Source organism: Ricinus communis, chromosome 4 (assembly GCF_019578655.1).
Source record: "Ricinus communis isolate WT05 ecotype wild-type chromosome 4, ASM1957865v1, whole genome shotgun sequence".
Lineage (NCBI taxonomy): Eukaryota > Viridiplantae > Streptophyta > Magnoliopsida > Malpighiales > Euphorbiaceae > Ricinus > Ricinus communis.
This window is the reverse complement of record NC_063259.1, coordinates 13,272,805-13,344,893: the sequence shown is the minus strand read 5'-3', so window position 1 is coordinate 13,344,893 and position 72,089 is coordinate 13,272,805. Positions and strand designations below refer to the sequence as shown.

The window sequence follows — 72,089 nt, the reverse complement described above, 5'->3', positions numbered from 1 at the left end:
AGAAGTGGTATATTTATCAACATAAGAAAATAACCCCGTAAAACGTGTATATTTATGAATTTGAGAAAAGAAACCTATAATAGTGCTAATAATTTAATATGAAGAAATGACCCCGTAAAAGTGGTATATTATCAATATAAGAAAATAACCCTGTAAAACGTATATATTTATGAATTTGAGAAATCGACCCCGTAGAAATGGTATATTTATCAATATAAGAAAACAACACTGTAAAACATGTATATTTATGAATTTTAGAAAACAACCCCATAATAGTGCTAATAATTTAATATGAGAAAACGACCCCATAAAAGTGGTACATTTATCAATATAAGAAAATAGCCCCGAAAAAACGTGTATATTTATAAATCTGAGAAAACAACTCCGTAAAAGTAGTGTAATTGCGAGTGTAAGAAAACAGCCTCGTAAAAGGGGTAAATTTTTTAATATGAGATAACAACCACGTATTACGGGGATATTTATCAATCGGAGAAAATAACCCCGTAATTTATTATATTTGTGAGTGTGAGAAAACAACCCCCTAAATGGGTTAGTTTTATAATATGAGAAAACAACACCTTTAAAAGGGTATATTTATAGATATAAGAAAATAACCCTATAAAACGAGTATATTTATGAATTAGAGAAAATAACCCCATAATAGTGCCAATAATTTAATAAGAGAAAATAACTCTATAAAAGTGGTATATTTATCAGTATAAGAAAATAACCCCGTAAAACGTGTAAATTTATGAATTAGAGAAAACAACCCCATAATAGTACCAATAATTTAATAAGAGAAAACGACTCCGTACAAGTTGTATATTTATGAATTTGGGAAACCGACCTCATAGAAGTGGTATATTTATGAATATAAGAAAATAACACCCTAAAACGTGTAAATTTATGAATTTGAGAAACAAACTCCGTAAAAGGGGTATATTTGTCGATATAAGAAAATAACTCCGTTAAACGTGTATATTTATAAATTTGAGAAAACAACTCCATAATAGTGCTAATAATTTAATATGAGAAAATGACAACGTAAAAGTGGTATATTTATCAACATAAGAAAATAATCCCGTAAAACATGTATATTTATGAATTTGAGAAAACGAACCTGTAGAAGGGGTATGTTTATCAATAAAAGAAAATAACACCGTAAAACATGTATATTTATGAATTTGAGAAAACAACCCCATAATAATGCTAATAATTTAATAAGAGAAAATGACCTCATAAAACTAGTATATTTATCAATATTAAAAAATAACCCCGTAAAATGTGTATATTTATCAATATAAGAAAATACCGTAAAACGTGTATATTTATGAATTTGAGAGAACAATCCCATAATAGTGCAAATAATTTAATATTAGAAAACGACCACGTAAAAGTGATATATTTATCAATATAAAAGAATAATCCCATAAAATGTGTATATTTATGAATATGAGAAAACAACCCCATAAAAATAGTGTAATTATGAGTCTCAGAAAATAGGCTCGTACAAGGGGTAAAATTTTTAATATGAGAAATATACCTCGTAATACGGGAATATTTATCAATTGGAGAAAATAACCCCGTAATTTTGGTATATTTATGAGTATGAGGAAACAACCCCTTAAATGGGATAATTTTAGAATAAGAGAAAATAACCTGGTAAAACGTGTATATTTATGAATTTGACAAAACAACGCCATAATAGTGCTAATAATTTATTATGAGAAAACTACCCCGTAAAAGTGATATATTTATCAATATAAGAACATAACTCCGTAAAACGTGCATATTATGATTTTGAGAAAACAACCGAGTAAAAGAGTATATTTGTCGATATAAGAAAATAACCTCGTAAAACGTGTATATTTATGAATTTGAAAAAACAGCCCCATAATAGTGCTAATAATTTAATATGAGAAAATGACCCGTAAAAGTGATATATTTATCAATATAAGAAAATAACCCCGTAAAACGTGTATATTTATGAATTTGAGAAAACAACCACATAATAGTGCTAATAATTTAGTAAGAGAAAATGATCCCATAAAAGTGGTATATTTATCAATATAAGAAAGTAACCCCGTAAAACGTGTATATTTATGAATTTGAAAAAATGACCCCGTAGAAGTGGTATATTTATCAATATAAGAAAAAAAAACCGTAAAACGTTTATATTTATGAATTTGAGAAAACAACCTCGTAAAAGGGGTATATTTATCGATATAAGAAAATAACTCCGTAAAATGTGTATATTTATGAATTTGAGAAAATAACCCCATGATAGTGCTAATAATTTAATATGAGAAAACGACCCTGTAAAAGCGGTATATTTATCAATATAAAAAAATAACACCGTAAAACATGTCTATTTATGAATTTGAGAAAACAACCCCATAATAGGGAAAATAATTTAATATGAGAAAATGACCCCATAAAAGTGATATATTTATCAATATAAGAAAATATCCAGGTAAAATGTTTATATTTATGAATTAGAGAAAACAACCCCGCAAAAGTAGTAGAAGGGATAATTTTTTTTAATATGAGAAAACAACCCCGTAATATGGAGATATTTATCAATCAGAGAAAATATCCTCATAATTATAGTATATTTGTGAGTATGAGAAAACAATCCCCTAAATCGGTGGATTTTATAATATGAGAAAACAATCCCGTAAAAAGGGTATATTTATCGATATAAGAAAATAATCTCGTAAAACGTGTATATTTATTGAATTTGACAAAATATTCCCATAATACTGCTAATAATTTAATATGAGAAAACGATCCCGTAAAAGTATATTTATCAATATAAGAAAATAACCCCGTAAGACGTGTATATTTATGAATTTGAGAAAACAACCCCATAATAGTGCTAATAATTTAATATGAGAAAACGACCCCATAAAAGTGGTATATTTATCAATATAAGAAAATAATCTCGTAAAACATGTATATTTATAAATTTGAAAAAATGACTTCGTATCAGTGGTATATTTAATAATATAAGAAAATAACTCCGTAAAACATATATATTTATGATTTTTAGAAAACAGCCCCCTAATAGTGCTAATAATTTAATATGAGAAAACAACCCCGTAAAAATAGTATATTTATGAATATAAAAGAATAAATCCGTAAAACATGTATATTTAGGATTATTAGAGAACAACCCCATAAAAGTAGTGTAATTGCAAGTCTGAGAAAACAGGCTCGTAGAAGGGATAAATTTTTTAATATGAAAAATCTATCCCGTAATACGGAAATATTTATCCGTCGGAGAAAATAACCCCGTAATTTTGGTATATTTGTGAGTATGAGAAAATAACCCCTTAAATAGGATAATTTTAGAATAAGAGAAAATAACCCCAGAAAACGTGCATATTTATGAATTTTAGAAAACAGCTCCGTAAAAGGGGTATATTTGTCGATATAAGAAAATAACCCCGTAAAATATGTATATTTATAAATTTGAGAAAACAACCCTATGATAGTGCTAATAATTTAATATGGAAAAATGAGCCCGTAAAAGTGATGTATTTATCAATATAAGAAAATAACTCCTTAAAACAGGTATATTTATGAATTTGAGAAAATAACCACATAATAGTGCTAGTAATTTAATAAGGGAGAACGACCCCATAAAAAAGGTATATTTATCAATATGAGAAAATAACCCCGTAAAACGTGTATATTTGTGAATTTGAGAAAACGAACCCGTAGAAGTAATATATTTATCAATATAAGAAAACAACACCGAAAACGTGTATATTTATGAATTTGAGAAAACAACCCCATAAATGGATAAATTATGAGAAAAACCCCGTAAAAGGGATATATTTGTCGATATAAGAATATAACTCCGTAAAATGGGTATATTTATGAATTTGAGAAAAACCCCATAATAGTGTTACTAATATATTATGAGAAAATAATCCCTTAAAAGTGGTATATTTATCAATATAAGAAAATAATCCCGTAAAACGTGTATATTTAATATATTTGTGAGTATGAGAAACCAACCCCCTAAATGGATAAATTTTATAATATGAGAAAATAACCCCGTAAAAGGGGTATATTTGTCGATATAAGAAAATAACCTTGTAAAATGTATATATTTATGAATTTGACAAAACAACCCCATAATAGTGCCAATAATATAATATGAGAAAAGGAACCCGTAAAAGTCGTATATTTATAAATATAAGAAAATAACCGCGTAAAACGTGTATATTTAAGAATTTGAGTAAACAACCCCGTAAAAGGAATATATTTGTCGATATAAGAAAATAACCCCGTAAAACGTGCATATTTATTAATTTGAGAAACTACCCCATAATAGTACTAATAATTTAATATGAGAAAATGACCCTGTAAAAGTGATATATTTACCAATATAAGAAAATAATCCCGTAAAACGTGTATATTTATGAATTTGAGAGAACAACCCCATAATAGTGCTAATAATTTGATAAGAAGAAACAACCTCGTAGCAGTAGTATATTTATCGATATATTAAAATAACCCCGTAAAACGTGCATATTTATTAATTTTAGAAACCACCAGTAGAAGTGGTATATTTATTAATATAAGAAAATAACAATGTAAAACGTATATATTTATGAATTTAAAAAAATAACCCCAAAATAATGCTAATAATTTAATATGAGAAAACGACCCTGTAAAAGTGGTATATTTATCAATATAAGAAAATAACCCCATAAAACGTGTATATTTATGAATTTGAGAAAACGACCCATAGTAGTGGTACATTTATCAATATAAGAAAACTAACCCCGTAAAAACGTGTATATTTATGAATTTGACAGAACATCCCCATAATATTGCTAATAATTTTACATGAGAACACGACCCGTAAAAGTCGTATATATATCCATATACGAAAATAACCCCGTAAAACGTGTATATTTATGAATTTGAGAAAACAACCCCGTAAAAGGGGTATAATTGTCAATATAAGATAATCACTCCGTAAAACATATATATTTATGAATTTGAGAAAACAACCCCATAATAGTGCTAATAATTTAATATGAGAAAACGACCCCGTAAAAGTAGTATATTTATCAATATAAGATAATAACACCGTAAAGCGTGTATATTTATGAATTAGAGAAAACAACCCCGTAAAAGTAGTGCAAATGCGAGTCTCAGAAAACAGCCTCGTAGAAGGGGTAAATTTTTTGATATGAGAAAACAACCCCGTAATACGGGGATATTTATCAATCGAAGAAAATATCCCCGTAATTTTAGTATATTTGTGAATATGAGAAAACAACCCCCTAAATGGGTTAATTTTATAATATGAGAAAACAACCTCGTAAAAAGGGGTATATTTGTCGATATAAGAAAATAACCCCGTAAAACGTGTATATTTATGTATTTGACAAAACAACCACATAATAGTGCTAATAATTTAATATGAGTAAATGACCCCTTAAAAGTCGTATATTTATCAATATAACAAAACAACCCCGTAAAAAGTGTATATTTATGAATTTGAGAAAACGAACCCTTAGAAGTGGTATATATTTATCAATATAAGAAAATAACCCCGTAAACTTTGTATATTTATGAATTTGGAAAAACAACACTATAAAAGTGCTAATAATTTAATAAGAGAAAACGACCCCGCAAAAATGGTATATCTCTTAATATAAGGAAATAACCTCGTAAAACGTATATATTTATGAATTTGAAAAAATAATCCCATAATAGTGCTAATAATTTAATATGAGAAAAGCACACGTAAAAGTGGTATATTTATCAATATAAGAAAGTAACCCCGTAGAACGTGTATATTTATGAATTTGAGAAAACAACCCGTAAAAGTCGTATATTTATCAATATAAGAAAATAACCCAGTAAAACGTGTATATTTATGAATTTGAGAAAATAACCCCGTAAAAGGTGTATAATTGTCAATATAAGTAAATCACTTTGTAAAACGTGTGTATTTATAAAATTTGAGAAAACAACCCCATAATAGTGCTAATATTTAATATGAGAAAATGACTCCGTAAAAGTGGTATATTTATCAATATAAGAAAATAACCCCATAAAACGTGTATATTTATGAATCAGAGAAAACAACCCCGTAAAAGTAGTACAATTGCGAGTCTCAGAAATCAGCCTCGTAGATGGGGTAAATTTTTTGATATGAGAAAACAATCCTATAATACGGGTTATTTATCAATTGGAGAGAATATCCTTGTAATTTTAGTATATTTGTGAGTTATAGAAAACAACCGCCTAAATGGGTTAATTTTATAATATGAGAAAACAATCCCGTAATAGGGGTATATTTGTCGATATAAGAAAATAACTCCGTAAAATGTGTATATTTATGTATTTGACAAAACAACCCCATAATAGTGCTAATAATTTAATATGAGTAAATCACCCCTTAAAGTCGTATATTTATCAATATAAAAAAATAACCTCGTAAAAAATGTATATTTATGAATTTGGAAAAACGAAACCGTAGAAGTGGTATATTTATCAATATAAGAAAATAACCTCGTAAATGTGTATATTTATGAATTTGAGAAAACAACACTATAATAATGCTGATAATTTAATAAGAGCAAACGACCCCGTAAAAACAGTATATTTATCAATTTAAGAAAATAACTCTGTAAAACGTGTATATTTATGAATTTGAGAGAACGACCAAGTCGAAGTGGTATCTTTATCAATATAAGAAAATAACACCGTAAAACGTGTATATTTATGAATTTGAGAAACGACCCTGTAGAAATGGTAGATTTATCAATATAAGAAAATAACACCGTAAAACGTATACATTTAGGAATTTGAGAAAACAACCCCATAATAGTGCTAATAATCTAATATGAGAAAACGAGCCCATTAAAGTGGTATAATTATCAATATAAGAAAATAATCCCGTAAAACGTGTATATTTATGAATTAGAGAAAACAACCCCGTAATAATAGTGCAATTGCTAGTCTCAGAAAGCAGCCTCGTAGAAGGGGTAAATTTTTTAATATGAGAAAACAACCCCGTAATATTTGCGGATATTTATCAATGAGAGGAAATATCCCCGTAATTTTAGTATATTTGTGAGTATGAGAAAACAACCCCCTTAATTTATTAATTTTATAATATGAGAAAACAACCCCGTAAAAGGGTATATTTGTCGATATAACAAAATAACTCCGTAAAACGTGTATATTTATGAACTTGACAAAACAACCCCATAATAGTGCTAATATTTTAATATGAGAAAACGATCCCGTAAAGGTCGTATATTTATCAATATAAGAAAATAACCCCATAAAATGTGTGTATTTATGAATTTAAGAAAATAACACCGTAAAAGGGGTATATTTGTCGATATAAGAAAATAACTCCGTAAAACATGTATATTTATGAATTTGAGAAAACGACCCTATAATAGTGCTAATAATATAATATGAGAAAACGACCCGGTAAACATCATATATTTATCAATATAGAAAATAACACCATAACACGTAAATATTTATGAATTTGACAAAAGAACCCCAAAAAAGTGGTATATTTCTGAATATAAGAAAATAACATCGTAAGACTTGTATATTTATGAAATTGAGAAAATAAACCCGTAAAATGGGTATAGTTGTCGATATAAGAAGATAACTTCGTAAAACGTGTATATTTATGAATTTGAGAAAACAACCCCATAATAGTGCTAATAATTTAATATGAGAAAATGACCCCGTAAAAGCAATATATTTATCAATATAAGAAAATAACACCGTAAAATGTGTATATTTATGAATTTGAAAAACAACCCTATAATGGTGTTAATAATTTAATATGAGAAAAAGACCTCCTAAAAGCGGTATATTTATAAATATAAGAAAATACCCCCGTAAAACGTGTATATTTATGAATTTGAGAAAACAACCCCGTAAAAGTATTATAATTATCACTATAAAAATTATAACACCGTAAAACGTGTATAGTTATGAATTAGAGAAGACAACCCATAATAGTGCAAATAATTTAATATGAGAAAACGACTCCACAAAAGTGGAATATTTATCAATATAAGAAAATAACCCCGTAAAACGTTTATATTTATGAATCAGAGAAAACAACCCCGTAAAAGTAGCGCAATTGCGAGTCTTAGAAATCAGCCTCGTAGAAGGGGTAAATTTTTTAATATGAGAAAACAACCCCGTAAAATGGGGATATTTATCAATCGGAGAAAATATCCCAGTAATTTTAGTATATTTATGAGTATGAGAAAACAACACCCTAAATGGGTTAATTTTATAATATGTGAAAACAAAACCGTAAAAGGGGTATATTTGTTGATATAAGAAAATAATTCCGTAAAACGTGTATATTTATGAATTTGACAAAAACGATCCCATAATAGGCCTAATAATATAATATGAAAAAATAATCCCGTAATATTTATCAATGTAAGAAAATAACCCTGTAAAATGTGTATATTTATGAATTTGAGAAAACAACCCCGTAAAAGGGGTATATTTGTCGATATCAGAAAATAACTCCGTAAAACTTGTATATTTAAGAATTTGAGATAACAACCGCATAATAGTGCTAATAATTTAATATGTTAAAATAACCTCGTAAAAGTGGTATATTTATTAATATAAGAAAATAACCCCGTAAAATGTATATATTTATGAATTTGAGAAAATAAGCCCATAATAGTGCTAATAATTTAATAAGAGAAAATGACCACGTAAAAGTGGTATATTAATCAATTTAAGAAAATAACCTCGTAAAACGTGTATATTTATGAATTTGAGAAAACGACCCTGTAGAAGTAGTTTATTTATCAATATAAGAAAATAACACCGTAAAACGTGTATATTTATAAATTTGAGAAAATAATCCCATAATAGTGCTAATAATTTAATATGAGAAAACGACCCCGTAAAGGTGGTATATTAATCAATATAAGAAAATAAACCCGCAAAACGTGTATATTTATGAATCAGAGAAAATAACCCCGTAAAAGTAGTGCAATTGCGAGTCTCAGAAAATAGCCTCGTAGAAAGGGTAAATTTATTAATATGAGTAAACAACCCCGTAATACGGTGATATTTATCAATCGAAGAAAATATCCCCGTAATTTTAGTATATTTGTGAATATGAGAAAACAACTCCCTAAATGGGTTAATTTTATAATATGAGAAAACAACCCCGTAAAAGGGGTATATTTGTCGATATAACAAAATAACCATGTAAAACGTGTATATTTATGAATTTGACAAAACAACCCCATAATAGTGCTAATAATTTTATATGAGAAAATGACCCATTAAAGTCATATATTTATCAATTTAAGAAAATAACGTCGTAAAATGTGTATATTTATGAATTTGAGAAAGCAACCCGTAAAAGAGGTATATTTGTAGATATAAGAAAATAACCCCGTAAAACGTGTATATTTTTGAATTTGAGAAAAGAATCCTATAATAGTGCTAATAATTTAATAAGACAAAACGACCGCGTAAAAGTGGTATATTTATCAATATAAGAAAATAACTCCATAAAACGTGTATATTTATGAATTTGAGAAATGACCAGTAGAAGTGGTATATTTATCAATATAAGAAAATAACACCGTAAAACGTGTATATTTATGAATTTGAGAAAAGAACCCCATAATAGTGCTAATAATTTAATATGAGGAAATGACCCCATAAAAGCGGTATGTTTATCATTATTAGAAAATAACCCCGTAAAACATGTATACTTATGAATTAGAAAAAACAACTCCATAATAGTGCTAATAATTTAATAAGACAAAACGACACCGTAAAAGTGGTATATTTATCAATATAAGAAAATAACTCCGTAAAACATGTATATTTATGAATTTGAGAAAATGACCCCATATAAGTGATATATTTATCAATATAAGAAAATAACACCATAAAACGTTTATATTTATGAATTAGAGAAAACAACTGTATATTGGTGCAAATAATTTAATATGAGAAAACAATCCCATAATAGTGCAAATAATTTAATATAAGAAAACGGTCCCGTAAAAGTGGTATATTTATCAATATAAGAAAATAACCCTGTAAAACGTTTATATTTATGAATCATAGAAAACAACCCCGTAAAAGTAGTGCAATTGCGAGTCTCAAAAAACTACCTCTCAGAAGGAGTAAATTTTTTAATATGAGAAAACAACCTCGTAATAAGGGGATATTTATCAATCTGAGAAAATATCCCTGTAATTTTAGTATATTTGTGAATATGAGAAAACAACCCCATATTGGGTTAATTTTATAATATGAGAAAACAACCCCGTAAAAGGGTTATATTTATCGATATAAGAAAATAACCCCGTAACACGTGTATATTTACGAATTTGACAAAACAACTCCATAATAATGCTAATAATTCAATATGAGAAAACGACCCCGTAAAAGTCGTATATTTATCAATATAAGAAAATAACACCGCAAAATGTGTATATTTATGAATTTGAGAAAACAACCCCGTAAAAGTGAATATTTGTGGATATAAGAAAATAACCCCGTAAAACGTGTATATTTATGAATTTAAGAAAAGAATCCCATAATAGTGCTATATTTATCAATATAAGAAAATAACTACGTTAAACGTGTATATTTATGAATTTGAGAAAACAACCCCATAATGGTGCTAATAATTTAATAAGATAAAACGACCCCGTAAAAATGGTATATTTATCAATATAAGAAAATAATCCCGTAAAACGTGTATATTTATGAATTTTAAAAAATGACCCCGTCGAAGTAGTATATTTATTAATATAAGAAAATAACAACGTAAAACGTGTATATTTTTTAATATGATAAAACAACCCCATAACAGTTCAAATAATTTAATATGAGAAAATGACCCCGTAAAAGTGGTATATTTATCAATATAAGAAAATAACCCCGTAAAATACTTATATTTATGAATTTGAGAAAACGACCCCGTAGAAGTGGTGTCTTTAGCAATATAATAAAATAACACCGTAAAACTATACAATTTATGAATTTGAGAAAACAACCCCGTAAAAGGGGTTTATTTGTCGATATAAGAAAATAACTCCGTAAAACGTGTATATTAGAAAATGACCCCGTAAAAGTGGTATATTTAACAATATAAAAAAACAACCTTGTAAAACATGTATATTTATGAATCAGAGAAAACAACCCCATAACAGTGCTAATAATTTAATAAGACAAAACGACCGCGTAAAAGTGGTATATTTATTAATATAAGAAAATAACTCCGTAAAACGTGTATATTTATGAATTTGAGAAAACAACCCTATAATAGTGCAAATAATTTAATATGAGAAAACGGCCCCGTAAAAGTGGTATATTTATTAATATAAGAAAAGAACCCCGTAAAATGTTTATATTTATGAATCAGAGAAACCAACCCCGTAAAAGTAGTGCAATTGCGAGTCTCAGAAAACATCCTCGTAGAAGGGGTAAATTTTTTAATATGAGAAAACAAGCCCGTAATAAGGGAAAATTTATCAATCTGAGAAAATATTCCCGTAATTTTAGTATATTTGTGAGTATGAGAAAACAACCCCCTAAATGAGTTAATTTTATAATATGAGAAAACAACCCGTAAAAGGGGTATATTTTTCGATATAACAAAATAATCCCGTAAAACGTGTATATTTATGAATTTGACAAAACAACACCATAATAGTACTAATAATTTAATATGAGAAAATGATCCCATAAAAGTCGTATATTTATCAATATAACAAAATAACCCCATAAAATGTGTATATTTGTGAATTTGAGAAAACAACCCCGTAAAAAGGGTATATTTGTCGATATAAGAAAATAACTCCGTATAACGTATATATTTATGAATTTAAGAAAACAACCCCATAATAATGTTAATAATTTAATATGAGAAAACAACCTCGTAAAAGTGGTATATTAATCAATATAAGAAAATAACCCCGTAAAACGTGTATATTTATGAATTGGAGAAAACAACCCCGTAAAAGTAGTGCAATTGCGAGTCTCAGAAAATAGCCTCGTAGAAGGGGTAAATGTTTTAATATGAGAAAACAACCCCGTAATACAGGGATATTTATCCGTCAGATAAAATATCTCCGTAATTATGGTATATTTGAGAGTATGACAAAACAACCCCCTAAATGGGTTAATTTTATAATATGAGAAAACAACCCCATAGAAGGGGTATATTTGTCGATATAAGAAAATAACCCCATAAAACATGTATATTTATGAATTTAACAAAACAATCCCTTAATAATGCTAATATTTTAATATGAGAAAATGACCCTGTTAAAGTCGTATATTTATCAAAATAAGAAAATAACCCCGTAAAATATTTATATTTATGAATTTGAGAGAACAACCCCGTAAAGGGGTATATTTGTTGATATAAGGAAATAACCCTATAAAACATGTATATTTATGAATTTCAGATAACAACCCCCTAATAGTGCTAATAATTTAATAACAGAAAACAACCCCGTAAAAGTGGTATATTTGTGGATATAAGAAAATAACCTCGTAAAACGAGTATATTTATGAATTTGAGAAAATAACTCCATAATAGTGCCAATAATCTAATATGAGAAAACGACCCCGTAAAAGTGGTATGTTTATCATTATAAGAAAATAACCTCGTAAAATGTGTATATTTATGAATTTGACAAAACAATCCCATAAATAGATTATATTTTTCGATTTAAGATAATAACCTTATAGAATGTGTATATTTATGAATTTGACAAAACAACCTCATAATAGTACTGATAATTTAATATGAGAAAACGACCCCGTAAAAGTCGTATATTTATCAATATAAGAAAATAACCCATAAAACATGTATATTTATGAATTTGAAAAAATCCTATAATGGTGCTAATAATTTAATATGAGAAAACGACCCCGTAAAACTTGTATATTTATGAATTTAAGAAAACGGCCCCGTAAAACTTGTATATTTATGAATTTGAGAAAAACGACCCCGTAAAAGTATATTTATCAATATAAGAAAATAACCCCGTAAAACATGTATATTTATGAATTTGAGAAAACGACCCCGTAGACGTGGTATATTTATCGATATAAGAAAATAACACCATAAAGCGTGTATATTTATGAATTTGAGAAAATAACCCTATAATAATGCTAATAATTTAATATGAGAAAACGACCCATAAAAGTGGTATATTTATCAATATAAGAAAATAACCCCGTAAAACATGTATATTTATAAATTTGAAAAATCAACCCCGTAGAATTGTTATATTTATCAATATAAGAAAAAACTCCGTAAAACGTGTATATTTCTGAATTCGAGAAAATAACCCCATTACAATGCTATTAATTTAATATTAGAAAACGACTCCATAAATGTGGTATATTTATCCATATAAGAAAATAATCCTGTAAAACGTTATATTTATGAATTTGAGAATACAACCTCGTAAATGGGGTATATTTGTTGATATAAGAAAATAATCTCGTAAAACGTGTATATTTATGAATTTAAGAAAACAACCCCATAATAGTGCTAATAATTTAATATGAGAAAACGACTCCGTAAAAGTGTTATATTTATCAATATCAGAAAATAACCCCGTAAAACATATATATTTATGAATATGAGAAAACAACCCCGTAAAGTAGTGTAATTACGAGTCTCAGAAAACAACCTCGTAGAAGGAGTAAATTTTTTAATATGAGAAAACAACCCCATAATACGGAGATATTTATCAATGGGTGAAAATAACCCCGTAATTTTGTATATATGTAAGTATTAGAAAATAGCCTCTTAAATGGGTTAATAACCCTGTAAAACGTGAATATTTTTGCATTTGAAAAAATGACTCCATAATAGTGCTAATAATTTAAAATGAGAAAAAGTGGTATATTTATCAATATAAGAAAATAACCCCATATAACGTGTATATTTATGAATTTGAGAAAATGACATCATAAATACATTGTATTTGTCGATATAAGAAAATAACCTTGTAAAACGTATATATTTATGAATCTGAGAAAATAACCCCATAATTGTGCTAATAATCAAATATGAGAAAACGACCACGTAAAAGTGGTATATTTATCAATATAAGAAAATAACCCTGTAAAACGTGTATATTTATGAATTTGAGAAACGACCCCGTAGAAGTGGTATATTTATCAATATAAGAAAATAACCTCGTAAAACGTGTATATTTATTCTTTTGAGATAACAACTCCATAATAGTGCTAATAATTTAATATGCGAAAACGACCTCGTAAAAGTGGTATATTTATCAATATAAGAAAATAACCCCGTAAAACGTGTATATTTATGAATTTGAGAAAATGGCATCGTCAATACGGTTTATTTATGGAAATAACAAAATAACCTCGTAAAACGTGTATATTTATGAATTTGAGAAAACAACCCCATATAGTGCTAATAATTTAATATGAGAAAACGTCCACGTAAAAGTGGTATATTCATCAATATAAGAAAATAACCCCGTACAACATGTATATTTATAAATTTGAGAAAGCGACCCCGTAGAATTGATATATTTATCAATATAAGAAAACAACCTAGTAAAACGTATATATTTTTGCATTTGAGAAAACAACTCAAAGAATATTAACACGAAAATGAACAAAAGTGGTATATTTATCAATATAAGAAAATAACCCCGTAAAACGTGTATATTTATAAATTTGAGAAAATAGCCCTATAATAATACTAATAATTTAATATGAGAAAGTGACCCCTTAAAAGTGGTATATTTATCAATATAAGAAAATAATGCCATAAAATGTGTATATTTATGAATCTGAACAAACAACCCCGTAATAGTACTAATAATTTAATATGAGAAAACGACCACGTAAAAGTGGTATATTTATCAATAAAAAGAAATAACCTCGTAAAACGTGTATATTTATGAATTTGAGAAAACAACCCCGTAAATGGGGTATATTAGTCGATATAAGAAAATTACCTCGTAAAATGTGTATATTTATGAATTTGAGAAAACAACCCTATAATAGTGCATATAATTTAATATGAGAAAACGACCCCGTGAATGTGGTATATTTATCAACATAAGAAAATAACCCTGTAAAATGTGTATATTTGTGAATCTGAGAAAACAATCCCGGAAATTAATGTAATTGCGAGTATGAGAAAACAGCCTCATAGTAGGAGTGAATTTTTATAATATGAGAAAGCGACCCCGTAAAATGTGTATATTTATGAATTTGAGAAAACGACCCCGTAGAAGTGGTATATTTATCAATAAAAGAAAATAACCCCGTAAAACGTGTATATTGATGCATTTGAGAAAACAACTCCATAATAGTGCTAATAATTTAATATGAGAAAACGACCCCGTAAAAGTGATATATTTATCAATATAAGAAAATAACCTCATAAAATGTGTATATTTATGAATCTGAGAAAAGAACCTCGTAAAGTAGTATAATTGCGAGTCTGAGAAAACAGCCTCATAGAAGCAATAAATTTTTTAATATGAGAAAAAACCAGAATACTAGAGTATGAGAAAACAACCCCTTAAGTGGGTTAATTTTATATTATGAGAAAATATCCCTGTAGAAGGGGTATATTTGTGGATATAAGAAAATAACCCCGTAAAAAGTGTATATTTATGAATTTGATAAAACAACCCCATAGTAATGCTAATAATTTAATATGAGAAAATAACCCGTAGAACGTGTATGTTTATGAATTTGAGAAAACAACCCCGTAAAAATAGTGTAATTATAAGTCTAAGAAAATAGCCTCATAAAAGGAGTGAATTTTTTAATATGAGAAAACAACCCTGTAATACGGGGATAATTATCAATTAGAGAAAATAACCTTGTAATTTTGGTATATTTGTGAGTATGAGGAAACATACCATTAAATTTATTAATTTTATAATATTAGAAAATAACCCCGTAAAAGGGGTATATTTATCAATATAAGAAAATAACCATGTAAAACGTGTATATTTATAAATTTGAGGTAACAATCACATAATAGTGCTAATAATTTAATATGAGAAAATGACCCTGTAAAAGTGGTATATTTATCAATATTAGAAAATAATCCCGTAAAACGTGTATATTTAAGAATATGAGAAAACAACCCCGTAAAAGTAGTGTAATTGTGAGTATGAAAAAACAGTCTCATAGAAGGAGTAAATTTTTTAATATGAGAAATTTATCCTGTAATACGGGGATATTTATCAAGCGGAGAAAATAACCCCGTAATATTGGTAAATTTTTTAGTATGAGAAAACAACCCTTTAAATGGGACAATTTTAGAATAAGAGAAAATAACCCCGTAAGAGGAGTATATTTGTCGATATAAGAAAATAACCCTGTAAAATGTGTATATTTATGAATTTGAGAAGACAACACCATAATAGAGCTAATAATTTAATATGAAAAAATGACCCCATAAAAGTGGTATATTTATCAATATAAGAAAATAACCTCGTAAAACGTGTATATCTATAGATTTGAGAATACAACCCCATAAATAAGTTATATTTATCGATATAAGAAAATAACCTCGTAAAACGTGTATATTTATGAATTTGAGAAAACAACTCCATAATAGTGCAAAAAATTTAATATGAGAAAACAACCCCATAAAAGTGGTGTATTTATCAATATAAGAAAATAACCACATAAAACGTGTATATTTATGAATCTGAGAAAACAACCCCGTAAAGTAGTGTAATTACGAGAATGAGAAAGCAGCCTCATAGAAGGAGTGAATTTTTAATATGAGAAAACAACCCCGTAATACGGGGATATTTATCAATCGGAGAAAATAACCCCGTAATTTTATAAATTTGTGAGTATGAGAAAACAACCCCCTAAATGGGTTAAATTTATAACATGAGAAAACAACCCCGTGAAAAGGGTATATTTATCGATATAAGAAAATAATCCCATAAAACGTGTATATTTGTGAATTTGAGAAAATGACCTCGAAAATACTGTATATTTTATGATATAAGAAAGTAACCTCGTAAAATGTGTATATTTAGAAATTTGAGAAAATAACCCCATAATAGTGCTAATAATTTATTATGAGAAAACGGCCCCATAAAAGTGGTATATTTATCAATATAAGAAAATAACCCCATAAAACGTGTATATTTATGAATCTGAGAAAACAACCCCGTAAAGTAGTGTAATTACGAGAATGAGAAAGCAGCCTCATAGAAGGAGTGAATTTTTAATATGAGAAAACAACCCCGTAATACGGGGATATTTATCAGTCGGAGAAAATAACCCCGTAATTTTATAAATTTGTGAGTATGAGAAAACAACCCCCTAAATGAGTTAAATTTATAACATGAGAAAACAACCCCGTGAAAAGGGTATATTTATCGATATAAGAAAATAATCCCATAAAACGTGTATATTTGTGAATTTGAGAAAACGACCTCGAAAATACTGTATATTTTATGATATAAGAAAGTAACCTCGTAAAATGTGTATATTTAGAAATTTGAGAAAATAATCCCATAATAGTGCTAATAATTTAATATGAAAAAACGGCCCCATAAAAGTGGTATATTTATCAATATAAGAAAATAACCCCATAAAACGTGTATATTTATGAATCTGAGAAAACAACCCCGTAAAGTAGTGTAATTACGAGAATGAGAAAGCAGCCTCATAGAAGGAGTGAATTTTTAATATGAGAAAACAACCCGTGTCGGGGATATTTATCAGTCGGAGAAAATAACCCCGTAATTTTATAAATTTGTGAGTATGAGAAAACAACCCCCTAAATGGGTTAAATTTATAACATGAGAAAACAACCCCGTGAAAAGGGTATATTTATCGATATAAGAAAATAATTCCATAAAACGTGTATTTGTGAATTTGAGAAAACGACCTCGAAAATACTGTATATTTTATGATATAAGAAAGTAACCTCGTAAAATGTGTATATTTAGAAATTTGAGAAAATAACCCCCATAATAGTGCTAATAATTTAATATGAAAAAACGGCCCCATAAAAGTGGTATATTTATCAATATAAGAAAATAACCCCTTAAAACGTGTATATTTATGGATTTGAGAAAACAACCCCGTAAATGGAGTATATTTGTCGATATAAGAAAACAACCTCGTAAAACGTGTATATTTATGAATTTGAGAAAAGAACTCCATGATAGTGCTAATAATTTAATATGAGAAAACGGCCCCGTAAAAGTGGTATATTTATCAATATAAGAAAATAACCCCGTAAAACATGTATATTTATGAATTTTAGAAAATGACCACGTAGAAGTGGTATATTTATCAATATAAGATAATGACCCCGTAAAACGTATATAATTAAGCATTTGAAAAAACAACTCCATAATAGTGCTAATAATTCAATATGAGAAATCTACCCCGTAATACGGGGATATTTATCAATTAGAGAAATTAACCCTGTAATTTTAGTAAATTTGTGAGTATGAGAAAACAGCCCTTTGAATGGGATAATTTTAGAATAAGAGAAAATAACCCTGTAAAAGGAGTATCTTTGTCGATATAAGAAAATAACCTCGTAAAACGTGTATATTTATGAATTCGAAAAAACAACCCACAATAATGCTAATAATTTAATATGAGAAAACGACCCTGGAAATGTGGTTTATTTATCAATATAAGAAAATAACCACGTAAAACGTGTATATTTTTGAATCTCAGAAAATGACCTCGTAAATAGGGTATACCTATTGATATAAGAAAATCACCTCGTAAAATGTGTATATTTATGAATTTAAGAAAATAACCCCATAATAGTGCAAATAATTTAATATGACAAAACGACCCTGTAAAAGTTGTATATTTATCAATATCAGAAAATAACCCCGTAAAACATGTATATTTATGAATTTAAGAAAATAACCCCGTAAAGTAGTGTAATTGCGTGTCTGAGAAAATAGCCTCGTAGAAGTAGTGAATTTTTTAATATGAGAAAACAACCCTGTAATACGAGAATATTTATCAATCGGAGAAAATCACCTCGTGATTTTATATATTTGTGAGTGTGAGAAAACAACCCCCTAAATGGGTTAATTTTATAATATGAGAAAACAACCCCGTAGAAAGGGTATATTTGTCGATATAAGAAAATAATCCCGTAAAATTTGTAAATTTATGAAATTGAGAAAACAACCCCATAATACTTCTAATAATTTAATATCAGAAAACGACCCCGTAAAATTAGTATATTTATCAATATAAGAAAATAACACCGTAAAACGTGTATATTTAAGAATTTGAGAAAATAACCTCGTAAATACTGTATATATATCGATATAAGAAAATAACCTCGTAAAATGTGTATATTTATGAATTTGAGAAACAACCCCATAATAGTGCTAATAATTTAATATGAGAAAACGACCCCGTAAAAGTAGTATATTTATCAATATAAGAAAATAACCCCGTAAAACGTGTATACTTATGAATTTGAGAGAATGACAACGTAGCAGTGGTATATTTATCATTATAAGAAAATGACCCCGTAAAACCTGTACATTTATAAATTTGAGAAAACGACCCTATAATAATGCGAATAATTTAATATGAGAAAACAACCGGATAAAAGTGGTATATTTATCAATATAAGAAAATATCCCCGTAAAACATGTATATTTATGAATCTGAAAAAATAAACCCGTAAAAGTAGTGTAATTGCGAGTTTGAGAACACAGCCTCGGAGAAGGAGTGATTTTTTAATATGAGAAAAAAACCCTGTAATACGGGAATATTTATCAATCGGAGAAAATAACCCCGTAATTTTGTATATTTGTGAGTATGAGAAAACAACTCACTAAATGGGTTAATTTTATAATATGAGAAAATAATCCCGTGAAAGGGGTATATTTATCGATATAAGAAAATAATCCGTAATACGTGTATATTTATAAATTTAAGAAAACAACCTTATAATAGTGCTAATAATTTAATATGAGAAAATGACCCTGTAAAAGTGGTATATTTATCAATCTAAGGAAATATCCCCGTAAAACGTGATATTTATGAATCTGAGAAAACAACCCTGTAAAAGTAGTGTAATTATGTGTCTGAAAAAACAACCTCGTAGAAGGAGTGAATTTTTTAATATTAGAAAACAACCCTGTAATGGGGAAATATTTATCAATCGAAAAAAAAACCCGTAATCCTTTATATTTGTTAGTATGAGTAACAACCCCCTAAATGGGTTAATTTTATAATATAAAAAAAAACCCCGTAAAAGGGGTATATTTGTTGATATAAGAAAATAATCCCGTAAAACGTGTATATTTATAAATTTGAGAAAACAACCCAATAATAGTGCTCATAATTTAATATGAAAAACTGATTCCGTAAATGTGGTATAGTTATCAATATAAGAAAATAACCCCGTAGAACGTGTATATTTATGAATATGAGAGAACAACCCTGTAAAAGTAGTGTATTTGCGAGTCTGAGAATATAGCCTCGTAGAAGTGATATGTTTGTTAATATGAGAAATATAACCCGTAATACAGCGATATTTATCAATATAAGAAAATAACCTCGTAAATGTTGTATATTTGTGAGTATGAGAAAACAACTCCTTAAATGGGTTAATTTTATAATAAGAGAAAACAACCCCGTAAAAGGGGTATATTTTTCGATATAAGAAAATAACTCAGTAAAACGTGTATATTTACAAATTTTAGAAAACAACCACATGAATAATAATTTAATATGAGAAAAGGACCTCGTAAAAGTGGTATATTTATGAATATAAGAAAATAACCCAGTAAAACGTGTATATTTATGAATTTGAAAAAACAACCCCATAATAGTACTAATAATTTAATACAAGAAAACGACCCCGTAAAAGTGTATATTTATGAATATAAGAAAATAACCCCGTAAAATGTGTATATTGATGAATCTGAGAAAACAATCCTGAAAAGTTGTGTAATTGCGAATCTGAGAAAACAGCCTCGTAAAAGGAGTGAAATTTCTTATATGAGAACACAACCCCGTAATACGGGGATATTTATCAATCGGATAAAATAATCCCGTAATTTCATATATTTGTGAGTATGAGAAAACCCGTAAAAGGGGTATATTTGTCAATATAAGAAAATAACCTCGTAAAACGTATATATTTATGAATTTGAGAAAACAACCCCGTAAATGGGGTTTATTTGTCGATATAAGAAAACAACCTCGCAAAACGTATATATTTATGAATTTGAGAAAACAATCCCATAATAGTGCTAATAATTTTATATGAGAAAACGACCCCGTAAAAGTAGTGTATTTTTCAATATAAGAAAATAACCTCGTAAAACGTATATATTTATTAATTTGAGAAAACGAGCCCGTAGAAGTGGTATATTTTTCAATATAAGAAAATAACCCCGTAAAACATGTATATTTAAGAATTTGAGAAAATGACCCCGTAAAAGTGGTATATTTATCAACATAAGAAAATAACCCCGTAAAACCTGTATATTTATGAATTTGAGAAAACAAGCCCAAAATATTGCTAATAATTTAATATGAGAAAACGACACCGTAAAATTGGTATATTTATCAATATGAGAGAACACCGTAAAATGTGTATATTTATGAATCTGAGAAAACAACCCCGTGATACGGGGATATCTATCAATCGGAGAAAATAATCCCGTAATTTTGTATAATTGTAAGTATGATAAAATAACCCCTTAAACAGCTTAATTATATAATAGGAGAAAACAACTCCGTAAAAGGGGTATATTTGTCGATATAAGAAAATAACCCCGTAAAACGTGTATATTTATGAATTTAAAAAAACAACCCCACAATAGTGCTAATAATTTAATATGAGAAAACGACCCCGTAAAAGTGGTATGTTTATTAATATAAGAATATAACCCCATAAAACGTGCATATTTATGAATTTGAGAAAACAACCTCGTAAATGGGGTATATTTGTCGATATAAGCAAACAACCTCGTAAAACGTATATATTTAAGAATTTGAGAAAACAACCCCATAATAGTGCTAATAATTTTATGAGAAAATGACCCCGTAAAAGTGTTTATCAATATAAGAAAATAACCCCGTAAAATGTGTATATTTATGAATTTGAGAAACCGACCCCGTAGAAGTGGTATATTTATCAATATAAGAAAATAGCCCCGTAAGACGTGTATATCTATGAATTTGAGAAAATAATCCCATAATAGTGCTAATAAATTAATATGAGAAAACAATACCGTAAAAGTGCTATATTTTTCAATATAAGAAAATAACCTCGTAAAACGTGTATATTTATGGATTTGAGAAAACAACACCGTAAATGGGGTATATTTGTCGATATAAGAATACAACCTCTTGAAACGTGTATATTTATGAATTTGAGAAAACAACCTCATAATAGTGCTAATAATTTAATATGAGAAAACGGCCCCATAAAAGTGGTATATTTATCAATATATGAAAATAACTCCGTAAAACGTGTATATTTATGAATTTGAAAAAAGACTCCGTAGAAGTGGTATATTTATCAATATAAGAATATTACCCCGTAAAACGTATATAATTATGAATTTGAGTAAACAACTCCATAATAGTGCAAATAATTTAATGTGGGAAAACGATCCCGTAAAAGTGGTGTATTTATCAATATAAGAAAACAATCCCGTAAAACGTGTGTATTTAAGCATTTGAGAAAACGACCTTGTAAATAGGGTATATTTGATGATATAACAAAATAACCTCGTAAAACTTGTATATTTATGAATTTGAGAAAACAACCCCATAATAGTGCTAATAATTTAATATGAGAAAACGACCTTGTAAAAGTGGTATATTTATCAATATAAGAAAATTACCCCGTAAACCGTGTATATTTATGAATTTAAGAAAACGACCACATAGTAGTGGTATATTTATCAATATAATAAAATAACCGCATAAAACATATATATTTATGAATTTGAGATAACAACCCCATAATAGTGCTAATAATTTAATATGAGAGAATGACCCGTAAAAGTGGTACATTTATCAATATAAGAAAAAAAACCCCATAAAACATGTATATTTACGAATTTCAGAAAATGACCTTGTAAATGGGGTATATTTGTCGATATAAAAAAATAACCTCGTGAAACGTGTATATTTATGAATTTAAAAAAATAACCCCATAATTGTGCTAATAATTTAATATGAGAAATCAATAACGTAAAAGTGGTATATTTATTCATATAACAAAATTACCTTGTAAAACGTGTATAATTATAAATTTGAGTAAACAACTCCATAATAGTGCTAATAATTTAATGTGAGAAAACGATCCCGTAAAAGTGGTGTATTTATCAATATAAGAAAATAATCCCATAAAACGTGTATATTTATGTATTTGAGAAAATGACCTCGTAAATACGGTATATTTGACGATATAAGAAAATAATCTCATAACATGTATATTTCTGAATTTGAGAAAACAACTCCATAATAGTGCTAATAATTTAATATGAGAAAATGACCCGTGGTATATTTATAAATATAAGAAAATTACCCTGTAAACCGTGTATATTTATGAATTTGAGAAAATGACCATATAGTAGTGGTATATTTATCAATATTATAAAAAACCCCCACAAAACGTGTATATTTATGAATTTGAGAAGACAACCCCATAATGGTGATAATAATTTAATATGAGAAAACGACCCTGTAAAAGTGGTACATTTATCAATATAAGAAAATAACCCCTTAAAACATATATATTTATGAATTTCAGGAAATGACCTCGTAAATGGGGTATATTTGTAGATATAAAAGAATAACCTCGTGAAACGTATATATTTATGAATTTGAAAAAATAACCCCATAATAGTGCTAATAATTTAATATGAGAAATCGATAATGTAAAAGTGGTATATTTATCAATAAAAGAAAATAATCCCGTAAAATATGGATATGTATGAATTTGTGAGTACAACCCCATAAATGGAGTATATCTGTCGACATAAGAAAATATCCTCGTAAAATGTGTATATTTATGAATTTGAGAAAACAACACCATAATAGTTCTAATAATTTAATATGAGAAAACGACCCCCTAAAAGTGTTATATTGATCCATATAAGACAATAACCCCGTAAAACTTTTATATTTATGAATTTTAGAAAATAACCCCGTAAAGTAGTATAATTACGAGTGTGAGAAAACAACATCGTAGAAGGAGTGAATTTTTTGATATGAGAAAACAACCCTGTAATATAGGGATATTTATCAATCGGAGAAAATAACCCCGTAATTTTGTATATTGTGAGTATGAGGAAAACAACCCCTTCAATAGCTTAATTTTATAATAGGAGAAAACAACCCTGTAAAAGGGGTATATTTTTCGATATAAGAAAATAACCCCGTAAAATGTGTATATTTATGAATTTGAGTAAACAACTCCAGAATAGTGCTAATAATTTGATATGTGAAAACGACCACATAAAAGTGGTAAGTTTATTAATATAAGAAAATAACCCTGTAAAACGTGTATATTTATGAATTTGAGAAGAGAACAAAGTAAATGGGGTATATTTGTCGATATAAGAAAACAACCTCGTAAAACGTTTATATTTAAGAATTTGAGAAAACAACCTCGTAAATGGGGTATTTTTGTCTATATAAAAAAACAACCTCGTAAAACTTATAATTTAATAGGAGGAAACGACCCCATAAAAGTGGTATATTTATTAACATAAGAAAATAACCGTGTAAAACGTGTATATTTATGAATCTGAGAAAACAACCCTAAAAAGTAGTGTAATTGTGAGTCTGAGAAAACAACCTTGCAGAAGGAGTGAATTTTTTAATATGAGAAAATAACCCTGTAATACGGGAATATTTATCAATCGGAGAAAATAACCCCGTAATTTTGTATTTTTGTGAGTATGAAAAAAAACTCCTTAAATGGCTTAATTTTATAATATGAGAAAATAAGCCCGTTTAATTGGTATATTTATCGATATAAGAAAATAACTATGTAAAATGTGTATATTCATGAATTTGAGAAAACAACTCCATAATATTGTTAATAATTTAATATGAGAAAATTACTCCGTAAAAGTGGCATATTTATCAATATAAGTAAATGGGATATATTTGTCGATCTAAGAAAATAACCTCGTAAAATGTGTAAATTTATAAATCTGAGAAAATAACCCCGTAAATGGGTATATTTGTTGATATATGAAAAGAACCTCGTAAAATGTGTATATTTATAAATTTAAAACAAAAAACCCATAATAGTACTAATAATTTAATATGAGACAAGGACCCCGTAAAAGTGATATACTTATCAATATAAGAAAATAACCTCGTAAAACGTGTTTATTTATGAATTTGAGAAAACAACCTCGTAAAAGTGGTATATTTATCCATATAAGAAAATAACCCCGTAAAACGTGTATATTTATGAATTTGAGAAAACAACCCTGTAAAGAAGTATAATTGCGAGTGTGAGAAAACAGATTCGTAGAAGGAGTGACTTTCTTAATATGAGAGAACAACCCCTTAAATTGTTTAATTTTATAATAGGAGAAAACAACCCTGTAAAAGGGGTATATTTTTCGATATAAGAAAATAACCCCGTAAAACGTGTATATTTATGAATTTTAGAAAACAACTCCATAATAGTGCTAATAATTTAATATGTGAAAACGACCACGTAAAGGTGGTATGTTTATTAAAACAAGAAAATAACCCTATAAAACGTGTATATTTATGAAGTTGAGAATCAACAAATAAATGGGGTATATTTGTTGATATAAGAAAATAACCTCGTAAAACGGGTATATTTATGAATTTGAGAAAACAACCCCATAATAGTGCTAATAATTTAATATGAGAAAACGACCCCATAAAAGTGGTATATTAATCAAAATAAGAAAATAACTCCGTAAAACGTTTATATTTATGAATTTGAGAAAACGACTTCGTAGATGTGGTATATTTGTCGATATAAGAAAATAACCCCATAAAATATGTATATTTATGAATTTTAGAAAACAACTCCTTAAAGGGGTTATATTTATCGATATAATGAAATAACCCCGTAGAACGTGTATATTTATGAATATGAGAAAACAACCACATAATAGGCTAATAATTTAATATGAGAAAATAACCCTGTAATACGCGAATATTTATCAATTGGAGAAAATAACCCGTAATTTTGCATATTTTGGAGTATGAGAAAACAACCCCCTAAATGGATCAATTTTATAATATGAGAAGACAACTCCATAAAAAGGGTATATTTATCGATATAAGAAAATAATCCCGTAAAATGTGTATATTTATAAATTTGAGAAAACAATCCCATAAAGGTGCTAATAATTTAATATAAGAAAACGACCCCATAAAAGTGGTAAGTTGATCAATATAAGAAAATAACCTCATAAAACGTGTATATTTATGGATTTGAGAAAACAACCCCGTAAATGGGGTATATTCCTCGATATAAGAAAATAACCTCGTAAAACGTGTATATTTATGGATTTGAGAGAACAACCCCTTAATAGTGTTAATAATTTAATATGAGAAAACGACCCTATAAAAGTGGTATATTTATCAATATAAGAAAATAACCATGTAAAACGTGTATATTCATGAATTTGAGAAAACGACCCCGTAGAAGTGGTATACTTATCAATATAAGAAATTAACCCCATAAAACGTGTATATTTATGCATTTGAGATACAAACTCCTTAATAGTGCTAATAATTAAATATGAGAAAATGATCCCATAAAAGTGGTATATTATCATTATAAGAAAATAAACCCGTAAAACGTGTATATTTTTAAATTTGAGAAAATGACCTCGTAAATACGGTATATTTATTGATATAAGAAAATAACCTCGTAAAACTTGTATATTTATAAATTTGAAAAAACAACCCCATAATAGTGCTAATAATTTAATAAGACTGAATGACCCAGTAAAAGTGGTTTATTTATCAATATAAGAAAATAAACCCGTAAAACATGTATATTTATGAAATTGAGAAAAGGACCCCGTACAAGTGGTATATTTATCAATATAAGAAAATAACCCCGTAAAACATGGATATTTATGCATTTAAGAAAATAACTCCATAAGAATGCTAATAATTTCATATGAGAAAAAGACCCCGTAAAAGTGGTTTATTTATCAATATAAGAAAATAATCTCGTAAAACGTGTATATTTATGAATTTGAGAAAACGACCTCGTAAATATATTATATTTTTTTATATAAGAAAATAACCTCGTAAGACGTGTATATTTATGAATTTGAGAAAACAACCCCATAATAGTGCTAATAATTTAATATGAGAAAATTACCAAGTAAAAGTGATATATTTATCAATATAAGAAAATAACCTGTTAAAACGGGTATATTTATGAATTTGAGAAAACAACTCCATAAAAGTGGTATATTTGTCGATATAAGAAAATAATCTTGTAAAACGTGCATATTTATGAATTTGAGAAAACAACCCCATAATACTGCTAATAATTTAATATGAGAAAACGACTCTGTAAAAGTGGTATTTTTATCAATATAAGAAAATAATTCCATAAAACGTGTATATTTATGAATGTAAGAAAATGACCTCATAAATACGGTATATTTGTCGACATAAGAAAATAACCTCGTAAAATGTGTATATTTATGAATTTAAGAAAATAACCCCATAATAGTGCTAATAATTTAATATGGAAAAACCACCCTGTAAAAGTGGTATATTTATCAATATAAGAAAATAACCTCGTAAAACGTGTATATTTATGAATTTGTGAAAACGACCCGTAGAAGTGGTATATTTATCAATATAAGAAAATAATACCTTAAAATGTGTATATTTATGCATTTGGGAAAACAACTCCGTAATATTGCTATTAATTTAATATGAGAAAACGACCCCGTAAAAGTTGTATATTTATCAATATAAGAAAATAATCCCGTAAAACGTGTATATTTATGAATTTGAGAAAACGACCTCGTAAATACGGTATATTTGTCGATATAAGAAAATAACCTCGTAAAAAGTTTATATTTATGAATTTGAGAAAATAACCTTGTAAAAGTAGTGTAATTGTGAGTCTAAGAAAAGAGCCTCGTAGAAGGGGTACATTTTTTAATATGAGAAATCTACCCCGTAATACGGTGTTATTTATCAATTAGAGAAAATAACCCCGTAATGTTGTATATTTGCGAGTATGAGAAAACAACCCCTTAAATGGGTTAATTTTATAATATGAGAAAATAACCCTGTAAAAGGGGTATATTTGTCGATATAAGAAAATAACTCCGTAAAGTATGTAAATATATGAATTTGAAAAAAATAACCCCATAATAGTGCTAATAATTTAATATGAGAAAATTACCAAGTAAAAGTGGTGTATTTATCAATATAAGAAAATAACCCGTTAAAACATGTATATTTATGAATTTGAGAAAACAATCCCGTAAAAGAGGTATGTTTGTCGATATAAGAAAATGACCTCGTAAAATGTGTATATTTATAAATTTGAGAAAATAACCCCATAATAGTGCTAATAATTTAATATGAAAAAATTACCCCGTAAAAATTGTATATTTAAAATATAAGAGAATAACCCCATAAACCGTATATATTTATGAATTTGAGAAAACGACCCCGTAGCAGTGGTATATTTATCAATATAAGAAAATAACCTTGTAAAACGTGTATATTTATGAATTTGAGAAAACAACCCCATAATAGTGCTAATAATTTAATATGAGAAAATTATCCCGTAAAAGTGGTATATTTATTAATATAAGACAATAAACCCGTAAAACATATATATTTATAAATTTCAGAAAATAACCTCGTAAATAGGGTATATTTGTTGATATAAGCAATAACCTCGTAAAATATGTATATTTATGAATTTGAGATTAGAATCCCATAATAATGCTAATAATTTAATATGAGAAAATGACCCCATAAAAGTGGTATATGAGTATGAGAAACCAACTCCGTAAGAGCGGTATATTTCTAAATATTTGAAAACAACCTCGTAAGGGGGATATATTTGTGACTACGAGAAAAACATCTTAATATAAGAGAAAAATATTTTTTAATATAAGAGAACAACATCTTAGTAGGGGTATATTTATAAAAATTAGAAAACAACGTCATATTAGGGTTATATTTGTGAGTACGAGTAAACAACCTCGTAAAAGAAGTATGTTCACAAATATTAGAGAACAACCACGTAAGAAGGGTATATTAGTGAGTTTGAGAAAACCACCTGTAAGAAGGATATATTTATGAGTATGAGAAAACAACCCTGTAGAAGGGGTATATTTATAAATATTAGAAAACAACCTTGTAAGAGGGGTATATTTATGAACATGAGAAATCAAGCCCATAAGAGGGGTGTATTTGTTAATATAAGGAAACAACCTCGTAAAGAGGCGTATATTTGTGAGTATGAGAAAACAACCCCAACATAGGAGTATATAATGAAGTGATGAGAAAACAACCCTAACATAGGAGTATATTTGGAAGTGTTGAGAAAACAACCCCAACATAGGAGTATATAATGAAGTGATGAGAAAACAACCCTAACATAGGAGTATATTTGGAAGTGTTGAGAAAACAACCCTGTAAAAAGGGTATATTTTTTAATATGAGAAACCACACCATAAGAGGGGTATATTTATAAATATTAGAAATAACCCTATATGAGGGGTATATTTGTGAGTATGAGAAAATAACCCGGTAAGAAAGGTATAACTGTCAGTATTAGAAAATAACACATAAGAGGGGTATATTTGTGAGTATTAGAAAACAACCATATAAAAGGTGTATATTTATGACTATGAGAAAATAAATCCATAAGAGAAATACATTTGTGAATATGAGAAGACAACCCTGTAAGAGGGGTATATTTGTCAATATTAGAAGACAACCATATAAGAGGGGTATATTTGTAAATATGAGAATACAACCTTGTAAGAGATGTATATTTGTCAATATTAAAAAACAACCACGTAAGAGGGTATATTTGTGAGTATGAAAAAAGAACCCTGTAATAGGGACGTATTTATGTCTTTGAGAAAACAACCCCAAAAGAGGAGTACATTTGTGAGTGTGAGAAAACAACCCCATAAAAGGGATATATTTTTTAATAGGAAAAACACTCCGTAAGAGGGGTATGTTTGTAAATATTAGAAGAAAACCCCGTATAAGGGGGTTTATTTGTGAATATGAGAAAATAACCCCCTAAGAAGGGTATAATTGTCAATATTAGAAAACAACCACGTAAGAGGGGTATATTTGTGAGTACTAGAAAATAACCTTATAAAAAGGGTATGTTTATGACTATGAGAAAATAACCCCGTAAGAGGACTAATAAGGGTACATTTGTCAATATTAGAAGACAACCCTGTAAGATGGACATATTTGTAAATATGAGAAAATAACCTTGTAAGAGGCGTATATTTGTCAATATTAGAAAACAACCATGTAAAAGGGGTATATTTGTGTGTATTAGAAAACAACCCTATAAAATGGGTATATTTATGACTTTGGAAAACAACCCCGAAAGAGGAGTATATTTGTGAATATGAGAAAACAACCCCATAAAAGGGGTATACTTTTTAATATGAGAAAATAAGAGGAGTATATTTATAAATATTAGAAAACAATCTCGTATGAGGGGTATATTTGTTAGTATGAGAAAGTAATCCCGTAAGAAGGGTATAATTGTCAATATCAGAAAACAACCACGTAAGAGCGGTATATTTGTGGGGAGTAACTTGCTCTTATAGACGAGGTTAGTAAATATATAGTTTGACCAGCTATAAGCTAAAAAGGAGTTAAAAGACTCTCAGGACATACCAAGTTAGAGAAGAATAAGTAAGATAAGGTTTGGAGCGAAACCTGATTAACGAACAGATTAATTGAAACTAGCACTTCAAGTAGATCCTTCCAAACTGGGAACTCAAAAAGGAAATGCATTGAAGGAAAATGGCTGCAAGTAGGAACTATAGGTTATGAAATATGTATTGTTTATTTCCTCGTGTGACTCTCCCTTATTTACTATATGAGCTCAACCTAAATATATATATATATATATATAATTACTATTTATTATAGCTAGACTAGGAGGAAGTATACCTAGACTAAGGGGAAGGCCTAACCAAACCCCGGTAAGACTCTCACCCCCACCATTAGGAAGCGCGAAGGACTAGATACCCTTAAGCATAATAAACTAGATAGCTTTAAAACTATCATGGAAAGAATGATTATAAGCTATTATATTTCTAAGGACCACTTCATTAGCTATAAACCTATATAACCCTAATAGGGAATCTTATTTAAAGCCCTTCAAGGGAAACAAAGGATTAGCTTATCATTCCAACAACTAGCTCTGGCTTGGCTGTAAGATCACTCCCCATGAATTAAGAAACTCCCTATTTAGACAACTCCTAATGGCTTACGGGGCTAGAACTGGATCTCAACCTTAAACCCCTCCATCACTATAACTCCAACGGGCTGTTAGCAATTGCCATAAAAACTATATCAATGAGAGAGACTAGGCCTGAAACTAGATACCTAGCAACTGCTGGAAAGGGAATTTATACTAGACACTACACATACTCGATTAATGGCACTCCCATAGGCTGGCAGGTAATATTTAAGTAAAAAGGATCCGATTTAATCAACTCTTGTTTAGAAGAATCCCATGCTTTTGAGTGACTCCACCATGTAAGGCAACTCGACTAGCTGCAAGGGGTATGGAGACTACTGATTTGAGTATTAGTACTTACACTACTGGATAATACCGATAGCGCTTACCATGAAGAAAGAAAGATATTGCTTCTCTATAGCGCCCTCCCAGATAAAGAATTTGCTTTCTCGTGGAATCTTATTATAGCCTACCTACCAAAGAACTAGAGCCCTAAGAAAGATATATCTTATTCTCCTATTTACTAAGGACTCTGTTTTCTCACTTGAAAGAGAACTAACTTTTGACCTAGCCCCCTTTACCTTTACTCTAGCCTAATCTTAGAAGATCTAACGATCAGAGAGAGATAGATTTATTATTGTGCTTGGCTGGTATCACTTTCCTGTGACCATTCCCAGTCCCATATCCTGTAGTTTTCCTTTTGCCATTTCATTTGGCAAAGGCTAGCCATAAGCAGTTACTCTTTCTCAAGCCCCTTTCAAGCAGAAAGAGTAACAACAAATCCTCTCCTTACAATCGAGCTACTTTCGCTCCTCATCCTCTAATCTTCGGGCTGTATCATTCAAAAAAAACTTGACTTTCCATCACTTGACTGACCTCCAAGATTCAAACTTTCTTTTTTAATGGCTCGTCTCTGAGCATGCATCCAAGGGCCAAAATTAGCACCTTCTACCTCCTCCGGTGAAGTTCGAGAAGCACTTTTTAATGCCTTGTACTCAGTATCTAATTACAGACTTGAGGATAAATAGTCAATTTAAAGCTCTAAATTGGCTCTTGCCGGTAAACCACATGAATTTGATAATTATTATATTGGGTCTCGTATTAGGTGAAGGGAAGCTTTTAATCTGTATTGGTTAGAATAAGCAAACCAGTCTTAATTATGGCACCAAGAAGCATGAAGTGAAAAGAAGTCGAAACAAGGGAAGATTGGTTATGGACTCTATAGACTTGGTTGAAAGGCTTAGACCTTGCGTATACTACTTCTAAGACAAGTTAGAGGATCCCTTCTGTTGGATTGGGCTTGTCAACATACGACCTCTGGCGGCTTAACGCCTCTGTTGGCTAGCTAGTCGTCTTACTTCACCTTCGCTTCTGTCGATGAATAATGATTATTGCCTTAGTTTTAGGAGTCGAGTTAGCGAGTTGGTTAGGTATTCGAGTAGCAACCGTCCTTAGGTAAAACCTTATTTCACCAGGTGATTACAAAATTCTCGATGATGCTTTTCACAAGGCAACTCCTAGAAAATTTAAACTATCTAAAACTTTCGACGTGACATATGATCCTTACTCCCTCACCCACAATAGTACTTGTTAAAGTAGAGACTACTTATCCTAAGAATGACAGGTATTGATTCACTGCCCATTTCTCATTTGAACTTAAGACCTGTAGCTTATTCAATTACATCTATACTCTTTCTTATTAACTAGGAATTGTCCTTCTATTTATTGCCATTACTTTTGAGGACATCCATTCTGGTAATAAATAACTAGATTTGATAACAGCCTTTACGCTTACTCGCTTACCGAAAGTAGGATATTAAATATCCAAAAGAAGACCCCTTCTTAGCATAGTTCATATTCTTTCCCGGGGTAAGAGATACATTGCTTTGGCTCTCCTCTAAAAAAGAAGATTTTGAACCCCCACGAATGAGCATTTTCGGGGACTAGCCCGTTTGCCATTACTCAAGAGGGCAATTCGTCACACATAATTAAAGGAGCCATTGAAAGGTGACTAAAACACCAAAAATAGGGACTACCCGAGCTAATGATAGAGGCAAGAACACTTTCCAGCCAAGTCCCATTAATTGATCAGAAAGATATTGTGGAAATGCTGCACATATCTATATATATAGAAAGAGAAAGAGAATCATCTTGATACTAAACCAGATCGAGCCCGAGATCTTTTTGAAAATGGGAAGATCTAGGATAGATATCCAACCTCCTAGAGAGAGCGATGTGCATGGACCAGCTGAATAGGGATGCAGCTCCATGGACCGCTCGTTGGGCTTGATAAGTGGTGGTATCACATTCTTAAAAGGATCGTACGTGACACTCTCGCGTCATATGACTTCATCCCGAAATCAGGACCTCCCCCTTATCCTTTGACCAACGGGTCCTCGAACCAACCTTTCCTGCCTTAGATGCCCCTCCCACCTTGAAAGGTAGCTGTAGCTTACTTCCAAGTCCAAGAGCTGGCGGTAGAAGCTAGTTGCCGGAAGTGAACTTTTAGGCCGGAAAGGAGCCAAAAACCGCGAGTGCCCCTGCAATCTTTCTAAGCGAGAAACTTGACTTTGAGAAAGAAGGGCCTTATATTCTGATATTAGTAAAGGCGCGTTAGCCTATCTAGGGCCTTTTATTTCTTACTTGTTTGCATTTTAGTTTTATTTTCAATAAGGACGTTTTTAGGCTTTACTAATAGAAAATAGAATAGATAGGGCTTTTCTCATTTGTTTAGCATTACTTTGGCTTCATGATGTGCATAAAATATACATATCTAAATGGAGTTTTTAAGATTGATTTTATATACATTTGGATGTGAATTGGTCCCAACACTCACCCTATGCATCTGTTTGTGTGCATTAGGTCGAAAAGAAGTCAAAGAATGATAAAGGGAAGAATTGGAGCATAATTGGACGTCAAAGCTGCCGAAACAAGCTAAGTTTGCGCATGAGGAAGCTGAACACGGCCATGTTGGTTTTAACACTGGCCGTGTTCCCAACACGGGCACCAAAACGGGCTGCGTTGGATGCATTTGACAAAAGAAGCATTAAAGAGCATGACCACAGAGAGTAACATGACCATCAGCATAGGGTCGTGTTCCCAACGCGCCCACCAATACCAGGCCGTGTTTCCAACACGGGCATTAACACGGCAATGTTCACGGCGGCTAGACAAATTAATTTAAAAAGAAAGAAAAGAGGAAAAGGGAGCCAACTAGGGTTGGAACTAAGGAGAAAGGAGACTTGGACCAAGGTTTCACTTGGATTCTCTTCGAAGATCAAAGATTGGCGAGGATCGTCAATTGGTTTCAATCCGAGTAAGAGTAACAAGAATCGATCCAAGATTGGGCAAGAGGAATTGGAGCTGTTTACTCTCATCCAAGGATGTATTCGGGTTTCTCTACCTATACTCATTTTTGTAATTGAATTCTTGTGGGTTGTGATGATGAACATGGTTAGCTAAACTTGTTAACCCATTGGGGTTCTTTATCTAGGGATTTTTGTACTTAAATTTTGAATTGAATGTATTGATTGTCAATATTGGTTTGCAATAGAAGTGTTTATTGATTTGTTCTTCATATCTTGTTGAATGATTTTTGAAATTTGAATGATCTTGAGAAAGACGTTTAGGTTTGGACTGTCCTTTGCAACCTAGAATTGAATTCGCCTAGAGATAGGGTGTTCGTTCTACCGGATTGAGAATTAACAACTCTCAATAGTGTTAAATGGCACATAATGCTAATTTGGATAATTAGAGTTAGGAAGAGATTTCAACCTAATTAATCTAAGTTAAGATGTTAGTGTCCTTGAGAAAGGTGTTAATTGCGTAGAGATTCCCCATGGAAATTGAGTTCAATCAATCAATTCCACCTTTAGTTTCCATTCCCTAGAGACAAGAATTCCCAAGGGGTTATTCCTTTACTTGAATTAATCCTTCCCTAGTAGATGTAGTTAGACAACAATTAGAGTAGTTATTAGTTAATTTAGGAATTATTCATCAACGCCATTTTTTAGATTAGATAATAGAGAAGATTGAGTAGGTTTAGGTTCACACGTTCTTTGGGGAATACGACACTTAGTACTTGCCGTTAGCTATACTCCACCGATAGGTACACTGCCTTAGGTCATAGTCTTGCTTGACTTAGCAACCATCACTTCATCGTCCATATCTTACTAGAGGAGAAGCTACTGCAACTCAAAAGAATGAATGAAGGAGAAGGAGTAGAGTGAAAGACTACAGAGGCATTCTGAGCCGACTACAATACAAGTCATGAGTGATATCAAAGCTAAGCCGGTTAGGCTTTTTATACCGAAATCCCCAAAACTAGCAAGCCTACTTAACTAATCTCATAAGTAAATGCCTGTCTGCATCGCAACTAATAGAAAAGAAGTAACTACTAGATTAGACTAGTAGTTAAGTGCTCCTTATTGTTCGGATCTTGCTAGGGTATGAGCTTCCCAAGCTCTATGCTGTTGGGGAACTCTGTAAGGGTCTTACCACCTTCTTTATTCACTATATTTGAGTCTTTAGAGTACTTTGGGATTATATTCCGCGCCGAGGATTTATGCTTGTGGGCTAGGGTGAATATTGCAGACCAGCAAATCTAGTGGTCGATAATCGTTCAGACTTGGTAAAGGTTGTCGGGGAACTTATAGTAGGACAGAGGACTTATCACGACACCCACGGACACATTTATGATGTCTTCGTCACTGGCGCTTGTCAGGCTAGGGTCTTCTTTGGCTAATAATACCTCGATCCTGAAGCCTTAGGAGTATCTTTTCGACAGGTGCCTCTATCTGTATAGGGAATTCACTGCTGATAGATCCTACCTAGTGTCCTCCTCCTTCCCCCTCCGCCTTCCAGCCTGTGGGAGTATACAATGTTAACTTCCGAACACTCATGCCCGATCGTAAGACTGCTTATTGAATGTTCGATGGCGCCTTGCTCTGACTTGAGCTATGCAACAACGAGATCCCCATTGATCCTTGTCGGATGTGCTTTACGGTCCCCCATAATACACTGGCTTGGGGACTTCTTACTCCAGTTGTTCCAAGAGTCTCGGCTAGTTGAACCCCGCCTAGTAGACTCCCTGTTTTGCTCATTTCCTTCATCAACTGTTAGATCAGAATACTATTACCTAGTTTCCTAAACTTGGAATGGATGGTGAAGCATAAGTGGCAAGCTGTTATATGGATACGATGCTTTGCCCATAGACGCTTCTTCAGCTCTTGAAAGAATTGTACGGGAGTCATCCTCGGAGGAACTTCCCGAATGACCATATTGAGGGATTTTACCATACTCAATGGAACTATTATTGTTGATCCTGCTGAGCCTACCTAAAGGTTCAGGCCGGATTGTAGGAATTAGGCTATACATTATTTTATTTCTATGAGAAGCTCTATAGCACCTATGACTCCTAGTAGTAAGTCGTCGGCAATATCGCGCGTAAGAAATCTTTATTAAGTAATGGCTTTTAAAGGAGCCAGCTTATGGGCCAAGCATCTCTTTGACCTAATAACTAGTATTGCCTCCCTGCCCAGCTGTATCAACATGCCCTTTCTTTTGAAATACTTAATAAGGTCTCTCATGGCCTAATTATTAATATAGCGTTCTCTACCACATAATTCCGGCTTCGAGGCCAAAACGGTAGAGTCTATTAGGCTCGAGGACTTGTTAAAAAGGTGGCATATGCCGACAAAGAGGGGGAAAACGAAAGGCGTTTTCTGGTCCCCCCTAGGCCTGAGGGTGCTTGTGGGGGGTATGTGCCACAACAAAACAAAGGAATGAAAGGCTGCTTTGTGTTGGATGCTCTTTTGCTTCTTCTCAAGAATTTTCTTGGTCATTAATACGACCTATCCTTAATAGAACTAATATGATTCTCTAAATAATCGAAATTTTGTACTTATGTCGGATCCTCTATATCTCCTGATCGAGCTTATGTAGGTAGATGTTGCCTAGTAGGGCCGATAGTAGTACACTGTGTGGGATGGAGTAAGGGGCCTTCTCACCTCCTACGAGTCGTCCGATGGAAAAGACTTTCTGAATAGGGTAAAAGAACTTGGGATCGTCGATCTCTTCCTTAAAGATTGAGATGAGTTGATGTCGGTCGATGGTGTGAAAATAGTTCCTGATATCGAATTCTAAAAAGCAGCGAGAGGTTCCCCACTCTTATTTGATCTGTCTTAGGACCGAGTGGTAGCCTCGACCCGAGTGGAGTGCGATGTGTCTGGAATCTCAGAATCGTAAATGGATTCGAGTATCATTCTGATAACCTCTTTCATGATCTTTTCTATGGATAAAATTGATCTAAGTGGTCTAAAATTTGACCCATATTTCTTTCTTCATATTGAAAAGGGGAGCAAAGCACTTTTTTTGCTCCCTCTATTGATAAGAGATCAAGGGCCCTCCTGCCATCGTTTGAGTGATTCATAGGGCTTCCCTCAACTCAGTCCTTTTGGTTCTTAAGAATGGTCGCCCCCTCTCCCAAGACTGGAATGATTATCCTTGCCCGATGGGTCTACATCCATCCTTGAATATTGTTAGGTATTGTTCACTTCCTCGCCATTCTTGTAACCGTCACTTGTAATCCGTGAAGGTGTGTCCACACTCCCCTGAGTGGACGAGAAAGAAAGGATTTATCAGAGCAACCCCCAAGAGTCAACTTTCCCGTATGAGCATTCGATACATGTATCGGTCTATAGAAGAGTGAAAGTGCCGCCATTACTAAGGATCTCCCCCCTAATCTTAGATAGGCTATTTAAGGTTTGCCACAGTTCTTTGTTGTGCTTACACACGAGGCTGCCCTTCTTCAAAAGTTTCGCGGTACAACCTACCACTAGTCTTTAGCCAAAAGGGTTTATTACAAAAAAGACGCCAAGAGGCAGCTCCCCAAAAGGGAAACCCAATGAATGTCAGATGCAAAGCCCCACACCTTATTAAGATCATATTGGCATACTCTCCTAAAAAAAGAGCAGACCCCATTGAAGAAGAGAGTGAGGTACAACAAAGTAATTTTTGTCCACCGCACTTCTCACAGAACCATACGTGGACGTTATTGCTCATACAGCTCCCAATCAGCGGGCAGTTAGCCTTCCTCTATAAGGAATGGAAGTGTTGATGAATTGACATCAAATAGAGCAATTCGGTTTTTCTTTTCAACAATAATATGATAAGAGCATCCCTTTCACAAAAACCTATAGATCCCCTCCTATCCTACAACTTCAGTACCTTTTTTTTAGAAGATCATTACGAGACCTCTCTTAGAATTTTTTTATAGATTCCAAAACTTCCATAGTGGATTAGGACGAGAATTAGTTCGGGAATCCAAGACATACTCATCCTGGAGCTTTTGCTTTCCTTTGGGGAGGGATTTTTATAAATAGAGAAGTGAGTCGAGGGTAGCCTCCTACTTGACTGATTTCTCAGGGTTAGAGGAAGATCTCTCATTTGATGACCCTGAACAAGAAGGAGCGTAGCCACTCAACCGGCCCTTGAATCTATCCCTCGGAGCAAAAGAGCGATGCGAGATCAGCAGCAAAAGAAAGAAGAGGAAAGGGATGCCCTAGAGCAGCAATCCCCGGATAAGCCTTAAAACAAACACACATAACATACTAGACACAAGCAAAAAGAAGAATTGTAAGATCAAAAGAAATTATAAAATCGGATTTCCTTTTCATCAGACTAGATTTGTCATAAGATTGAGATTCTTCCAATTTCATTCCCTCTAGATAGAAACTTCTTGTACGAGTCTCTTATATAATAAATATTAGTAGTGAAGAACTAAAGAAGAATTATGGTTGATTGTTGACCAACAGAAAGCATGAGAGTCTTTTCTTTGGGCATTGCTTGGATTGAGTTAAGTAAAGATTACCTATCTATGTATGTAATTTAAATACGTAAAGGTAAAGCTATCACTACTTGCCAGTGGTGCCCATTCATTTTTCAGCATTTATTGATAATTGATCGACCCGCTTGGAGATTGGAGTACTACTAAAACAACTTCGTGGGAAGCGGATTGATCTTGGCTTATAATCCTCTTGATGAGCATTCAAAGATCTATAATTCCCTTACATTATGTCATTTTGAGATAGAGCACCCAAGTGATAGAGAATCTGGGAATGAAAAGGACACACCGATAGTAGAAGTGGTGTTGCTTGAAACTAGTGTTGCATAAGTGATATTGCTGGTACCAAGAAATCATGATCCCCTTCTTGTGTAGCCAATCAATCATGAAAGACTTTGTTTTGAGTCGTACCCTTTATGTTACTAGATTACAGGTCTTATCGCAGTAGGGCTCTTCTAGCGAAGAGAAGTCTTCTTTTATACCGTGGTATAGTTTCATTTATGCTCTCTTTGAATCCCGTTTGCTTGGCAGAGTGTCCATTGTGCTCTTATGGTCAAGTCCTTTGCTCAATCGTAATTTTAGTGGATCATGATAAGACCTACTAATTAAATAAATAGTACTCTCGAAACCAAGTCTGAAGCTTGACATGATCCTTTTTCACAGACAGACTAAGAAGGCACCCTCGGGCAGAAGCGTCATAGATCGTTAAGAATAGGAATTATATCTCGTGCAGCTCTCAACTTAGTCCCCAACATTGGGCATAAAGAAAGATACTTTCTAGAACACCAAGGCACGAACAGGAATGAACGGGTCTTACCTAACCAACAAGCACATGAACAATTGAATGGAATGGATGGATCTGACCTACTTTATGAGCGTATGAGCTATCACTGGTGGGCTTGGACCTAATCGAAAGGTATTAGTAGAAGGGGGACCTGCATTGCCAGAAATAACTGGGATCACCTGTGAATGTCTCACTATAAGAGGAATTGGTAATATTCCAATAAGATAAAGAAAGTCAGCATAGAAGTTGCTTGGCGGATATTCCCGGTTGGTTACCTAGGACTGATCAACAGGGACTACATAGCATTCCTTTTACTAATTCGGGTCTTCCACCCATCCTTTTAAGGAGCTTAATGTTTAGCAGTTCTATCACTAAGAACTACATATATTAAGGCTCCTCATCGCTAAGTCTGAAGATCAAATATAATTCAATTTTGCTAAGTGCGCTTAGCACGCAGAGTTTTGCCGATTAATCTTTTGAGATCTTTCTTTGTTAGATTAGATCTGGCTTTCAGGGTTTGCCAAATTATATAGACAATGGATACTAGTTGATATAAGTGCTTTATTGATGTAGGTTCAAAATCCAGATCAAATCGGTCAAGGCGGGGCATCATGAAGAGAGATTCTAGGCTACCTGTTGCCCTATATTTGTTAGGAATCCTCAGTTGCGAGCCCCAACTTGCTTAGTCCTAAGAGGCCAACCCACTCTCTAGCAAAGATGCCCTACTGAGTCCTTCCTCTACTTGCCTATACTTGGATTAATCCTTCCTCATATCTTTTATCTTAGTTAGTTCAGCTTCTCACTCTGCTCTGCTACCACTGACTTTTTATCTCTTAGGCCTTGGTTTGTTTTCCCTTTCTATGCTCGTGCAACCAAGGGATCCCTGAGGCATCTTTCCTGCTCAGCCCTTTCCTCTTTTGGACCTATCTATGACTGAGGTGCCTATGAATTTGCCTTCTTTTTTGAGTTGCACAATCACTTCTTTCCTTGTTGACTCTTCCTTTCATGAGTCCGATAACACCTTGATGAGGATAATCAAGAGAATAAAAGGGAGATATCAATTGCATTCAAGGTGGCTTTCTCGGTCTATCATTACAGCTCGGCCCATCCTAGGGTTAACAATTCTAGTCATTCATTATGTAGCTAATTCTTTTGAAAGATATCCTTGTGAACATAGATTTTTACTCTCATAATGAGAACCGAATTGCAACAAAAACTGATTGTTGAGTCAGAATCATAGCTCAGCCGAAGGTTTTCCCGATGGTGGCATCCTTTCTTTCTTCTTCTATCATCTGAACTTGGGCGGGTGAACAAAGAGTGAATTTCCATTTCTTGACTAAAAGTAGCATGAAAACACTTCTTCTGATGTGTCCTTGTCTCCTCTATTGATCCTTCAAAGAAATGACCTATCCGTTATGTAATCATAATAAACCTTTACTTAATCAATCTATAGAAACTATAACCAGCAGTAAGACCTGCACCCAAGTGGCGTATAATAGTGACCACATCACAAAATAAGGTAAACAATAAAACAAAGGGCGAAGTAGAAGAGTAAGAGTAGGATTCTTGCATCAGAGAAAACTAAAATGGCTTCCCTGAGTGACTAAAAAGAGGGATGGATGAGAAAATAATTCAATTCATGAACTTTTGTTTACTATGCTATCGCGCATCCCTTTAATGTTGATCTTGATTGGGACTTCGATGCACCACCATTGGTAAGTTGTCTACTCGCAATTTTTTTTCTCCTTCCCGAAAGGAGAGCACTATTAGATGGACTATTTGATCTATTAGAAAAAGGCCTATCCAACAAAGGAGGAAAATGGTCTATATGCTTTGGCTTTCTCGCAAAGCCTTTCCCAAGCTAGAGATTAGCACATACTAACCCGATCAAGAAGAAGGGGGATCCTGCACTTAAACCGACTACATTGATAACACTATATATTATCTGCTGAACTGAAGGAGCATAGCCACTCGACTAACCCTTAGACCTAGCCCTTAGAGCGAAAGAGTAATAACATAACAATGATTACTTTCTAATTGAAAAAGGAGGACCGCTCTTGCCACATCCTAACAAAACAGCTGCTTCCATCTCCTATGGGCATAAAAGATGGGTTTTGAAAAGCATACTAGATCATTGGTGAATGACAGAATAAGAAAATAGTAGAAACTCGAGAGTTTCAATCCCTTGACCCATATCGATTGCTATTGTGGTAGCATAACCTCGTAGATGCGTCAGGGGAAGCGATAGGCATAGCTTGCGATGACCTAATAGTCCTTAATTTGAGTTGAATAGAACAACTTGAAAGAATAGATATTAATAGTGCCAACGGCCTTATACTAGTAGTTTCACCTTTTTGGGCATGACATTGCTCCATATCTTTCAATATTGTACCTAGTGATGTACTTCACACAAATAGAGTCTCTAGGAACAATGAGAGAAGTTCTATTCCTTGTCTTCTAGATTAATACTACGAACCTCTTTGATCAGGACAAGCTGACTAATGCACGAAACATAGTCTTTCTAAATTTCCCAATCTGGGACTCTATCTTGATTGAAAAAAGCTATATTGCTCGTGGCAGAACCTCAACCTAAATAATATTGTGTATAAAATTCTATATTTTAGATAGTAACCCGGCTAACTAAGGAACTAGTAGTGGCTGGTATTAGTTCCCCAACTCATGATGAGCCTATTCTACAACTCCAAGTTTATAAACCACATAAAAAATCTGAGGTTAAAAGATGCTACTTTAGTTGAATCCACCCCTATCCTATCTTAGTAGGCCTGGAAAGTAGTATAGTCGTACTTGAGGGGGCCGTTATGAACAATAAACTAAGGGCTACGAAGCTGATCATTAGAACGCTTTTGAAGCATGATTCTAAGTGGGCCCATCACTTGAAAGCCTAGGCCTCTATTGATTTAGTCCACATCTCTAGAATAATACAAGGTTATTAACATATCTCAGGAATGGATTGATCGCAGGTAGCAGTTCCTCCACAGCACTAAATCCAAAGAAAGAAGAATTGGTTGAATTCGATCAGTGGGAAAAAGATGACTCGTACCTGCCAATGTTCCTCTGTGGTGAAAGAAAAGGACCATCTTCGGATCTTCTGATTGCCATCAACCCAACCCCACTTTTAAGACTGAGCAAAGGCACTACACTCTAGAAAGGAAGGTCCTACCACTATATCGAAGAGGCAGTTCGTCAGGTTAGCTTTGCTTTCCACACGGCTAGTAGAAAAGGGATGGGAGCCTATCAATCACTACCTAAGGCTCGGTTCCTTTAATTTTGTATATCTCTATCTCTTCGATTAGGGTAACCCCTTCAACCATTTGGTGGTGGGCCTGAATAAATTGGTTTAGTCTTGATCCCATGCCTGCCTTTGATCATTAGCCCCTAATTGTGATTTCTCATATGATGATGATGCTATTTGGCCTATTATTGGCCTCCGCTTTGGTGAATTTGACCCTTTAGGTCATGAGCTATCTACAATGCTCCCATCACTGCTCATGACAAGCGAGCAGCAGACTAGGTTTCATTATATAGGACTGCTTTTGTGCTATCACCCCTCTCTTGACCTCTTCCCCTTGCATCTCAGTCTGCACTTTCTAAGCCTGACAATAGAGCGGGGTTATGTAACCTTTGGTGATGACATTATTTGTGTCATCGGGGCCCATATTAAGTAGCTGACCAGTCCTCCCTTTTAGACTATCTAACTGATGTGCGTAAAATATACACATCTAAATGGGGTTTTTAAGATCGATTTTATGGATATTTGGATGTGAATTGGTACCAACACTCACCCTATGCGTATGTTTATGTGCATTAGGTCTAAAAGAAGTCAAAGAATGAAAAAGGAAAGAATTGGAGCATAATTTGACGTCAAAGCTGCCGAAACAAGCTAAGTACGAGCATGAGGAAGCTGAACATGGCCGTGTTGGTCTCAACACTGGCCGTGTTCCAACACTGTCACAAACACAGGCCATGTTACCAACACGGGAACCAACACAGACGTGTTGGACATCAAAGAAGAAGTAGATCTTATAGAGCACGACCACAGAGAGTAACACGGCCAGGAACACCAGCCCGTGTCCTTAACACGGCTAGGGACACGGCTGTGTTGGAGGCGACAGGGGGTATTAATTAAAAGAACGAAGAGAGAAAAAAAAAGAGGAGGAGGCTAGGGCTAGAACGTCCCAAACCCTAATTTTCTTTCTCTAAGGGTTTTTCTGAGTTGAAACTAAGAGAAAAGGAGACTTGGATCAAGGTTTCAATCAGTTTCCCTTGAAGGATCGAAGATTGGGCGAGGTTCGTTGACTGATTTTCAAATCGAGCAAGAGGAACAAGAATCGATTCAATTGAAGTAAAAGGATTTGGGGCTGTTTACTCTCATCCAAGGGTGTAATCGGGTTTTCTCTACCTTTGCTTATTGTTGTAATTGAATTCTTGTATACTTTGAGAATGAACATGATTAGCTAGATTGATTAAATCCATTGGGATTTCTTTACTATGTTGGCTTGATATTATATTGTTGGATTGTTTGGGTTAATTTTGTATTCTTCTTGTTTTCAGTATTAATAAGATAATGCATTATTCATGAGACGTTGTGAATTGTGTGTTTAGATTGCCTTGTGTGATTGAGAAGTCCAATTGGCATTTGGAATTTTGAATAGCAAGAACTGGTTAATAATCGTTTAGAGAAAAGGATAATTAACTAGCCGGATTAAGAATTAACAAAGCTTAATAGAGGCGGATTAAAGCTTAATGCTAATTTAAGAATCAATCGTTAGGAAGAGATTCCAACTTTAGGTTATTAGGTTTAGGAATTCGGTTATCTCGAGAGAGAAACCGAATTCGGTTAAAAATTCATCCACGGGTAGCATAATTAGCATCACCGATCCTTTATCTTTTGTTTGATTGCCAACTAGTTTAGATTCCCGTTGGGTTTGTCTTCTTGTCTTGATTATTTCGTTTATCAATCACTCTTGCATCTCCCTTGGGACTTAGCTTGTAGCTATTTGTTAGTTTAGAAATTATTTATCGCTAATTTTAGGTTAATATAATAAAGAACAAAGGAGTAACTCTGGGCTTTCACTTTCCCGAGGAATACGACCTTGATACTCGCCATTGGTGCTAGACTGCATCAATAGGTACACTGCCTTAGATTGTAGCTTACACGAGTAGCACACATCAAGTTTTTTGCGCCGTTGCCGGGGATTTATATGAAAACTAGAGTGAAATTTGCTATTTGTTAATTTAGCCATTTTTTTTTCTTTCTTATTATTTTATGATTTTTATTTTTTGTTTGTTTATTTATTTTATTTTATTTGTACATATTTATTTAGTTTAAGTTTATGATTCAGATAGTGAATGATTAGGAGGTTTAATGCTAAACTCAAACTCTTTGTATGACGCATTGGAAAATGGGATTACGAACCAAGAGAGTGCTAAAAATTGGGATACCCGTGCATCTTTAGAAGCTCGAGTGGAATCGTTTTGCAGGGCTACCGATCAACTTTCCACTCCTATCCTTTCATCTCAAGTTTTTTGTGAATTTTGTTGTGGTTTACATTTGAGTAATGATTGTCCATTGTGCAGTGATTTTACTCCTTATTCTTATAACTGTGAACAGGTGAATTATACAGGCAATTGGCCAAATGACTCGTATAGAAGCACCTATAATCAAGAGTGGATGACTCATTCACCCTATGGATGGAGCTTAGATGGGCCATAACCACCAGAATCTCAGCAACCACATCAGCAGCCTAATCTTGCACCTTCAACTCAAGATGAAGAGTTAGTGTCGGAAAAGCTGATGATGAGGTTCATTACAAGTCTTGATGATAGATTCCAACAAACAGAGAGGATACTTGAAGATCAACAAGCCTCGATTAACAACATAGAGCATCAAGTAGGCTTAATCTTCAAGTTACTAGCTGAAGAGAAATTGGGAACTCCATCAAACGCTACTGAATCCGAGGAGCATTTGAGCGCCATCACTTTGCGTTCAGTTGAGAATTTTTTTGGTTTATCTACTATGTTTGACGATGATGCTTCTGTGCAGGACGATTTCTTGAACATGGAGATGGAACTAGAAAAGGAAGAGGCGAACATAATTCCTCTGAAAGACTATCAACAGGAATGTACAGTTAATGATGCTGAGTTGCAGTTAGAGGAATTGTTGGTAGATTTTCCACAAGTCCCTTTGTTGATGTAAGATGAGCACGAGTTATCCAATGAAGAAGTCTTGGAGGAGCTCGAGTTTCTTCTAGCAAGTGAACTAAGCCAGGGACTGAAGAAAACTATCGACACTCCTGAAGAGATTGCCCAACCATCCATCCTTCCAATTGGTGAAACTCCAGCTTTCAAATTGGAAAAGCCCCTAGAGCATCATGACTACGTGCAATTATACGAGGAGCGAGTCTTGCCCATCATACGAGCAGCTTGCTTGATAGTCGGGAAGAGGAAGTCGACGATTATCCCTTTAAGCGGATACTTGAAGCCATTTGCTTGGAAGAAGAATGGATGGTCGTCAATCCCCACCGTTTACTTTTCACCATGAGTCCAGCTAAGAAGACTCATCACATAAAAAAGAAGCGCTTTTGGGAGGCACCCCAAATTCTATTTCTCAATTTGAATACTTTACCCTTGCATTGTGAACTTAGTTGATTAGGTTTTATAGTTGGTTTTTGTTAAGTTTTATTTATGTTGAGTGTATGAGTTGAGGACCTATTGGTTTTGCAGGTGAGAATGAGTGAGAAAGTGCTGAGAATCGCAACTTTTGCATTTCCTGGAGATCAACACGGGCGTGTTCAAGATCGTGTTCGTTAACACGTCCCATGTTCTAATTGAAGAAAATCAAACTAAGATGAACACGTCCACAGGAGCTAACACGGTAATTTATGCCCTGCCGTGTCCATAACACGTCCCCGTGTCCATGACATGGGCGTGTTCTCAGAAGTGGTAAGTCAGCACGTTCTAATTCACTTAACACGACCAGATATCCTGACCGTGTTCATGAACACGTCCCCTGTTGGATAACACGGGCGTGTTCCGCACACTGCTTATATATACTACTTCATTCAAAATTTTTAAAAAATTTTGCTCTCCCCTTAGTTTGGCAATTATCTCCTCTCTCACTTCTTATTTCTCATTTCGAAGGCTTTGGATATTGCGATTGTCAAGTAAGTACCCTCCAACTTCATTTTTCATTATTTTATTTTGATATTAGTTCGAATTTATATTTTCTTTGTGTTCGAATTTTGTGTTTCAATTTTTTTTATTATTTTATTATTTTTTATTTCCTTAATTTATTATTTGGTGTATGCTTTTACATTCATGTTTGTGCTTAATTTTCTTTTATTTTCTTTAATATAGTTTATATACTTAACTTGCTCATATTTTCTGTTTTTCTTTTCTACCATTATTTATGATTGTGATTAATTCCTTATTTTTCTCTTTATTATTATTGTCGGTCGCTAAACAATAGGCTCTGTCATAGATAGTCGACTTTGTTTGTGTCTGTTTTATATTAGCATGTTGTTTTGCCTTGTGATGGATTATGGCGAAGTAAACTCCATATGGATGAATTGCAAATTTATTTGGTTAGCATCGGTTGGCAGTGTTGTGGATTAAATTTTCTTTGCAGGACATTGAGCAGTTTAATTTTATCGAGTTAAATCATTTGGTTTGTCCATTTTATGCCATTATGCCGCTGAATTTTGTTGATCCTTAGTACTAAAAGTTTCCTTTTCGTGTACCATGTCCACCGGACGAGGATCGGGGAGTTTACAAGAGGAGGCGGACCGATGGTTCCTCTTCCTCTCGATCGTCAGCGCCGACTGACTAGTTCAGCCAAATTAGACCACCGCAGCGCCATCGATTCCTACTTTTCCAAGGGCAGCCCACCTTTGAGCGGAGATATCAATCGATGAGATACAAAGATTTGGGAAAGGGGCGTAGGATAGATCGGCCAAGATCGAGATCGCTTGACTTGCAATGCAATCACGATATCTCGAGACGCCCCATTTCAACATTTCTTTGACATTGTTGAACCAACATATAGGGAGTTGACTGGAGTTTGCCAAGCACTTTCTTTCTGCAAAGCCGCCATGGGACTTCCAACAACCGGATGCGATAAGTTTCGGACTAGCAAGGCGGACTTTCACGATGAGTGTATGCAGTTTGGGGTACACTTAGGCTTGTGAACTGAGGAGGATGCAGCTGGAGAGGTTTATAGTCACTGTATACACACGCCTGGTGTGTCATATCCGTAGATGTGGGCTGAGATTTCTGATGACACTGAGGGTTATAGTGCCAGCCAGTCCAAGGCGTCTAACTTGCCTGAGGGACTACGGTACTTGCATGCATTGCTGGCTAGGACCATCACTGGCAGGGGAGATAGTGGTGGTGTAGTTACCCAGCCGGACCTGTTTATACTTTATAGCATGCACCAGCACCAGTCTGTCGACATGGGGTACTTATTGGCTAGACAGACCAGTTCCATCTGCAACAACTCAAAGAAGGTATTTTTCTGTTTTGGGACTTTTACTCGACTGGCTAGGAGCTTAGGAGTTTTGGAGGAAGCGATACCATATTTGACAGAGCTGGGGGTGATGGAAACGTTGGGACTTCCCCAGATGGTTAGTATGGGGATGGTGACTCGTAGGCAGGGTCCGCTAGGACCAGAGTATAGACTGAAGAAAGCTCTCTTGGCAGCACTCAGAGAGGAGCGACCTGCCCCACGAGCCCATGGTACACAGGATGTCCCACCTTCTTTTGATATTCCGGAGTCTTCCTCCAGACCGTCTACTTTAGCTCCTTCTGGGTCTTCTTTAGCTGTTTTAGGAGTCTCCCCAATTGAGTTTAGAGAGCTGCAGCTTAGAGTGCAGAGGTTGGCAGAGGAGCAGCAGCAGCATTTCATTCGACAAGAGGCTTTTCAACAGGACCTTTTACAGCGTCAGGCTGAGTTTCAGAGCCAGATGATGGCTCAGTTTGAGAGGCAAAGGGCTATGCTTCAAGCCCTGATTGAGCAGGGAGGTAGGTTAGAGGCCTCTATGGCCAATGACATGTTTGATGATATTTTTGCTACAGACTTTGCACTGCCTCGTCCACGAGGTTCCAGGCGAGCCATTTTGACATCCCTCTAGCGGATGATCTAGCCGGCCTCCTCTCCCGATCCACCAGCTCACATGTGACACTACTTCCCGATCCCTCGGAGAGCAGCCCACTCCTCTACCACAGACCGGCTACCGATATACCTGGCCGATGCACCTCTTTTCACTCCCGGAGCCATAATCGTATGATTAGTTTCTTTTTCCTTTTTCATTTGATATATTTTGTACACTGAGGACAGTGTGTCCTTCAAGTGTGGGGTGGGTGATATTTATCCCATCTAAGTTATTTGTTTACTCTTTGTGCAATTTTTTGTAAAATTTTGAAAATTTTTCACTTTGTTTCGATGCTCTTACTGTTGACTTGATTTTGAAATCCTATTTATGTCCATGTGATCGGGTAAAACCGAGTAGTGTTCGGCCATGGGAAGAGTGTAAGATAATTAGTTTGAGTTTTGCACTAAGTTGCTTTGGTTTATTTAATTCTGTTTTGATGATTTTTGTTTGGAACCTACTCAAAAGCACACTTGTGAGAAATTGAGCCTAAATTGTAAGCATACACTTTATATGCTTGTATTTATTTCTTGTTGAGAGTGCCGATTACTGTCTTTACTTTTAGAACTTGCTTGGTAATGCTTATGAGGGCCACAAGGAGAGTTTAACACTTTGGTATGATAGATGCACTTAGGTTTTTCATTCTAGCCAAATAGCCTTCATTCGTTTATTGAGTCTGTAGATAACCCCTTCTTTCACCATTTCTTTTATCATATTCCATTACCACTTAGTTTTATTCTGCTTTGGGTTATGATTTTGTATATGAGTTGTTTTTCTTGGGAATTTTTGTCTTGGGAATAGCGTTGGAATCTTGTAGCAGCTTACTTCAATCTAAAAAAGAAAAGAAATTCACTCTATTATGTGAATGTTCTTCCCTTATGAAAAAAAAAAGAAAGAAGAAAAAGAAAAGAAAAAAAAAGAATAAGAAGGAAAGGTGATGAAAAAAAAGAAAGTAAGTGAGCTAAACATTTTGACTTGATTCCTATTTCCCTTGGACTACTGTCTATTGTTTACCCCTTGTGATCATTGTGACTTATGTGCAAGTCATGTATTTCATTGCAGAACACCATAGGTTCAACTCTTACCAATACCTACCCTTACCTAATCCCCATTACAACCCTTATAAAGACCTCTTGACATGGTTGTTGACTCTCCATAAGTGGTAGGAGTAGGATTTAAGAGCAAGCATATAGTAAGTAAGGCAGTAGTTGATGCATTGAGCGATTTAACACTATCCTTTAAACACTTTGAGTGACTTAGAGTGAATCTGGTGAGGAGTTGGTTCTGAATAATTTTGTTGAGACAATATTTTGTGAATTATTGGCATCTTGGTTGTGATACTTGAATTGATTGCTTGGTTTCTGTCTGTTTGACTTACACTTGTTAAGGATATGTGTAGGAGCTCTCTAGTTTGTCTGTCAGTTTAAGTGTCGTTTCTTAGTGGTTTATTTTCCTTATTTTACTTTTGATTGCTTGAGGACAAGCAATGAGCTAAGTGTGGGGTTATTTGATGTGCGTAAAATACACACATCTAAATGGGGTTTTTAAGATCAATTTTATGGATATTTGGATGTGAATTGGTACCAACACTCACCCTATGCGTATGTTTGTGTGCATTAGGTCTAAAAGAAGTCAAAGAATGAAAAAGGAAAGAATTGGAGAATAATTGGACGTCAAAGTTGCCGAAACAAGCTAAGTACGAGCATGAGGAAGCTGAACATGGCGGTGTTGGTCTCAACATTGGTCGTGTTCCCAACACGGTCACAAACACAGGCCGTGTTACCAACACAGGAACCAACACAGACGTGTTGGACATCAAAGAAGAAGTAGATCTTATGGAGCACAACCACAAAGAGTAACACGGTCAGGAACACCAGCCCGTGTCCTTAACACGGCTAGGGACACGGCTGTGTTGGAGGCGACAGGGGGTATTAATTAAAAGAACGAAGAGAGAAAAAAAAGAGGAGGAGGCTAGGGCTAGAACGTCCCAAACCCTAATTTTTCTTTCTCTAAGGGTTTTTCGGAGTTGAAACTAAGAGAAAAGGAGGCTTGGATCAAGGTTTCAATCAGATTCCCTTGAAGGATCGAAGATTGGGCGAGGTTCGTTGATTGATTTTCAAATCGAGCAAGAGGAACAAGAATCGATTCAATTAAAGCAAAAGGATTTGGGGCTGTTTATTCTCATCCAAGGGTGTAATCGGGTTTTCTCTACCTTTGCTTATTGTTGTAATTGAATTCTTGTATACTTTGAGAATGAACATGATTAGCTAGATTGATTAAATCCATTGGAATTTCTTTACTATGTTGGCTTGATATTATATTGTTGGATTGTTTGGGTTAATTTTGTATTCTTCTTGTTTTCAGTATTAATAAGATAATGCATTATTCATGAGTGTAACGCCTGCATTTTCTCATCATCCATGTTATGTGCATTTACATTTAATCATTAGGCATATGATGGTATATCAATGATATTTTTATTTTATGAGAACAAATATATATTAATTATAAGTAGAGAATAAGAAGCATGATATTAGATTATTAATTTAGATAAGTTGATTAAGTACTTGGGTTATGTGTATTAAGCCTTAAGACTTAATTGAACCAATAGTTGAAGGTTGGGTAAATAGATTGGACTTAAAAGATACAATTAAAAGTTAGTACCTATATATGGTTAGTAAGAATTAATTTAGGGTGATAAAAATAGTTTAGTAGGTGGTGGCATTAAGAGAGGAATATTGGAAATTGGAACCATGAGCAAGCTCATTTTACCTCTTCATTTCTCTAAAATTCGTACATGGCCAAAAACATAAAATTTGGAATAAGAGAGAGGAGTGGAATACCTAGAAAAACTTAAGATTAAGATAGGATTTTGCCAACTATTGAAGGAGCCCAGCTAAAGCTAAAGGATTTAAGCATATTAACAACCCAAAAGCTGAAATTGGTAAGTTGTTACTTGAGTGTTATTAATTTGTCATTAGGGTTCTTGATTACAAATTGGAGAAACTTCATTTGATGCTCTCATTGATTAATTAAAGGTCTGATTATCATGAATTAGTAGAGTATTGAATGATTGCATAAAGATTAAGCTTGATTTAAGTTTAAGTATGTTAAGATAGAAAACTGTCAAAATTCCAACAACCTTGATGTTCTGTATTTTAGGCATAACATGGGTTATATAAGTCCAAATTAAGCTTAATTGGTGTCTGTGGAAATTTTAAAGAGTCCTCTATAACTTTGTAGTTTTGTGATTTTGCTATTTTTGCCGTTTTGGTTGCTTAAATTGAGCAAACAGATTTCTGCTCGGGTACAACTAGCTGTATGACCCTTGCTCAGTAATTTGAAAATAATTAAATCTATAGAAGTCGGAATTGAGTAATTCTTCCTAGAGATGAAACTAGACGCATAAATGGATATGTCTATTTAATATGAGATTTTTGTATTAAGCCAATTTTGCCCAGCAATAAATATACCTTGGTACTAAATTCTGTCTAGAAAACAGAAATGTTGGAGATTAGTTTTATGCAATTTATTGATGTTAATTTGAGTTAAATTGATATTTAACTAGATGGGAAATGTTTATAGGATATTAAAACAGTAATTGAGAGTCTTAGAGGAAGAGTTAGACCTATGAATTAGAGAAGGGATGATCTTGTAATGCATTAGAACTCGCATTTACATGAATATTTGTAATATGCATGAAATGTGAATTGATGAATGTGTTGGCAGGTACTCAAAGGCCTAGAAAGGAAGTTGTGGAGAAAGGAGGTTCTTATATGCTAAAGGAATAAGTATATTTTGAGTAAGTAAATAGTTAATATTCGCTATGTTCATCTATTTAATCAAATGTTCCGCAAATGGTTGCGTTTGCTTAATATTGTTTATGTTTGAATGACTGAGATGGAAATGATTGGTGTTGAGTGGAACAATTGTTATTGCTGAAATATGATATAAGTGAAATGATTGAATTGTGATGTTAAGTGCATATGTGCATGTGAATGGTGGATTCCCCTGTGAAAAAAAAAATATATGTATATATATAAAGCCTTGGGAGGCTAAAGCCTAGAGAGGCTATAAAAGTGTATAATGTGAGATGAGGCGGGCGGCCTTACGTGTGTGATATGTGAGGATGAGGCGGAGCAGCACATTAAAGGGGATCCACAAGCCGTGAGAACTAACCATAATTGTTGAATTGTATTTCTTCTATGATGGTTGTAATGAATTGAGTAGAATGGTATGACTTTATACCTAAACTATGAATATCATGGAAAGTTATGTGATTGGGTGGAAATTGTATTAAGTGTATGTGATATAGATTATGTTGATTATTTATTTACTGAGCTGGAGGCTCACCTCTCTCCAAAATTTTTCTTTTTAGGTTTGTAAATAGTAGTGCATCCGTTGGTTGTATGCGAAGTGTAGCTTTTAGCAGTTCTGTCAAGTTGGGCCAGTTTTGTGAAGTCTCCTCCTGATGCATTTTTGTATGCAGTTATGTGATATATATGGAAGTATGCCTTATAAGGCATAAGAAGATGTTTGTAATACTTGTTAAATGATGTTTAAGTATAATCATATATTTATATGTTAATAACCTTATGTCTGGATTCTTAACAACCTACATATTGACCTATCTACCTGTAGTATATATTCTACGATGCTTGTATGCTTCCTGGCTAATGTTTATTGGTTAGCATGTGATGGGGGTGTTACAATGAGACATTGTGAATTGTGTGTTTAGATTGCCTTGTGTGATTGAGAAGTCCAATTGGCAATTGGAATTTTGAATAGCAAGAACTGTTTAATAGAGGCGGATTAAAGCTTAATGCTAATTTAAGAATCAATCGTTAGGAAGAGATTCCAACTTTAGGTTATTAGGTTTAGGAATTCAGTTATCTCGAGAGAGAAATCGAATTCGGTTAAGAATTCATCCACGGGTAGCATAATTAGACTCACCGATCCTTTATCTTTTGTTTGATTGCCAACTAGTTTAGATTCCCTTTGGGTTTGTCTTCTTGTCTTGATTATTTCGTTTATCAATCACTCTTGCATCTCCCTTAGGACTTAGCTTGTAGCTATTACTTAGTTTAGAAATTATTTATCGCTAATTTTAGGTTAATATAACAAAGAACAAAGGATTAACTCTGGGCTTTCACTTTTCCGAGGAATATGACCTTGATACTCGCCATTAGTGCTAGACTGCATCGATAGGTACACTGACTTAGATTGTAGCTAACACGAGTAGCACACATCACTAACCTTTTGGCGTTCACTTCTTGTCCTTGCCGAGAGGCTTGACGGATTAGGATTGAGACCAATATGTTGGGGTTTTACAATGGTAGAAATTAGAAACTTCTTTCTAGTCATAGGTAGGATATTTATTCATTCATATCCTGGCATGGAGAAGCATCCTATTTAATAAAAGGTTTCATGGATTCAATCTCCTTGTCAGTTGGGTGCTTTAAGGACTCGACCTTTCTAACCTTCCTAAGGTACAATGTGGAAATTGCTTCCTCAGATACAGTCTTCTCTAACAAAACGATTCCTTTTACCAGTTCTCTAGGCCCTTGTGATGCACATATGACCCGTGCATTTACTAAGGGACTTGGCAATGGTGAAGAAATGAAGAAGATCTACCATTTTCGATAGCCAGAGTAATGAAATCCTTCTGCCTTTGCCCTCAATCCTCTTTTCTTGCTCTTCCTCTGTAACGCCTGCATTTTCTCATCATCCATGTTATGTGCATTTACATTTAATCATTGGGCATATGATGGTATATCAATGATATTTTTATTTTATGAGAACAGATATATATTAATTATAAGTAGAGAATAAGAAGCATGATATTAGATTATTAATTTAGATAAGTTGATTAAGTACTTGGGTTATATGTATTAAGCCTTAAGACTTAATTGAACCAATAGTTGAAGGTTGGGTAAATAGATTGGACTTAAAAGATACAATTAAAAGTTAGTACCTATATATGGTTAGTAAGAATTAATTTAGGGTGATAAAAATAGTTTAGTAGGTGGTGGCATTAAGAGAGGAATATTGGAAATTGGAACCATGAGCAAGCTCATTTTACCTCTTCATTTCTCTAAAATTCGTACATGGCCAAAAACACAAAATTTGGAATAAGAGAGAGGAGTGGAATACCTAGAAAAACTTAAGATTAAGATAGGATTTTGCCAACTATTGAAGGAGCCAAGCTAAAGCTAAAGGATTTAAGCATATTAGCAACCCAAAAGCTGAAATTGGTAAGTTGTTACTTGAGTGTTATTAATTTGTCATTAGGGTTCTTGATTACAAATTGGAAAAAATTCATTTGATGCTCTCATTGATTAATTAAAGGTCTGATTATCATGAATTAGTAGAGTATTGAATGATTGCATAAAGATTAAGCTTGATTTAAGTTTAAGTATGTTAAGATAGAAAACTGTCAAAATTCCAGCAACCTTGATGTTCTGTATTTTAGGCATAACATGGGTTATATAAGTCCAAATTAAGCTGAATTGGTGTCTGTGGAAATTTTAAAGAGTCCTCTATAACTTTGTAGTTTTGTGATTTTGCTATTTTTGCCGTTTTGGTTGCTTAAATTGAGCAAACAGATTGCTGCTCGGGTACAACTAGCTGTATGACCCTTGCTCAGTAATTTGAAAATAATTAAATCTATAGAAGTCGGAATTGAGTAATTCTTCCTAGAGATGAAACTAGACGCATAAATGGATATGTCTATTTAATATGAGATTTTTGTATTAAGCCAATTTTGCCCAGCAATAAATATACCTTGGTACTAAATTCTGTCTAGAAAACAGAAATGTTGGAGATTAGTTTTATGCAATTTATTGATGTTAATTTGAGTTAAATTGGTATTTAACTAGATGGGAAATGTTTATAGGATATTAAAACAGTAATTGAGAGTCTTAGAGGAAGAGTTAGACCTATGAATTAGAGAAGGGATGATCTTGTAATGCATTAGAACTCGCATTTACAAGAATATTTGTAATATGCATGAAATGTGAATTGATGAATGTGTTGGCAGGTACTCAAAGGCCTGGAAAGGAAGTTGTGGAGAAAGGAGGTTCTTATATGCTAAAGGAATAAGTATATTTTGAGTAAGTAAATAGTTAATATTTGCTATGTTCATCTATTTAATCAAATGTTCCGCAAATGGTTGCGTTTGCTTAATATTGTTTATGTTTGAATGACTGAGATGGAAATGATTGGTGTTGAGTGGAACAATTGTTATTGCTAAAATATGATATAAGTGAAATGATTGAATTGTGATGTTAAGTGCATATATGCATGTGAATGGTGGATTCCCCTATGAAAAAAAAAGTTATATATATAAAGCCTTGGGAGGCTAAAGCCTAGAGAGGCTATAAAAGTGTATAATGTGAGATGAGGCGGAGCAGCTTACGTGTGTGATATGTGAGGATGAGGCGGAGCAGCACATTAAAGGGGATCCACAAGCCGTGAGAACTAACCATAATTGTTGAATTGTATTTCTTCTATGATGGTTGTAATGAATTGAGTAGAATGGTATGACTTTATACCTAAACTATGAATATCATGGAAAGTTATGTGATTGGGTGGAAATTGTATTAAGTGTATGTGATATAGATTATGTTGATTATTTATTTACTGAGCTGGAGGCTCACCCAACTCCAAAATTTTTCTTTTCAGGTTTGTAAATAGTAGTGCATCCGTTGGTTGTATGCGAAGTCTAGCTTTTAGCAGTTCTGTCAAGTTGGGCCAGTTTTGTGAAGTCTCCTCCTGATGCATTTTTGTATGCAATTATGTGATATATATGGAAGTATGCCTTATAAGGCATAAGAAGATGTTTGTAATACTTGTTAAATGATGTTTAAGTATAATCATATGTTTATATGTTAATAAACTTGTGTCTGGATTCTTAACAACCTATATATTGACCTATCTACTTGTAGTATATATTCTACGATGCTTGTATGCTTCCTGGCTAATGTTTATTGGTTAGCATGTGATGGGGGTGTTACATTTTAGTGGTATCAGAGCAGGGATTAGATTCATTGGGAGTAGATTCATGTTGCACATCATTAAGCATATGATATATGTTCTTTGAACTTGACTGAATATTTGCATTTCATATATATAGATGGAGAGACAAGGAGAACACGCAACTGGCCCAGATAAGTCATTAGAGTCTGTGCATGGTCATGAAAATGCATCTGAACATGATCAACATGATGAGCATGAGCTACATTCGAAAATGCCGCACAATCGAATGTACAAAATGTTATGGAACAGCTTTACGGATTTTCGATGCAACGGCAAACTCAACAACAAAAGGTCGTGATAGATAAGAATTATGAAAGAGTTAGGAAACAAGGTGCTAATGTTTTCAAGGTACTACCGATCCTGAGGTCGAGGAATGGTTACTGAAATACGGAAAGGGTGTTGGATAGCTTTAATTGCACATCCGAACAAAGGCTTCTATATACGATCTTTAATAGAAAAGATGCACTTGATTGGTGGGAAACAGTTTTAAGAAGCAAAGATCGACCAATCACTTTGACTTGGAATGATTTCTTGAGAGAATTTACTTTGAGAAGTATACTCCGAAATTTATAGAGACAGAAAGAAGCTTGAATTTCTTGAGTTGAAATGAGAATGATATGTCGAGTACGAAGTTCAATTTGTGAGATTATGTAAGTATGCACCGGAAGAAATAGCCAATCAAGAACCGAAAAGGAAGAAATTTGAGATGGGTTTGAGGCTTGACATTCGTGAGAAAATGGCGTTGAAACCTCATAATTACAATGCCTCAATTGAAGCTGCTTTGAGAGCTGAAGAAACATCATTTGAAAGGAATACTATGGAAGCTAAAAAGAAGAAGATCATTGGTGCTTATAGTAATCCTCCAAGACATATTAGTATTTCTTCGTTTAGAGGCTCTAATTCACGTGGAGTAGTTATCGTGGACGAGGGTTTGGTGGTCGGTCTAGTAGATCCTCCACAGTACCTTATAGTAGAGGTGGATACAATTCATCCAGACTTGAGGGAGGACAAGTTTCAGCCAGCAGAGGGTTTGCTCCTGTTTGTCCTACGTGCAACAGGAGACATACTGGAGAATGTTGGGGACCTAGACCAGTGTATGTTTTACTTGTAGTAGGCCGGGACATTATTCTAGAGATTGTCCTATGAGAAGAAATAATGGAGAATCTTATACGGGTCGGAGTAGTGTTGGTGAAAATATTCCAGTTGGTTCAGTAGGCAGGAGGAGGAGGTGGCGGAGGAGGTTTAACTATTTCAGCAACACCATCGTATTGGTCAACCACAAGCACAAGCTAGAGTATTTGCTACTACTAGAAATGAAGCATTTGTAGCACCTGAAATTGTTATCGGTATACTTTCTATTCATGATTCCGATGCACATGTTCTTATTGATCCTGGATCCACATGTTCATTCATATCACATGATTTTGCATCGCATGTTCATGCTAATATAGAGGCATTAGGTTATGATATATATGTATCTATGCCTCGGGGGTATTATCACAGAAATACGATAGTGAGATCATGTCCTGTAGTAGTAGATAGTGTCAAACTACATGCAGATTTGGTTGTTATTAATCTTAGAGAGTTTGATGTTATTTTGGGGATGGATTGGTTGTCAAGAAATCATGCTATTGTTGATTGTAAAACGAAGGAAGTGGCTATGGAAATACAAGGAGAAATGAAAATAGTAATGGTGGGTGAAAGGAAGACAATTCCTAATTGTTTGATTTCGAAGTGATCATGTCGATTAATTAAAAATGGATGTGAAGCATATCTAATTAGTTTTATAGATACTACTAAGGTCAGTCCAGGGGTATTAGACATTCCAGTGGTCAGAGAATTTCCTAACATATTCTTAGATGATTTGCCTGGTTTGCCACCAAATCGAGAGGTTGATTTTGAGATTGACATCATCCCTGGTACTGCACCTATTTCCATTGCACCATGTGAATGGCTCCATTAGAATTGAAAGAATTAAAGAAGCAATTAGAAGAGTTACTTGATAAAGGTTTCATCGGGCCAAGTACTTCACCTTGGGGAGCACCAGTTACCTTTGTGAAGAAAAGGATGGTAGTATACGATTATGTATTGATTATAGGCAATTGAATAGGATTATAGTGAAGAATAAATATCCATTGCCGAGAATTGATGATTTGCTTGATCAGTTAAAAGGTGCAACTGTGTTCTCTAAAATTGATTTAAGATCGGGTTATTGGCAACTCGGGTTGAAGAGAAATCTATTGCCAAGATAGCATTCGGAACAAGGTATGGGCACTATGAATTTATTGTGATGCCATTTGGTTTAACAAATGCTCCCTGCTTTTATGTCAACGATGAACAAGACTTTCCAGCCATATTTAGATCACTTTGTTATTGTGTTCATTGATGATATTCCGATTTACTCTAGAAGCCCGGAAGAGCATGAACAACACTTGAGAATTATTTCATGATTTTGAGGGAAAACAGTTGTATGCAAAATTCAACAAATGCGAGTTTTGGATGGAGGAAATTGCATTCTTAGGGTATATTATTTCTAAACATGGAGTGCAACCAGATTCATCAAAGATTAAAGCAATTATTGAATGGGAACCGCTTCTAGAAATGTTTCCCCAAGTTCAAGTTTTCTTGGGTTAGCTCGGCTATTATAGAAGATTTGTAAAAGATTTTTCAGTTATTGCTAAGCCTCTAACAGCTTTGTTAAAGAAGAATGTGCCATTCCAATGGACGGAGTTATGTGATCAAAATTCTCAAGAGTTGAAGAAAAGGCTTACTACTACACCGATACTCGCATTGCCATCTGAAAATGGAGGTTATGTTGTATATACTGATGCTTCTAGGCAAGGACTTGGATGTGTCTTAATGCAGCATGGGAAGGTTATAGCTTATGCTTCAAGACAATTACGACCTCATGAGCTGAATTATCCTACACATGATCTTGAATTAGCAGCTATTGTACATGCATTGAAGATATGGCGACATTATTTATACGGGGAGACATTTCAGATATTTACTGATCATAAGAGTTTGAAATATATCCCTACGCAAAAAGAGTTGAATCCGAGACAACGAAGATGGATTGAGCTTCCCAAGGATTATGATTGCACTATTGATTATCATCCTGGAAAAGCAAATGTTGTTGCTGATGCTTTAAGTAGGAAGTCAGTGGAAAATTTTTCAAGTATGATTTGTTACAATGTAAAATATTTAGTTGCACTTAGAGCTATGGATGTGAAGTTTTATGTTTATGACGATGATCCTGTTAGCCACATTACAAGTAAAGCCTTTGATTGGAGATAAAATTAAAGACACATGAGTGTGAAGATTCTTATTTGCAAAGGATGAAGGGTAGAGTACAAGAAGGAAAGAATACACAATTTGTGTTGAAAGATGATGGTGTGTTATTGAATAGAAATCGTGTATGTGTACCTGATGTAGGAAATTTGAGAAAGGAAATCATGCATGAAGCGCACTATGCACCTTATGCAATGCATCCTGGAAGTACCAAAATGTACAAAAATTTGAAGCCTTATTATTGGTGGCCAAATGAAGAAGGATGTGGCGAATTTGTGAGTAAGTGTTTGACATGTCGGCCAAGTGAAAGGAGAGCACTGTGCACCGCAGGTAAACTTCATTCTTTATCTATACCTGTGGAAGTGGGATAAGATTACTATGGATTTTGTTATGGGATTGCCGTACATTTAACAAGCATGATGCTATTTGGGTAATTGTTGATCGACTTACTAAATGTGCTCATTTCTTACACCGTGAAGCAAACAGATTCACTTGATAAACTTGCTGAATTGTATATTTCTGAGATTGTTAGATTGCATGGTGTGCCTATATCTATTGTATCAGATAGGGATCCCAGGATTTACTTCTCGTTTCCGGGAGAGTTTGCAGAAAGCATATGGTACTAAGCTTCATTTCAAGATGCGACTTTTCATCCTCAAATAGATGGGCAATTAGAAAGAACTATTCAGACATTAGAAGATATGATGAGGGCTTGCACACTTGAGTTCAAGGGTAATTGGGATGATTACATACCACAGATGGAATTTGCGTATAACAACAGTTTTCATTCTAGTATCGGTATGGCTCCTTATGAAGCTTTGTATGGGAGGAAATGTAGAAGTCCAGATGGGATGTTGAAGGTTTAAGACAAACTTGAAGGTCCGAATTGGTACAAGAAACGGTGGATAAAATAGAGATAGTTAAAAAGAATTTGAAAGTAGCACAGATGACAAAAGAGTTATGCTAATTTGCATCAAGGGAAATGGAATATATTGTGGGTGATAAAGTTTTCTTACGGGTATCACCATGGAAAGGAATATTAAGGTTTGGTAAACAAGGGAAATTGAGTCCGAGGTATGTAGGACCTTATGAAATTATTGAAAGAGTTGGACCATTGGCTTATAGGTTAGCATTACCTACAGAGCTGTCTTCTATTCATGATATTTTTCACGTTTCTATGTTAAGGCGATATAGATCAGATCCTAGTCATATCATTCCAGGAGCCGGAGATAGAAATTACGGAAAAGTTGACATATGTGGAAGAGCCGAGTAGAAATTCTTGATCGAAGGGTTAAGAAATTGAGAAAGAAAGACATTCCTATGGTCAAAATTAAGTGGAGTCATCATTCACCAAGAGAAGCAACTTGGGAAGTGGAAGAGCATATGAGACAGAAGTATCCGCATCTATTCCATTGCAATGTTGGTGAGTTGTTAAAATTTCGGGACGAAATTTCTTAAGGAAGGGAGAGTTGTAGCACATTTTCTCATCATCCATGTTATGTGCATTTACATTTAATCATTGGGCATATGATGGTATATCAATGATATTTTTATTTTATGAGAACAGATATATATTAATTATAAGTAGAGAATAAGAAGCATGATATTAGATTATTAATTTAGATAAGTTGATTAAGTACTTGGGTTATATGTATTAAGCCTTAAGACTTAATTGAACCAATAGTTGAAGGTTGGGTAAATAGATTGGACTTAAAAGATACAATTAAAAGTTAGTACCTATATATGGTTAGTAAGAATTAATTTAGGGTGATAAAAATAGTTTAGTAGGTGGTGGCATTAAGAGAGGAATATTGGAAATTGGAACCATGAGCAAGCTCATTTTACCTCTTCATTTCTCTAAAATTCGTACATGGCCAAAAACACAAAATTTGGAATAAGAGAGAGGAGTGGAATACCTAGAAAACTTAAGATTAAGATAGGATTTTGCCAACTATTGAAGGAGCCAAGCTAAAGCTAAAGGATTTAAGCATATTAGCAACCCAAAAGCTGAAATTGGTAAGTTGTTACTTGAGTGTTATTAATTTGTCATTAGGGTTCTTGATTACAAATTGGAAAAACTTCATTTGATGCTCTCATTGATTAATTAAAGGTCTGATTATCATGAATTAGTAGAGTATTGAATGATTGCATAAAGATTAAGCTTGATTTAAGTTTAAGTATGTTAAGATAGAAAACTGTTAAAATTCCAGCAACCTTGATGTTCTGTATTTTAGGCATAACATGGGTTATATAAGTCCAAATTAAGCTTAATTGGTGTCTATGGAAATTTTAAAGAGTCCTCTATAACTTTGTAGTTTTGTGATTTTGCTATTTTTGCCGTTTTGGTTGCTTAAATTGAGCAAACAGATTACTGCTCGGGTACAACTAGCTGTATGACCCTTGCTCAGTAATTTGAAAATAATTAAATCTATAGAAGTCGGAATTGAGTAATTCTTCCTGGAGATGAAACTAGACGCATAAATGGATATTTCTATCTAATATGAGATTTTTGTATTAAGCCAATTTTTCCCAGCAATAAATATACCTTGGTACTAAATTCTGTCTAGAAAACAGAAATGTTGGAGATTAGTTTTATGCAATTTATTGATGTTAATTTGAGTTAAATTGGTATTTAACTAGATGGGAAATGTTTATAGGATATTAAAACAGTAATTGAGAGTCTTAGAGGAAGAGTTAGACCTATGAATTAGAGAAGGGATGATCTTGTAATGCATTAGAACTCGCATTTACATGAATATTTGTAATATGCATGAAATGTGAATTGATGAATGTGTTGGCAGGTACTCAAAGGCCTGGAAAGGAAGTTGTGGAGAAAGGAGGTTCTTATATGCTAAAGGAATAAGTATATTTTGAGTAAGTATATAGTTAATATTTGCTATGTTCATCTATTTAATCAAATGTTCCGCAAATGGTTGCGTTTGCTTAATATTGTTTATGTTTGAATGACTGAGATGGAAATGATTGGTGTTGAGTGGAACAATTGTTATTGCTGAAATATGATATAAGTGAAATGATTGAATTGTGATGTTAAGTGCATATGTGCATGTGAATGGTGGATTCCCCGCGAAAAAAAAAATATATATATATATAAAGCCTTGGGAGGCTAAAGCCTAGAGAGGCTATAAAAGTGTATAATGTGAGATGAGGCGGAGCAGCTTACGTGTGTGATATGTGAGGATGAGGCGGAGCAGCACATTAAAGGGGATCCACAAGCCGTGAGAACTAACCATAATTGTTGAATTGTATTTCTTCTATGATGGTTGTAATGAATTGAGTAGAATGGTATGACTTTATACCTAAACTATGAATATCATGGAAAGTTATGTGATTGGGTGGAAATTGTATTAAGTGTATGTGATATAGATTGTGTTGATTATTTATTTACCGAAATGGAGGCTCACCCCTCTCCAAAATTTTTCTTTTCAGGTTTGTAAATAGTAGTGCATCCGTTGGTTGTATGCGAAGTCTAGCTTTTAGCGATTCGCTCAAGTTGGGCCGGTTTGTGAAGTCTCCTCCGATGCATTTTTGTATGCAATTATGTGATATATATGGAAGTATGCCTTATAAGGCATAAGAAGATGTTTGTAATACTTGTTAAATGATGTTTAAGTATAATCATATGTTTATATGTTAATAACCTTGTGTCTGGATTCTTAACAACCTATATATTGACCTATCTACCTGTAGTATATATTCTACGACGCTTGTATGCTTCTTGGCTAATGTTTATTGGTTAGCATGTGATGTGGGTGTTACATCCTCAGCTCTATATTAGCAAAAATTCTATCGACCAACGTACAAGTTGAGGATATCTCAGTATTGAGCCTACTTCCTAAATAGATCAATAGCCCACCTTCCTAGTAATAGAATAACAAAGATTCTAGACTAAGTCTTTTCATATAATAGAGGTGTCGAATTCTTTCTATTCTATATCTCAAACTAATAGTAGATGTGATTTTCAGTCGGAAGAGGGTGAAAACACTGATGAACCAGGTGCCGTAAATCAGGAACATCATCTGGTGAAGGAACACTATCAATGCACTTACTTTAGATCACGGCATTACTCGAAGCCATCCTTTTTATTGGTAGGAACGAGCTTAGAAAAGAGATCAAAGGAAGAGAGCTACCATCGAATACTTCTATTTGCCTACAAGAAGAAGTCTCAGGGTTATCTATTCAAAATCCTCCTACCATAGCTACATCCAACTAAAAACAAGAAGCAGTGAGTCCTAAGTACACTCACTGCGAGGTAAGAAGGTTCATTGCCAGTCCTAAACCTCAAGGGAAAAAGAAGCAAAGAGCTATCTTATTCTAAAAGTGCCTTTTATCTCTACCCTAAAAGTCATCTCTTTCTTTGCTCACCCACTAGTGGATAATCGATCACTTTCATCAGCGGGTTCATTCCTTTACTCAACTGCTAAGGATATGGTAGTGAAGGAGGTGGAGATGGTTGATTAAACAAGGGAGGAATTTTATTTTGCAAGCTCCCCTCTTACCAATCCAATACTCATCTTTTCTGTGAGGTAGGGCGGGAGGGTCTAAAACAGTTGAATCACAGGTCCAGGCAGGATAGGAATGGAAGTTGATTAGATGAGCTGCTAGTTCAGCTAGCCAAAAGTACCATTCCTGCCAAATAGGAATACAAGACAAGTAATAATTCCATCCAATGATCTCGAGGTTAAGCCTTTACTGAAGTACGATAAGCAGCGCATCCCTCAACATTGTATTGTTCTTTCCCAACCTCGACCGATCTCAACTTATCGTATGCGGCTGACTCCACTCCACAAAGGATATGGAATGAAGGTTTGATCTCCACCTCTAAATCTGAATCAAGGAAGGAATCACGAGCATGGATAGGTGGGTCGTTGATCGAAGCTGATTATAGATATTAAGCTGATTAGGAAGGGATAAAAGATTAGAATGGAGTAGCAGGGTATCCGAATAGCTGATCAAATCCTTCTGCAAATAAATGGTATGGTTCTTTATCTATTCCTCACTCACTAGGGATAGTCTATCATCAGCTCCATTACGTGAATCGATCGATTCCCAACGATGGTCGGATGTGGTGGCCCATCTGATTACTCCTCTTCTTCTAGTTTTAGATTGACATCTCTTCTTCCTTGGCACATCAAACTATGATTGATTCCTCTCTTATGTTCTACTTTTTTTTTAATAGGAGGTTTTGAACCACGCACCATTACCGTTGTTTTTTTATGAGATGGGAACTAAGCTAATGTGCAAATTGGCTTTTCACCGGCTTTGACTTTGTAAGAATAATCAATCACTGCTTTATCATCGCTTCTTAGATTTTTCAAATGAGCTAGGCTAGTAGAGCTTGCTGCAAAGGAGATAAGAAAAGGCTTAATAGAGGAGATTCAGTAACTATTATGAATGTGGAGGAGAGGGGCAATTTGCTCATTACTGTCCTAATGTTCAGACGGACGCATGCTGCTGGGGAGTGAAGAATAGACCAGCTGAAGATGGAAGAGTGAACGTTGTGGAGCCTAGAGCTTGGAAAGTTCTAAAGGTAACTTCACGTCAGAAATATAGCAGAGGCTCTAACGCTTAGGAGAGAAGACAGTTTTCCTATCATTAGACTGTGTGGCAAGGTGAGCCAACATCAATAGAAAGGAGGAGGAGACAAAAGGCTGTATTTCAAATCTATATTAGAATTGGCCAGTGCAAAGAGGCTCATTGATGTTGGGAGTTCAAATAACATATTGTATGCAGGGATGGTGGATCAATTGTGGATTCAACCCTTTTAAGTAAGGGCCTCATTCAAAGCCCTTTCAAATCATACCAAAAGAGGCATGAGCAGTGGCCCTATGTTGAGTAAGGGGTGAGAAAGTGCTCATGCTGTTAAGTTGGAACTAGGGAAGTTAAAATAGGACATTTGGTGTGATGTCGTATTACCTTGGTCTTCCGACTAGGGTGTTACCTGCAAAGGAAGAAAATCTGTTTACTTTTAACGGTAAATGCAGTTATTGCCATAAAAAAACTTTGGTTGGCTAAGGAGAAAATGTGTTGGCATACCATTTCTAGATGTGGTGGAAGAGTCCATAGAATGTTGTACGTTGATAGTAAAGCCAACTAGCAGAGCCAATGCGAGGATCGATGGGATGCCGTAGCTTTAAGAGATAGGGTCGGAGTCTCAACTACCATACAACTACTACTAGCACTCTAGATTAGTTGAGTAACTAAACTGAGACTCTCTAAGATATCAATCACTTTGATAAAGAAAGTAGCAAAAATCATAAGAGAAGAAAGGTCCATAAAAGGTTGCAAAGTAGTACGCCTGGTTCATCAGGTTCTACCATTGTAGGGCCCTATTATACTCAAAAGAAGAGTTTCATCCTAGCTCAAAAGGAAAGCTAGCTATATGCTTAACACAAGCAAGTCAAATGCTATTTTTGAGGAGCTAGGTAGAAGGAAAAAGAGGCTCCTATCTAAAGGTAGCTTGTCTCGCCTAGGAGGTGGGAATTATTAAGAATAAAGTGGCGAACAGGTGCATAACGCGTGGGAATCTACCAAACAGTTCAGGCCAAATCTGAAGAAAGCTAAAAAGAATTGGTTGATGAGCCTACATAGTATTAGGTAGTTGGTCAGGTAAAGGCTGACTAAGCCAATGATGCGTAGCTGGTCTTTTCGGATGATCAGCCACAATGGACTAAGACACGACCCAGACTCCTACGGGGGGACCAATGGGGAATCTTGGACAATGGGCAAAAGCCCAATCTAGCAATACCGTGTGAGTGAAGAAAGACAATGCCACTTGTAAAGTGTTAGATGTATGTCTTAAAAGCCAATTAGACTTTTGCTTTTTGGTTCATACATTGTGATATTATTATGTAATGAATAGCTTTTTATTAATGGCAGTTGTCTATCATTCATTTTTATAGTACTATAATTATTGAATGAGTCTAATAATATTTTTTAAAGAATCCATTCTCAAGAGTTGAGAATATTGAGTGATGAATAATCTTTAGGATAAATATTATAAAACAGTTCTTGGTTGTAGGATTAAATATTGGACATCTTTAATCCAAAAGACCAACATAATGTGTTTAACCTTATGATTAGTATGAGATACTAATATATATAGGATGGTGAGTCTCATGCCATTTAGTATGAGTTACTAAGTTAATCATTATGGGTCACTTGTGCGACGAGTGGACTGAACATATGACTTAAAGAAATAATGAATCACATGGATGATTTAATTAAGTCACTGATTCATTATTAAGTTATGATGGTGTAACAAATCCTCAGACCTGAGGTGATAGAGTTCTCATGAATATGTAATTGGAATTTGCTTATGCTTTAGGTATCCGTTCATACCTAGAATGGGTACTTACAGATAGTGGCTCCAGTTGCATATGCATGGAGACTAGTGTTCATCAACAAGGAGTCCATTGCCTTGCGTAAACAAGGAGAATATCGTATATGATTGGACAACATCTTGACTAACAAATCCTTGGCCGAGGTAATTATAATTAATGAAATAGGGTTTTTCGCATTAATCATATTTAGTCAAGATGTATCCTGGATGATGTGTGTAAAATACACACATCTAAATAGGGTTTTTAAGATCGATTTTATGGATATTTGGATATGAATTGGTACCAACACACACTTTATGCGTCTGTTTGTGTGCATTAGGTCCAAAAGAAGTCAAAGAATGAAAAAGGGAAGAATTAGAGCATAATTGGACGTCAAAGCTGCCGAAACGAGCTAAGTACGAGCATCAGGAAGCTGAACATGGCCGTGTTACCAACATGGGAACCAACACGGCCGTGTTGCATGCATCAAAACATCAAAGAAATGAAAGTTCTTAGGGAGGACGGCCACAGAGAGTAACACGGCCAGGAACACGGCCTTGTTGGCAGCGACAGGGGGAATAATTAAAAGAATGAAAAGAGGAAAGAAAGAAGGGAGGCTAGGGTTAGAACGTCCCAAACCCTAATATTTCTCTCTCTAAGGGTTTTCTGAGCTGAAACCAAGAGAAAAGGAGACTTGGATCAAGGTTTCAATCGGATTCCCTTTAAAGATTGAAGATTGGGCGAGGTTTGTTGATTGGTTTTCAAATCGAGCAAGAGAAACAAGGATCGAATCAAGATTGAGCAAGAGGAATTGGGGCTGTTTACTCTCATCTGAGGGAGTAATCGGGTTTTCTCTACCTTTTTACTCATTGTTGTAATTGAATTCTTATGGATTTTGATAATGAACATGATTAGCTAGATTGATTTAATCCATTGGGATTTCTTTACTATGTTGGCTTGATATTATATTATTGGATTGCTTGGGTTAATTTTGTATTCTTCTTGTTTTCAGTATTAATAAGATAATCATTATTCATGAAACGTTGTGAATTGTGTGGTTAGATTGCTTTGTGTGATTGAGAAGTCCATTTGGCAATTGGAATTTTGATAATTGCTTAGAGATAAGGATAATTAACTAGCCGGATTAAGAATTAACAAAGCTTAATAGAGGCGGATTAAAGCTTAATGCTAATTTAAGAATCAATCGTTAGGAAGAGATTCCAACTTTAGGTTATTAGGTTTAGGAATTCAGTTATCTCGAGAGAGAAACCGAATTCGGTTAAGAATTCGTCCAAGGGTAGCATAATTAGACTTACCGATCCTTTATCTTTTGTTTGATTGCCAACTAGTTTAGATTCCCTTTTGGTTTGTCTCCTTGTCTTGATTATTTCATTTATCAATTACTCCTGCATCTCCCTTAGAACTTAGCTTGTAGTTAATAGTTAGTTTAGAAATTATTCATCACTAATTTGAGGTTAATATAACAAAGAACAAAAGAGTAACTCTGGGCTTTCACTTTCCCGAGGAATACGACCTTGATACTCGCCATTAGTGCTAGACTGCATCGATAGGTAAACTGCCTTAGATTGTAGCTAACACAATTAGCAACCATCAAGTTTTTGGCGCCGTTGCCGGGGACTGTTTGAAAACTAGAGTGAAATTTGCTATTTGTTAATTTAGCCATTTTTTTATTTCTTATTATTTTATGATTTTTATTTTTATTTGTTTATTTATTTTATTTTATTTGTACATATTTATTTAGTTTAAGTTTATGATTCAGATAGTGAATGATAAGGAGGTTCAATGCTAAACTCAAACTCTTTGTATGACGCATTGGAAAATGGGATTAGGAACCAAGAGAGTGCTAAAAATTGGGATACCCATGCATCTTTAGAAGCTCGAGTGGAATCATTTTGCAGGGCTACCGATCAACTCTCCACTCCTATCCTTTCATCTCAAGTTCTTTTGTGAATTTTGTTGTGGTTTACATTTGAGTAATGATTGTCCATTGTATAGTAATGTTGCTCATTGTTCTTATAACTATGAATAGGTGAATTATACGGGAAGTTGGCCAAATGACTCATATGGAAGCACCTACAATCAAGAGTGGAGCACTCATTCACCCTATGGATGGAGCATAGATGGCCCAGAACCACCAGAATCTCAGCAACCACATCGGTAGCCTAATCTTGCACCTTCAACTCAAGATGAAGAGTTAGTGTCAGAGGAGCTAATGATGAGGTTCATTACAAGTCTTGATGATAGATTCCAACAAACAGAGAGGATACTTGAAGATCAACAAGCCTCAATTAAGAACATAGAGCATCAAGTAGGCTTAATCTTCAAGTTACTAGCTAAAGAGCAATTGGGAACTCCATCAAACGCTCCGAACCGAGGAACACTTGAGCCCGCCACTTTGCTCAGTGAGAATTTTCTCCTGGTTTATCTACTATGTTTGACGATGATGCTTCTGTGCAGGACGATTTCTTGAACATGGAGATGGAACCAGAAAAGGAAGAGGCGAACATAATTCCTCTGAAAGACTATCAACAGTAATGTACAGTTGATGATGCTGAGTTGTAGTTAGAGAAATTGTTGGTAGATTTTCCACAAGTCCTTTCGATGATGGAAGATGAGCACGAGTTATCCAATGAAGAAGTCTTGGAGGAGCTCGAGTTTCTTCTAGCAAGTGAACCAAGCCAGGGACTGAAGAAAACCATCGATACTCCTGAAGAGATTGCCCAACCATCAATCCTTCCAATTGTTGAAAGTCCAGCTTTCAAATTGGAAGAGCCCCTAGAGCATCATAACTACATTTAATTATACGAGGAGCAAGTCTTGCCTATCATACTGGCAGCTTGCTTGATAGTCGGGAAGAGAAAATCGACGATTATCCCTCTAAGCGGATACTTGAAGCCATTTGCTCGGAAGAAGGATGGATGGTCGTCAATCCCCACCGTTTGCTTTTCACCATGAGTCCAGCTAAGAAGACTCATTACATAAAAAAGAAGCGCTTTTGGGAGGCACCCCAAATTCTATTTTTCAATTTGAATACTTTACCCTTGCATTGTGAACTTAGTTGATTAGGTTTTATAGTTGGTTTTTGTTAAGTTTTACTTATGTTGAGTGTATGAGTTGAGAACTTATTAGTTTTGCAGGTGAGAAAGAGTGAGAAAGTGCTGAGAATCGCAAGTTTTGCATATTTTTAGAGCTCAACACGGGCGTGTTCAAGACCGTGTTCATTAACACGGCCCGTGTTCTAATTGAAGAAAATCAAACTAAGATGAACACGTTCACAGAAGCTAACACGGGAATTTATGCCCGACCGTGTCCACAACACGTCCCCGTGTCCAAGACCGTGTCTGTAACACGGGCGTGTTCTCAGAAGTGGTAAGTCAGCACGTTTTAATTCGCTTAACACGGCCCGATATCCTTACCGTGTTCATGAACACGCCCTGCGACGCTTATATATACCATTTCATTCAAAATCTTCAAAAAACTTTCTCTCCCCTTAGTTTGGCAATTATCTCCTCTCTTACTCTCTCACTTCTTATTTCTCATCTCGAAAGCTTTGGATATTGCGTTTGTCAAGTAAGTACCCTCCAACTTCATTTTCCATTATTTTATTTTGATATTAGTTCGAATATATGTTTTCTTTGTGTTCAAATTTTGTGTTTTAATTTTTTTTTTGTTTATTTCCTTATTTTATTATTTGGTGCATGCATTTACATTCATGTTTATGCTTGATTTTCTTTTATTTTCTTTAATGTAGTTTATATACTTAACTTGCTCATATTTTCCATTTTTCTTTTCTACCATTATTTATGATTGTGATTAATTCCTTATTTTTCTCTTTATTATTATTGTTGGCCGCTAAACAATAGGCTCTGTCATAGATAGTCGACTCTATTTGTGTCTGTTTTATATTAGCATGTTGGTTTGCCTTATGATGGATTATGGCGAAGTAAACTCCATATGGATGAATTGCAAATTTAATTGGTTAGCATTGCTTGGCAGTGTTGTGGATTAAATTTTCTTTGCAGGACATTGTGCAGTTTAATTTTATCGAGTTAAATCGTTTGGTTAGTTCATTTTATGCCGT

General features: G+C 33.7%; 1 protein-coding gene and 1 pseudogene across 1 annotated transcript; both read right to left on the bottom strand.

The window, feature by feature from the left end:
• Positions 1-35,921: 35,921 nt before the first annotated feature.
• On the bottom strand, positions 35,922-37,806 carry LOC107261444 (annotated as a pseudogene).
• Positions 37,807-38,759: 953 nt separating this feature from the next.
• On the bottom strand, positions 38,760-39,473 carry LOC112535259 (uncharacterized mitochondrial protein AtMg00530). The gene is given in 4 exon segments (XM_048373110.1): positions 38,760-38,899; positions 38,902-39,003; positions 39,044-39,086; positions 39,447-39,473. Coding segments are annotated over 4 exon segments (312 nt in total).
• Positions 39,474-72,089: the final 32,616 nt, after the last annotated feature.